The sequence below is a fragment of the Orcinus orca genome, chromosome 3 (genome assembly GCF_937001465.1).
Source record: "Orcinus orca chromosome 3, mOrcOrc1.1, whole genome shotgun sequence".
Taxonomy (NCBI): Eukaryota; Metazoa; Chordata; class Mammalia; order Artiodactyla; family Delphinidae; genus Orcinus; species Orcinus orca.
In genome coordinates this window covers 107,148,161-107,220,249 of record NC_064561.1, presented here as the reverse complement: position 1 = coordinate 107,220,249, position 72,089 = coordinate 107,148,161, and the positions used below count along the sequence as shown (strand labels likewise).

General features: G+C 39.0%; 1 protein-coding gene across 2 annotated transcripts; it reads left to right on the top strand.

Moving 5' to 3' along the window:
* Window positions 1-24,799: 24,799 nt before the first annotated feature.
* On the top strand, window positions 24,800-64,535 carry ERAP2 (endoplasmic reticulum aminopeptidase 2). 2 transcript variants are annotated; one of them, XM_004263512.4, is made up of 19 exons: window positions 24,800-24,922; window positions 26,888-27,580; window positions 31,309-31,447; window positions 34,963-35,097; window positions 36,883-37,003; window positions 39,131-39,285; window positions 42,354-42,467; window positions 43,818-43,949; window positions 44,179-44,310; window positions 46,648-46,716; window positions 47,701-47,876; window positions 49,991-50,070; window positions 51,065-51,248; window positions 55,416-55,572; window positions 56,244-56,428; window positions 58,934-59,095; window positions 59,635-59,775; window positions 61,533-61,614; window positions 62,709-64,535. In XM_004263512.4, the coding sequence occupies exons 2-19, from the start codon at window positions 27,030-27,032 to the stop codon at window positions 62,850-62,852; spliced, it is 2,859 nt and encodes a 952-aa protein (XP_004263560.1). In that variant the 5' UTR covers window positions 24,800-24,922; window positions 26,888-27,029; the 3' UTR covers window positions 62,853-64,535. The 2 variants fall into 2 exon arrangements, with proteins under 2 accessions (XP_004263560.1, XP_049563479.1); XM_049707522.1 differs by lacking the exon at window positions 24,800-24,922 and adding an exon at window positions 25,020-25,037.
* Window positions 64,536-72,089: the final 7,554 nt, after the last annotated feature.

The following is a 72,089-nucleotide window of genomic DNA, read 5'->3' as shown; positions in this document are numbered from 1 at the left end:
GAGGATTAATCCTGGTGATGTACAGTGGTCCCACAGAGAACCCCACTACAACCATTAGGTAAACACTGCTCTTCCAGGGAACGTGACCGAGGCTCATCACCTAGTGCTCAGAGAACCCACAGTGCTTTTAGACTGCTGGATGAAGAAACTGAGACGTAATAGAATCAAACCAACCCAGGGTAACTCCTTGGAGAGCTAGACTCAGAAGCAGCACACAACCAATCCATCACATTGTGCTTAGAAAGGTAATGCAGATCATATCTGAATTAGGCTACTTAATAATGGGAAAGCATGCTTCAAAGGCAGTACAGCAACCTGACAGACAGCCACGTATGAGAACGCCAGTTGGGTTTATGTATAACACCTATGGGATTAACACTTGCAAGTATTTAACTAAATGGGAAGATCTGACCAAAGATAACTGGTCCCTGAGATGGCCAAAATGAGGCACTTCGGATTTACCTAAACTGGTTTATTTGTACACTCAATTAGAAAAAGCCAGCTATAGAATCAAACAACCAGAATGGGAGGCATTTTTAATTGGTACCTGGAAGCCTCAACATGAGGAAATAATCAACGGCTTGACTGAATGAGACAAACTGAAAATTATTAGTAATGGCGGCAAAATTAGAAAAAAACCTCAGAAGCCATTCCTCCTCCCCCTCCCCCTCTCCTCCTCTGTATCCTCTCCTTTCCCTATCCCTGACCTTCCCGCTCTCCCTCCTCTAACACCAGAAGAAAAATCTCTTGAGTCCAAGGGAGAAAATGAAAGCAGCCCAAGGTAATAGCAGCTCCCTTTAAGGAGAAGCCCACAAGCAGAGGGGAACCCACTCTTACCTATACTCCTTGGACTAAGGCAGGACTAACTAAGGATTTTCCAGATCCTTTACAGGATCCTTTGGGGTTTACTAAAGAATTAGATCTTACAGTAAGAACTTATGAGCCTGGATATTCAGACTTGTACCAGCTCGTACAAGTCTGAATAACTCAAAGAGGTAAATTAAAGACGCCTATGGGGCTTCCCTGGTGGCTCAGTGGTTGAGAGTCTGCCTGAGGATGCAGGGGACACTGGTTCGTGACCCGGTCTGGGAAGATCCCACATGCCGCAGAGCGGCTGGGTCCGTGAGCCATGGCCGCTGAGCCTGCGCGTCCGGAGCCTGTGCTCTGCAATGTGAGAGGCCGCGACAGTGAGACGCCCGCATACCGCAAAAAAAAAAAAAAAAAAAAAAGACGCCTATGGAAGGTTTTCATAAACATGAGGCTGCAGACCACCAGAAATGTAGAGAAATTGCCCACAACTTATATCAGGCTAAACCAAAAGTCTTCCCAAAGAGAATGGATTGGCAAAAGTCCTTATTCATTGCCCTTTCCCTACGAGTAAACAATCAATTCAAATGGTAGAGGTTTCAAATTTTCCTATGTGAGTTTTTAAATTAGTTCAGCTAGGAACTATCACAGGAAAACATGTGTTTCTTTTGGTGAAATACGCTCCAATTCATATGATAGGGTGAGTCCTTTTAGAGGTATATAATGCCCATATTGCTTTTTCACCTAAGGGTGAAATGATTTTAGATTTAGAAGAGGTAGATACAGATCAGATTACTAAGAAATTGTTGGTTATAAAAACAAAAACTCAAACAGGTCAGGAGGAAATTAACAATTTACTATTATGAGTGCCTGAGAAATTATGGTCATCTTCTTCCCCAGATACTGGGGAAATTAAGACAGCCACTCCTAACTATCGATAACTCCAAGCTTCTATACAATATGTGACAATCTCCACTTAAACCAGAGGCATTAAATGGAATAAGACCTATTATTCAGGAATCCCTTGAGAAGGGACTTGTAATTTCTTGTACCAGTCCTTGCAATACACCCATTTTACCGGTAAGAAAGTAAAATGGAAAAGACTGGAGATTTGTTTAGGATGTGAGCACTGTGAATAACGTTGTGATCCCTTACAACTCTGTGGTTCTTAATCCTCACACCCTGCTCTCAGCCATTCCAGCAGCCACCTGTTGTTTTCCAGGTAATATGTTATTTAGTATTTCAGTGGAAGAAGAAAGCCAATAGCTCTTTGCCTTTATGTGGGAAGATGGTCAGTATACCTGGACGGTTATGCCACAAGGCTATACTGAAAGCCCTACTTATTTTTCTCAAATACTTCAAGCTGATTTGGCTGATGTACACTTTACTAATGGCTCTGCTTTAATTCAATATGTAGATGATTTGCTTTTGTGTTCTGGAACTGAACAGGCTCCCAAAGAGATACCACCCATCTGTTACACCAGTTAGCCTCTAAGGGAACTAAGGTTTCCAAAGACAAACTACAATTCTGTTAAGCAATTATGAAATATTTAGGTCATTTGGTATCTAAGGAAGAATAGTTAATTGATCCTGGTAGAATTAAGGGAATCCTAGCTTTCTCACTTCCCAAAACAAAGAAGCAACTAAGGGGATTTCTGGGTCTAACCAGATATTGTAGGAATTAGGTACCTAGTTTTCCCCTTATTGCCCAACCTCTCTGTGCATTACTTAAATCTGACCAAGCAGACCCACTGAATGGAAGACAGAAGGAGAAAAGGCTGTAGACACTTTAAAACTCTGCATTGACTCAGGCTCCGGCATTAAGCCATCCTAATAATAAATTACCATTTTTTTTCTCTCTGGGCTTGAAGGAAAAGGAAACACCCTGGGTGTACTAATTCAGAGGTATGGCGACCAGCATCGATCCACAGAATATTATAGTCAGCAGTTAGATTAGGTGGCAAAAGGTCTCCCACCCAGTATGAGAACTATTTCAGTGACAGCTCTCTTATGCAAAGCTACTGAAGAATTTGTAATGGGGTTTTTTCTAACTATTAATGTTCCTCACTCAGTTCAATCTCTTATGAATTCTCATCTTACTCAGCACTATTCTGTGAGTCAACTGGCTTCTTATGAGGTATTGTTACTCTCTTCACCCAATATTATTTTTGCTCCATGTAATCACTGTAACCCCAAAACTTTGCTTCCAGCACCTCAAGATGATGACAACCATGACCACATTATGCTAACTGCCTAACTTCTTACTCCTAGGACTAACTTACAGGAATTACCATTGATAATACTGATTTAATTTGGTTTAGGGATGGATTCTATTTAAAGGATGACAAGGGGCATTATCAAACTGGGTGTACAATAACCTTGACGGTATAAATAATTGAAACTGGTATAAATAATTGAAAGTTCTTATTTACCAGACATCACATTGACTCAACAAGCTGAACTGATTTTATTAATTAGGACTTGTCAATTATCCAAGGATCAAATAGATATTTATAGTGACAGTCACTACGCTTTGGAGTGGCTCATGATTTTGGAATGCTATGGAAACAAAAAGGATTTCTCACCTCTTCTGTCCAGACCATAAAAAATGGGCAGATAGTTTCAAAACTATTAGACTTCATTCAATTTCCCAAACAGCTGGCTATCATTAAAATACCTGGACATTTCAAGTCTGATTCAGTGGAAGCCAAAGGGAATCAGTCAGCTGATGCTGCAGCTAAACAAGATGTCTTAAGCCTTGCCCCTGCCCAATTTTGAGAATGCCCTCTACTCAAACATGATTCTGATGAAACGTAAGAAATTTCTTTTGCAGCCTCAAGAGGTGGCTTCAGAAACAGTAGGCAAACTGCTACGGAAAGAATAATTCCAGTTTGAGGAATTCCTTCTGAGTTGCATAGCAACTAAGGAGCCTATTTTCCTGGACAGACTATTAAATCCATTTGTAAGATTTGGCTGATAATGCAGGATTTTCACTGTGTTTATCACCCTTAATCCTCAGGGTTGGTAGAAAGGACCAATAGTAGTACTAAAGCACAATTGGCTAAATTTTCAAAGGCTTTTAATCTTCCATGGCCGAAAGCTCTTCCCTTGGTACTCCTCAACCTTAGGTCTACCCCTTTTGATAAACATGAATTGCCTCCTTTTAAAATAATTAATGGGTGACCTATGCACTTAGATAAAGTTACGTATGAACCAGCACTTCTTCGAGGGGATATTTTATATTACTGTCAGGGATTCATCAAAGTGCTTAAAGAAAATGAGATATTAGCAACTGATTCCTTCCACAGTGAGCTCCCGGGAGACAAAGACCTTAAGGACCACAGGTTACAACCTAGAAATTTTATCTATTGGAAAAAAACATCAAGTAAAGGACTCTTTACAGCCATGTTGGAAGGGAGCATAACAGGTATTACAAACAAATCCCTGTGCTGCAAAACTTAAAGGACTAAGCTCTTGGATTCACATTTCTCACCTAAAAAGGCCTCCTCTCCTGACACCTGGCTTGGACTGTTCCTGACACCTGGCTTGGACTAAGACAGCTACCACCAAGCCAGGATGAGAAGAACACAACAGTGGTAGACAGCTAACCTAAGAGTCCAGACCAGGCCTTTAAGACCTATCTTCCTCTCTCAAATTGTGCTATTTACCAAATACTTGTCTATCAAAATTGAAAGTTATTGATTGATTTCTAGCTGTGTTTTTGCCCGAGTGTTTCGGATGGAAAGAAAACTCTTTAGTAAAGTTATCACCAAGTATGGCTACCAGGGACAATCTAAATGATTGTTGGATTTGTTACCAAATTCCTCATTCAATTCAAGGCTGATTTAGACCCCTTGTAATGCCTATCACTGATTTCAGATGTTCCTAATATTACCGTTTACTTAGATTGGCTTCCCTCTGGCCTAACCTTTCAGGTCCAAATTCTCCAACCTATTAATATGTCCATCCTTTCTTTGACACTATCCTAAGTCCTTAGAGACTGGACACAACTTACCCTAGGACCACTCTGTCCCTTACTTGATTAACAAGCATCTTAAAGAGAAAAATACAAGTCACTTATGCCAGCAACTCTCCCACATCCAATATCCTACAAATAGATTTCGGAAAGCTTGCAAAAAAAGTGACCCATGATTTAATCTGTGTTAACAAAACTCCCAGTTGATGAAGCTATCAATGAGAGCACTCTGAGAGGAATCATTTGTGCTCCCCCAGGTTTTGTCTCCATATGTGATATTGGAATTGACCCACCTTCCCAAGGATGGGCATATAAATATCTTAGCAGCTAGCAGGTAGAAAGTTTATGCTTACTGGGATGTTATGTTACCCCACTGTGTATATACCAAGAGACAGATGGACCTCCATTCTCTTCTCAATAAAGTCAAGAGATCCATCCATACTAGCAGGATACCAAGATACCTGGTGGCAAAATCTTTGGGGAATATTTGTTCCTAGTGCAGGAGTATATGTAAACTGGGATAGGCACAGAAATCTACCAGCCACCATTGGTCAAATGGCTAAAGAGACTGCAAAAAGCATTGCAACACAACAGACATCCCTAAATCCCTTAGCCCAACTAGCATTAGGTAGCAAAATCGCCTTAGATTTTCTAATGGCAAAAAAAGGGGGTGTTTTTACTACTGCTCACACTGTTCGTTGCACTTATATCAACAACTCTGGAGAAGTTGAGATGCTCTTAGAAAAAATTTTCCAAAATGCAAAATGGTTACAAGATGTAAGAAAGACTGACCCTTTAAATGATCTGTTTATTTGGCTCCCTTCAGAACTAGGCAAACTTTTCTGCTCTGCTTTAGAAACGATTATTATTTTCATAATATGTATCCTTATTCTTTTCCTAGCTATCAAGTTACACATGGCATGTATCACCGCTTGCTTCAACTTTACTACCAAAAGCATTGGTGTACAACGATTGTACAGCAGACTGAGATGATTGATCAAGTGCACAATCTACAAAGTGTTTCCCCATCAACATATCCTTCTCTGCTTGTTGACTACATTCGATTAATTTTACTCAATTCTAAAGTTCTATGATGAGGGAAACAACATCACATAACTGAATGGCTCTTAATTTTAAAGCAGCTTTACGACGGGGAATTTATGCTCTAATCCAAACTGAATGTTGCATTTTCGTATCAGATGAGCCCTCTAATATGGCTCATCTAATGACACATGAAAAATCAAATCTCTGTATTGAAGGATCCCCTTCCTAATCTAAATGAAATCTCAGGTAACTAATTTAGTGCTGGCATTTATGGTTTAATCTCTGTCCATGATTTTACTATTGTTGTTGTTGGCTATATTGATTGTGTTTTACATTATTTATAGAGAAATAATCCCTGTGCTTTTCAATGTATGTTCAAAACTCCAACTAAAATAATAATGCTTAAACGATTTGAAACTATTGATCATATCTATAGTTCTATTTAAGATAATGGACACACACAATGCACATATAGGATAAAATCGGCATAAGTCTTACTGGACATCCTAGAATTGACAATCCAGTCCTTGCCAAGCATTCTACTAGTATAACCCCCAGAAAAAGAAAGAAAAAACTGGGCTGTTAAGTCCCAGCTTAGAGGAACATCATGGATTCAGGGCAGGTGAGAAACCACCCTGGCAGCAAGGGACCAAATGTTTGGTCACGTAACGCTTTCTATTGAAAGATTTATGCTCCAAAGGTGGGGGGAATAATGAGGAAAAATCATAAATTTCTCTATGGCAGGACGATCAAACTAAGTCAGAATTGAAACACACATGCCCCCATTTGTGATGGGCCCTTTTAACATGCTATGTGCATCCGCACTATATATTAACCAGACCTCCTTAAGGCAGGAAGATATAATCAACCTTGGAGAAAAATGGTCCCTTTTTCCTGATGCCAGAGTTGTTATTTTTAAGATTAATATTACTTTTTCATCCTGTACAGGGGTCGCATTGACCTAAAGGCTCACTCTGTATGTGCATACCTGACCAAAACATCTCTGATGAACTTTATGTATAATGTTAACCTGTCAATATAATTCATAATTCTTTGTCCCAAAAATGTGTAAAACTGCATCTCTACCTTCTGACCAGTCGAAGCGTTCTCAGAGCTTATGAGAGTTTGTCCCCAAGTTATAATCCTCAATTTGGCTTGAATAAATTTTTCTTCTTAACTTGATTGTTAATTGAATTTTCGTCGACACACTTGTCTAGTACAAACCACTTACACGAAGAAGGCAACTTAGCAATCTCATCTCTTAGAGATGGGATTTATTTTTCCTATCACTTTGCTCATTTTGTATCATTCCCCTTTTCAAATTCTCATCATCCTTTAAGGTCCAGTTTATACTCCCTCTTCTCCTCAAAGCCTTCTTTGACCCCAGGTATACTATAAATTCTATACATAAATCCCTAAGGGCAGAGGCACGGGGCTGGACAACACTGTATTTCTTACTGTATTCATCTCTACCTCCTTTCTCCAAATCCCAAAACTTAGTAAGCTTTCAAAAATGTTTCCTCAGCATATAAATGAAGAAATGAATGAAGGAAGGACTTCAAATATTTCAAGAGATTGAGAAGAAAATGTAACCCTGGCACACTTCTTGGTTCTGCTGGGAATGGTATTTACATAATCACAATATATAATTGTACTTACTGATTTTCAACCTTTAGAGCTGACCTATAAGGAAAACAGCTGAATATGTAAATATGATTATATGACAGGTTATAAATATTATCTTAACACTGTAAAAGTGAAGATCTGCTTGGTAGAAGATGGGAATGGAAGTGGGGATAAGAGAAGGTGGGAAGATAATACCCTCATATGGGAAACAGTGGAGCTTTGTGGGTCTGGATTCAGCCTGCCTGGTCCCTCTGCCACCTTACTACCCTTGTGGCAAGTCATCCTTTACTTTTCTCATAATTTAGGAATGATACCTGATAGAGTTGCTATAAGGAGTAAATAAGATAATCCATGTAAAATGCTTAGAACAGTGTCTGGCACATAGTAAATACCCAATAAATTTCAGTCATTATTATCTTACATATTCAAGCACAAAAAGATACTATCTAAAGTTGATGGAATCAGAAAACAAGGTTTACATGTATTGCATAAGGATATCAAGGTAAAAGAAGAACTAAAATAGAAGTGGTAAAAAAAACTTGGAGTAGGAGGGGAAATTGAGGAAAGTAGAAATGAACTAAATCTTCATATTTCAAACCAGGGAGTCAATAGACACCATTTTAAGATACAGTGGTCCAAAATGCTATTTAGAATTAGAGTAAAAACCATCAGAAAACAAAACAGAAAAGCTTACAACTGGTCGCTGCTTACAACTGGTCGCTGCTGGGAAGTGCGACTCGAAGGAGGAAGGAGTAGGGAAAGCTTCTGCTGCTTTTCATTGTGACTTTTCTGCTACTTGATTTCTTATCATGTGCACATATTGTTGGGATTTTTTAAAAGGTGAAAGCGTTCATACACATACACATGTTCACATTCACATGTACACAGACGCTTCAAACAGGGACAAGAACTGTTTCACTCTCCGGCTGTACCTAATATGGCACTTTGCCAAAATGTATACACAATAAATGTCTGTTAAATAAATAATGTTGCCACCCTCACCTGTATTTAAGTAAGGTTTGGTGGTTATTTGACACTGTTACCTTCCAAAGCAATATGATTGCCCTATTAATATGGTAACTAAGCTAAACATTATTTAACTTATGCCAAATATGTCAACCCGTGCGTCTTTTTGTTTTCCCTTAGATTAGCAAACAAGTGCTTCCTTCTTCTCTCAAAGTAACACTCAGTGTTCTCAGCACTTCAAGGAAAATGAATGTACATTGAAAATGACATGTTTCTCAGTACAAAAAAGGTGATAGTGGTAAAGTTTCCGGGTTACTTTGCTACTTTTTGTATGCATCAAGTTGGTACAAATTGCATGGAAATGTTCTATCAAATGATAAACAGAAGTCATACTTCAGGGTTTAAGGTTATTTTTCACAAAATATAATTGTAAAGCAAAATGTTAAGTCAATTAATTATAAAAGAGACTTATATAAACCCTTGGAGGGATACAATGCATTGAAAAGGAATTCTGCTTTTGAGTCAACTGTATTATATCTGATTGTTTAGATTTGAGTCTCTTAAAGATGCAAGTTCAGTAGTAACTTCCTTAGAACACTGGAAAGATTTAATAGATTGAGCAAGGGAACAATACTATTCTTTTCAAAGTGACTTACTTAGGTGTAGGTTAAAACTTTAAAAATTTTCTTATCAGAGGTCCAATTCATAGAACTATGTGTGTGTTCAGTGATAATCTTATCGATAGATATATGGAAATCTAACCAAGTGACTGGAAAGACATTTGGGAACTGATCAGAGAACTAAAAACATTAAGAACAAATCCACATGAGAGAAAACATATGTAAGTATTTCACACATGGAGAGCTTCAAGGACCAAGAGAGAGCTGGGTAAGCAGTATCTTGAGAAGCAAAATTATTTTTCCCCTTTCCTTCTAGTCACCTGCCTCTACCATTGATCCTAGAAAATATCCAGAGAAAAACAGGAGGTGAAGAAAATGAAGAGAAAGAACACAACATTATTGAAGGCAATGCGGGGAGAAGGGACAGGAAAGTGTTCCCTCTCAACTTCCATTGACTTGTGTCCATTTAATCAACCTGGTTGCACAATTTAAAAAAAATTTTTTTTTAATTAACACAAGAAGGAGAAAAAGGAGGAAAAAAGGTAAGTATTTTTTCTGTAGCAAATATTTTTAATACCAAAAAAACCTATGTGGAGCTAATAATAAAAAGTATATTTCCCTCTGGAAGAAAAAAATCCTGGATTAAAGCTAACGATTTATTTAAGTATTTCACCTTTTGTGCTCTCTCTTTCCAGAACTCTTTCTATAGTCTTTTAGTCAATAATTAACAGGTACAAATGGTGTGACGAGGGTGTGGTCCCTGAGATAATGCTGGGTTCTCTTGCCTTAAACTGATATGTGACCTCTTCAATCCTCCTTATATCTCCAAAAGGAGTGAAATTCTTATCCAAATAAAGGAAGAGGTCTCTGAATATTCTTGCAGACACAGGAAAATCACTCAAGATCTGCATCTTGTAAAAACTTTTCTATTTGAAAAATGTGACTAAAGCACCCAGCCAGGACAGGTTTGAAGGGAGGTACAATTCCTTCATTGCTAATGTCCCCGCTGATATAAAGAAAACTATACTCCCAAAGCATAGTTATTCAAGTATCCAAATTATATTTAGTAGTAGACTTGTATAAGTTCTGATCCCTAGTCCTCAACTTCACAAATCAGAAATCCAAGCCTGTAAATCTGATTATCTTAGGTCTGGGTTGTACATTAGGTGAACGTGTCTAATTGCTTTTTGGATTGTGTTATTTACCACAGTATGTATGTTTGCATGAGGCGTTAGCAAGCACTATGAAAAATGATTCTCTGCAGTTACACTTGTCACCACTAGATGAAGCTACCACTGCTTTTGCTCTCCTCTCAAGAGAATTTGTTGGTTAGCTACTAAATGACATTGATGTGGAATTTAAATTTAGGGTTACTCAAAAGCTGCTTTGCTCTGAGAGTAAGGTGACAGGTCTATTTTGCTAAGTTCAATAAAGTTCAGAGAGGTAAGTATTAAAGTGCACATAAATGGCCTTAACACTGTAACCCAAGACTTCTCTAGTTGATAATTTTTTATTTCAAAAGATAGACTCATCAATCTCTACACTGACTACTTTTATACCAATTATTGGCTTCAGGGAGGTATAAACAAGGTACAGGGGTGGAAAGAGAAAGCCTCTAATTCCTCTTAGATAAAACTGAGAATTAACTTACTTAACATAATTTCAAAAGCATAAACATGAGCCCTCCCACTTTTACATAGTTTACAAATTAACTAGAGGGTAACAGGTAGATCAAGAATTTCCATAGGAGGGACCTTCAAGATGGCAGAGGAGTAAGATGTGGGGATCACCTTCCTCCCCACAAATACATCTACACATGGAACAACTCCTACAGAACACCCACTGAATTATGGCAAAAGACGTCAGACTTCCCAAAAGGTGAGAAACTCCCCACGTACTTGGGTAGGGCAAAAGGAAAAAGAAAAAACAGAGACAAAAGAATAGGAATGGGACCTGCACCTCTGGGAGGGAGCTGTGAAGGAGGAAAAGTTTCCACACACTAGGAAGCCCCTTCACTGGCAGAGACGGGGGGTGGGTGTGGGGGAAGCTTTGGAGCCATGAAGGAGAATGATGCAGCAGGGGTGCAGAGGGCAAAGCGGAGAGAGTCCCGCACAGAGGATCAGTGCCGACCAGCACTTATCAGCCTGAGAGGCTTGTCTGCTCACCCGCCGGGATGGGCGGGGGCTGGGAGCTGAGACTCCGGCCTCGGAGGTCAGATCCCAGGGAAAGGACTAGGGTTGGCTGCGTGAACACAGCCTGAAGGGGGCTGGTGCACCACAGCTAGCCGGGAGGGAGTCCGGGAAAATGTCTGGACCTGCCTAAGAGGCAAGAGACCATTGTTTTGGGATGTCCAAGGAGAGGGGATTCAGAGCACTGCCTAAACGAGCCCCAGAGATGGGTGTGAGCCGCGGCTATCAGCGTGGACACCAGAAACGGGCATGAAACAGCAACACTGCTGCTGCAGCCACCAAGAACCCTGTATGCAAGCACTGGTCACTATCCACAGGCCCCTGGGAGCCTGTGCAGCATGCCACTGCCAGGGTACCATGATCCAGGGACAAGTTCCCTGGGGAGAACACACGGTGTGCCTCAGGCTGTTGCAACAACACGCCGGCCTCTTCCGCTGCAGGCTCGCCCCACATTCCAATTGTGACTAGCGTACCCCTCCCTCCCCGCGGCCTGAATGAGCAGGAGTCCCTTAATCAGCCATTGCTTTATCCCTGTCCTGTCTGGGCAGGAACAGATGCCTGAGGGCAACCTACACACAGAGGTGGGGCCAAAAACAAAGCTGAACCCCAGGAGCTATGAGAACAAAGAAGAGAAAGGGAAATCTCTCCCAGCAGCCTCAGGAGCAGCGGATTAAATCCCCACAATCAACTTGATGTACCCTGCATCTGTGGAATACCTGAACAGACATTGAAAGATCCCAAAATTGAGGAGGTGGACTTTGGGAGCAACTGTAGACTTGAGTTTGCTGACTGCAACTGATTTGTTTCTGATTTTTATGTTTATCTTAGTTTAGTTTTTAGTGCTTGTTATCATTGCTTAATTTGTTTATTGGTTTGGTTACTCTCTTCTTTTATTATTATTATTAATAATTTTTTAAATGTATTAATTAAAAAACTTTTTATTCTTTCTTTTTTTCTCCCTTTTCTTCTGAGCTGTGTGGCTCACAGGGTCTTGGTGCCCCAACCTGGTATCAGGCCTGAATTCAGGACATTGGTGCACCAGAGACCTCCCAGCCCCACGTAATATCAATCGGTGAGAGCTCTCCAAGAGATCTTTGTCTCAATGCTAAGACCCAGCTCCACCCAACAACCAGCAAGCTCCAGTGCTGGACACCTCATGCCAAACAACTAGCAAGAACACAACCCCACCCATTAGCAGAGAGGCTGCCTAAAATCATAATAAGGTTGCAGACACCCCAAAACACAGCACCAAATGCAGCCCTGCCCACCAGAAAAACAAGATCCAGCCCCACGAACCTGAACACAGGCACCAGTCCCCTCCACCAGGAAGCCTACTGAACAAGCCACTGAACAAACCTCACCCACTGGGGGCAGAACCAAAAACAATGTGAACTATGAACCTGAAGCCTGAGAAAAGGAGACCCCAAACACAGTAAGTTAAACAAAATGAGAAGACAGGAATATATGCTGCAGATGAAGGAGCAAGGTAAAAATCCACCAGACCTAACAAATGAAGAGGAAAGAGGCAGTCTACCTGAAAAAGAATTCAGAGTAATGATAGTAAAGACGATCCAAAATCTTGGAAACAGAATGGATAAAATAAAAGAAACCATTTAAAAGGACCTAGAAGAACTAAAGAGCAAAGAAACGATGATGAACAACACATTAAATGAAATTAAAAGTTCTCTAGAAGGAATCAATAGCAAAATAACTGAGGCAGAAGAACGGATAAATGACCTGGAAGATAAAATAGGGGAAATAACTACTGCAGAGCAGAATAAAGAAAAAAGAATGAAAAGAATTGAGGACAGTCTCAGAGACTTCTGGGACAACATTAAATGCACCAACGTTCGAATTACAGGCATCTCAGAAGAGGTAGAGAAAAAGAAAGGGTCTGAGAAAATATTTGAAGAGATTATAGTTGAAAACTTCCCTAATATGGGAAAGGAAATAGTCAATCAAGTCCAGGAAGGGCAGAGAGTCCCATACAGGATAAATCCAAGGAGAAACATGCCAAGATACATATTAATCAAACTATCAAAAATTAAATACAAAGAAAATATATTAAAAGCAGCAAGGGAAAAATAACAAATAACATACGAGGGAATCCCCATAAGGTTAACAGCTGATCTTTCAGCAGAAATTCTGCAAGCCAGAAGGGAGTGGCAAGACATATTTAAAGTGATGAAAAGGAAAAACCTACAACCAAGATTACTCTACCAACAAGGATATCATTCAGATTCAACGGAGAAATTAAAACATTTACAGACAAGCAAAAGTTAAGAGAATTCAGCACCACCAAACCAGCTTTACAACAAATACTAAGGGAACTTCTCTAGGCAGGAAACACAAGAGAAGGAAAACACCTACAAAAACAAACCCAAAAAAATTAAGAAAATGGTAACACGAACATACATATCAATAATCCCCTTAAATGTAAATGGATTAAATGCTCCCACCAAAAGACATAGACTGGCTGAATGGATACAAAATAAGACCTGTATATATGCTGTCTACAAGAGACCCACTTCAGACCTAGGGACACATACAGACTGAAAGTGAGGGGATGGAAAAAGATATTCCATGCAAATGGAAATCAAAAGAAAGCTGGAGTAGCCATGCTTATATGAGACAAAATAGACTTTAAAATAAAGACTATTACAAGAGACAAAGAAGGACACTACATAGTGATCAAGGGATCAATCCAAGAAGAAGATATAACAATTGTAAATATTTATGCACCCAACATAGGAGCACCTCAATACATAAGGCAAATGCTAACAGCCATAAAAGGGGAAATCAACAGTAACACATTCATCGTAGGGGACTTTAACACCCCACTTTCACCAATGGACAGATCATCAAAAATGAAAATAAATAAACAAGCTTTAAATGACTCATTAAACAAGATGGACTTAATTGATATTTATAGGACATTCCATCCAAAAACAACAGAATACACTTTCTTCTCAAGTGCTCATGGAACATTCTCCAGGATAGACCATATATTGGGTCACAGTCAAGCCTTGGTAAACTTAAGAAAATTGAAATCATATCAAGTATCTTTTCTCACCACAACGCTATGAAACTAGATATCTATTACAGGAAAAAAGCTGTAAAAATTACAAACACATGGAGGCTAAAAAATACATTACTAAATAACCAAGAGATCAGTGAAGATTCAAAGAGGAAATCAAAAAATACCTAGAAAAGGGCTTCCCTGGTGGCGCAGTGGTTGAGAGTCCACCTGCCGATGCAGGGGACATGGGTTTGTGCCCCAGTCCGGGAAGATCCCACATGCCGCGGAGCGGCTGGGCCCGTGAGCCATGGCCGCTGAGCCTGCGTGTCCGGAGCCTGTGCTCCGCAACGGGAGAGGCCACAACAGTGAGAGGTCCGCGAACCGCAAAAAAAAAAAAAAAAAACCTAGAAAAAATGACAATGAAAACATGACGACCCAAAACTTATGGGATACAGTAAAAGCAGTTCTAAGAGGGAAGATTACAGCAATACAATCTTACCTCAAGAAACAAGAAACAACTCAAATAAACAACCTAACCTTACAGTTAAAGCAATTAGAGGAAGAAGAACAAAAAACCCCCAAGGTTACCAGAAGGAAAGAAATCATAAACATCAGTTCAAAAATACATGAAAAAGAAACAGAGGAAACAACTGCAAAGATCAATGAAACTTAAAGGTGGTTCTTTGAGAAGATAAACAAAATTGATAAGCCATTGGCCAGACTCATCAAGAAAAAAAGGGAGAAGACTCAAATCAACAGAATTAGAAACGGAAAAGGAAAAGTAACAACTGACACTGCAGAAATACAAAGGATGATGAGAGATTACTACAAGTGACTATATGCCAATAAAATGGACAACCTGGAAGAAATGGACAAATTCTTAGGAAAGCACAACCTTCTGAGACTGAATCAGGAGGAAAGAGAAAATGCAAACAGACCAATCACAAGCACTGACATTGAAACTGTGATTTAAAATCTCCCAACAAACAAAAGCCCAGGACCAGATGGCTTCACAGGCAAATTCTATCAAACATTTAGAGAAGAGCTAACATCTGTCCTTCTCAAACTCTTCCAAAATACCGCAGAGGGAGGAACAGTCCCAAACTCATTCTATGAGGCCACCATCACCCTGATACCAAAACCAGACAAAAATGTCACAAAGAAAGAAAACTACAGGCCAATATCACTGATAAACATAGATGCAAAAATCCTCAACAAAATACCAGCAAACAGAAACCAACAGCACTTTAAAAGGATCATACACCATGATCAAGTAGGGTTTATCCCAGGAATGCAAGGATTCTTCAATATACGCAAATCAATCAATGTGATACACCATATTAACAAACTGAACAATAAAAACCATATGATCATCTCAGTAGATGCAGAAAAAGCTTCTGACAAAATTCAACACATATTTATGATAAAAACCCTCCAGAAAGTGGGCATAGAGGGAACCTACTTCAACATAATAAAGGCCATATATGACAACCCCACAGCCAACATCATTCTCAATGCTGAAAAACTGAAACCATTTCCTCTAAGATCAGGAACAAGTCAAGGTTGCCCACTCTTACCACTCCTATTCAACACAGTTTTGGAAGTTTTAGCCACAGGAATCAGAAAGGAAAAATAAAAGAATCCAAATAGGAAAAGAAGTAAAGCTGTCACTGTTTGCACATGACATGATACTATCCAGAATCCTAAAGATGCCACCAGAAAACTACTAGAGCTAATGAATGAATCTGGTAAAGTAGCAGGATACAAAATTAATGCACAGAAATCTCTTGCATTCCTATACACTAATGATGAAAAATCTGAAACAGAAATTGAGGAAACACTCCCATTTACCATTGCAACAAAAAGAATAAAATACCTAGAAATAAACCTACCTAAGGAGAGAGCAAACCTGTATGGAGAAAACGATAAGACACTGATGAAAGAAATTAAAGATGTTACAAACAGATGGAGAGATATACCATGTTCTTGGATTGGAAGAATGAACATTGCAAAAATGACTATACTACCCAAAGCAAACTATAGATTCAAAGCAATCCCTATCAAACTACCAATGGCATTTTTCACAGAACTAGAACAAACAATTTCACAATTTGTATAGAAACACAAAAGATCCAGAAAAGCCAAAGCAATCTTGAGAAAGAAAAATGGAGCTGGAGGAATCAGGCTCCCTGACTTCAGACTATATTACAAATCTACAGAAATCAAGACAGTATGGTACTGGCACAAAAACAGAAAGATAGATCAATGTAACAGGATAGAAAGCCCAGAGATAAACCCAAGCACATATGGTTACCTTATCTTTGATAAAGGAGTCAAGAATATACAATGGAGAAAAGACAGCCTCTTCAGTAAGTGGTTCTGGATAAACTGGATAGCTACATGTAAAAGAATGAAATTAGAACACTCCCTAACACCATACACAAAAATAAACTCAAAATGGATAGAAGACCTAAATGTAACGCCAGACACTATAAAACTCTTATAGGAAAACATAGGCAGAACACTTTATGACATAAATCACAGCAAGGTCCTTTTTGACCCACCTCCTAGAGAAATGGAAATAAAAACAAAAATAAACAAATGGGACCTAATTAAACTTAAAAGCTTTTGTACAGCAATGGAAACCATAAACAAGATGAAAAGATAACCCTCAGAATGGGAGAAAATATTTGCAAACGAATCAACGGACAAAGGATTAATCTCCAAAATATATAAACAGCTCCTGCAGCTCAATATTAAAGAAATAAACAACCCAATCCAAAAATGGGCAGAAGACCTAAATAGACATTTCTCCAAAGAAGATATACAGATTTCCAACAAACACATGAAAGGATGCTCAACATCACTAATCATTAGAGAAATGCAAATCAAAAATACAATGAGGTATCACCTCACACCATTCAGAATGGCCATCATCCAAAAATCTACAAACAATAAATGCTGGAGAGGGTGTGGAGAAAAGGGAACCCTCTTGCACTGTTGGTGGCAATGTAAATTGATACAGCCACTATGGAGAACAGTATGGAGGTTCCTTAAAAAACTAAAAATAGAACTACCATATGACCCAGCAATCCCACTACTGGGCATATACCCTGAGAAAACCAAAATTCAAAAAGAGTTATGTACCACAATATTCATTGCAACTCTATTTACAATAGCCAGGACATGGAAGCAACCTAAGTGTCCATCGGCAGATGAATGGATAAAGAAGATGTGGCACATATATACAATGGAATGTTACTCAGCCATAAAAGGAAATGAAACTGAGTTATTTGTAGTGAGGTGGATGGACCTAGACTCTGTCATACAGAGTGAAGTAAGTCAGAAAGAGAAAAACAAATACCGTGTGCTAACACATATATATGGAATCTTAAAAAAAAAAAAGGTTCTGAAGAACCTAGGGGCAGGACAGGAATAAATGCATAGTCGTAGAGAATGGACCTGAGGATATGGGGAGGGGGAAGGGAAAGCTTGCACGAAGTGAGAGTTGCATTGACATATATACACTACCAAGTGTAAAATAGCTAGCTAATAGGAAGCAGCTGCATCGCACAGGGAGTTGCTTTGTGACCACCTAGAGGGGTAGGATAGGGAGGGTGGGAGGAAGACACAAGTGGGAGGGGATATGGGGATACATGTATAGTTATAGCTGATTCACTTTGTTATACAGCAGAAACTAACACAACATTGTAAAGCAATTATACTCCAATAAAGATGTTTAAAAAAAAAGAATGTCCATAAAAGAAGGTTGCAGGAGCAGCAATCCAGCTGGAAGAAGGACCAGGCGCAGGGTGTTTGTAATTAAAATTGCATATAAAGAACATGATTAGATGATTCTCTGGATAGTTCAGGGAGAGAGCTGAAGGAGGCAGTGAGTGTTGAGATAGGAAAGACTAGACGTGAGTGGGAGGAAAACTACTTAATCTTCTGACCATTAATTTTGTGGAGCTACTGCATAGTGATCAGACATCTAGCGAGACTAAAACAGTTTTGGTAAATGAGGATGGTGACCCGGCAAAAGTTCTAGTAAGACCCTTTCTGAGGCTTAGGGAAGTCTATGGGGAGGGGCCAGGGCACGGGGAGGGTGTTTCCACTTGCAGTAATGGCTCGCTATGTAACTGGACCAACCTCCCCCTACTCAAGACAACAATAAACACTGACAAAATATGAAAACATCTTCTTTAAAGCATCAAAGACAAAGAACTACCAAGCCAAGACTCAAGGGAGAATGGAAATCCAAGAGGTATTTAAGGATGCTTTTTTGCACCCGGGGTGTATGCAGGTTTGGAAAAAGAAACCGAGGAGCTGAGCTAAGCTTTTGATAGCCTCACAGAACCAAGGGAGATAAAACCTGAGTCCAAGACCTGCTGAGCATAAAGGGAAAGAGAAAAGCAGTCCCTGACATCCGAGAGATGAACTGGCACTCACAGCAGCCTTGGTGTTCTCCCGTCAAACATAAACAATTTCGGGGCTTCCCTGGTGGCGCAGTGGTTGGGAGTCCGCCTGCCGATGTAGGGAACACGGGTTCGTGCCCCGGTCTGGGAAGATCCCACATGCCGCGGAGCGGCTGGGCCCGTGAGCCATGCGCGCTGAGCCTGCGCGTCCGGAGCCTGTGCTCCGCAACGGGAGAGGCCACAACAGTGAGTACTGCAAAAAAAAAAAAAAAGTGTGAAACATAAACAATTTCATGGAACATCACCATCAGCCAAGACCACTCTTGAGACTAGGATGGATGAAGACAAAAACAAGCTGACTCAACAATCATGTTTGAACACAGGCAAAACATGAACACTGTCATAGCCACAAAAATGACAAAACACCTTCATAGCCTGACTGATATGAGTGACAGCTGTTTCTTTACCAGTTACAGCCTTAGGCTTGGTCTGCTCTTCTCTCCTTATTAAGATGCTTAATCATAGAATTACCCCCCCTTCCTGAGAACATCTAAACCAAAACAAAGCCCTGCTTCGACAGCCCTCCCACATCCCGTAAGTCGTTCCTAACACTTTCTGAGGGGCCCCATGGTTCCCCACCATGTACATTATCCTTTGCTGCAATGAGTTAAAAAAAAAACCCAACTTATTAAAAAACCACTAATAATTTTTTTACATAGCTGGGCAGGGGATTTTTTTTATTACTCTAATATTCTTGAGGTTTGTGCTGGGACACAGTTACCTGGAAACAATTTGATCCTTTTGGATCTTGCCTTAAGATTTGTTCAATGGGACTGAAGCAGTACTTTATCTAGGGCTAATTGCTCTCCACTACTGCGGCAAGACACCTCTGGGTACTCGACCTGTGGGCATCTTGAGGTTCTCCAAGCTGACCGGCGGACGCAGGTCCTTCTACTTCCACGAGCTCTGTGTGCGCGCTGTTCGCCAAGACCTCTAATCTTTTCCAGTGGTTCGGTCTCTGGCTCCGGTATTTTCTGCACATGCATGTGCTGCTCAGTGATCAGCTGAATACTCAAAGGGAGCCTCCAGGAGAGCTCCAAAGTGTCCTTTCTCTCTTCCCGCTTTCTCTCTCTTCTCTCCGCCCACCCCTTCTCGTTGTCTTCTCTCTTGTGAACGCTACTTTCTTGCCCACCCACACTCAGCTGCACCTACCTCAACTCAAAAGGTCCGCTAGGCTCCGCCTCGGCTCGCCCCCCTACACAGCTGCGAGGAATCTCTCTGAAGGCGCTCAGCTGGCCCCTGTCACAGCCCTAACCTCCTTTGTTTCCATCTCTTCGGGGATCACTACTTTCACTTGCCGGATAGTCTTCGACTTGCAAACTGTCTTTTATACATTTTGGGGGTGAGGGGGCATTGTTTCAAGTGACAGGATAAATTCCAGTCCCTATTCTATCTTGGCCAGAGTGGAAGTTCTTATATACCTTTAAGTCTTTAAATTCTAGGAAGCCAAGAAATACTGATTTACTAATCAGTTGGTTTTAGCAGTTGGAAGCATAAATTTTTCCTTTCAAAATAAAGTATTTGACAAGCTCAGAATCACTCTTGTTTATTTTGCAACCATGTTGTTTGACAATGTCACCAGTTATTTAGGCAATCTTTAATTGGAAAATGACAGAAGCACCAGAAATTTTCATTTGGCTATTAAATAAAAATTTTAAATGTGGGTACACTTATCCCTCAGCATGCCTGGGGCATTAGTTCCAGGAGACCCCCAAACACCAAAATCCTCGGGTGCTCAAGTCCCTTCTATGAAATGGCATGGTACAATGACCACAGTCGGCCCTCAGTACCTGCAGGCTTTGCATCCGCGCGTTCACCCACCTGCAGATCATTAGTTATCCAAAGTCAGGTTTGTTTAATTTGTGTTCTACTTCAACAGTGTAAGATTTTTTTATTGTTGCAGTCTTCTGTTTTTATTTTTAGTAAATATCGTGGAAGGCTTACTAAAGCTCTCGATTTTTGAAAGACCATCTTTCTGTCAGTTCTTGACTTAAAATTCTGACATTATGCTTTTTTAATTTTCTGCTGAAACTGAATGAATTTTTAAAAAGCTATAGCATGCATTCACTAGGTGAATTCCAGCCCCCATTCCCCTCCTATTTTGCATAGACCCTGGGTCTTTGTACTATCAGAAACCTTTCTTTTAATTAAAAAATTTTTAAACCATATTATAGATTTTGCCTCCATTTTATTTGAAATTGTACAGAGACATAGCAATAATTCTGTGAAGTACTTTCAACAGAGTTTTAGAGATCCTTTTGAAAAGAAGTGAGAGGAAGTGGTTTTTAAGACTGTAAGTTGGCTGGTGTTCAGAGTGATAGCATCGAGCTGGGACAAAGGCCAAGCTGTGCCTGTGTTCAGGACAGGAAATTCAACTGCAGAAAGAGAGGAGGAGATTCAGGAACATTTCATTTGTAAGGAGGCCATTTATCATTTCATTTATCCTGAACTCTCCCCACCTGTAGCACAGTCCGCAGCACTAGGAAATAATTTTTGAGGCACCTGAGTGCCTGAGATAGTGTCCAACTAGCTTCATTTGCTAATTTTTCAGCTCGCAGTGCTTTAGAAGTCTAGAAACAGGTCTAGGGTGGAAGCTGAGGATGGCTGAAGGTAACAACAAAAAGTAAATAAAAATTTGAGGATAATGGAGGAACTGCAATAAACTTTGCGTAGTACCCATAAGAATTCAAGAAAAAAAACAAAAAAAGAATTCAAGAAGATATAGCAACATGGGGGTATTTACTAGATTTCATTCCCCTCAAGGGCAGCACTTCATTACAACCCAGCATATTCACTGATTATTGTTGTTAAGGTAATTGTTGCATGTTGAAACTTTTAAAGTTTATTTTATAAAACATTTATAAACTGTTTTCACATGTTATCTCAAATTGATACTGAGATGGACAATAATCCTATGTAATAATTAGGAAAGTGTTACTGTCTCTAATTAGGAAATGAAATGATTTATTTTCAGAAGATGGCTTTGAGTCCAATTCTCTTGATTCTAGGTCCAGTTTGTAATTAAAAACTTGGGTCACTACAATTTAAATCTGTTGAGTGCACCCCTAACGGGATGGAAATAGTTGTAATATACATAAGAAAGATTTCCATTAAAATTAGTTTAAAAATCTTTGAACATTCTGAAAATTAAGTGTTTCAGGTCTTTGGAAAATTCACTCTCATTCATTCTCATCTGTTTGTTGAGGGCCTACGAGGTGTGCAACGCTCTGAGAGGTGCTGGAGAGAGGTCCAGGCATAGTGTTTGGTCCCTAGCCTTTGGGCGTTGATAATTTAAGGAAAGATGTGAAGAACAAGTATGTTAGTGTAAGGTAAGGGCCAATTGAACTGACTAAACAAGTGCCTGCAGTTAGGACTGGAAAGGAAGCATGTGTCACTTCCAAGGGGGCTTCCTAGAGGAGGCATTTGCCTTGCAATAAGAAGTTTACACAGGGGACACTGAGAGAGATGTATGGAACACAGAGTGGCAGCCTCAGTAAAGGTAAGGGAACCCTGGGCTCATCCAGAAATGGAAAGCTCCCTGCTTTGTCTGAAGCTTGGAGCAAGCGAAGGGCAATCTGAAAATTAAAGAAAAAACGACAAATATTGAAAATGCATTCACTTGTTCAGCAGATATTTATTGAGGGTCTCATATACCAGCCTCTGCTCTAGGCTCTGGGTGTTAGGAGGCAAGCAAAGCAGGCTTCCCTGGTGGTGCAGTGGCTGAGAATCTGCCTGCCAATGCAGGGGACACGGGTTCTAAGCCCTGGTCCGGGGAGATCGCACATGCCTCGGAGCAACTAAGCCATGCGCCACAGCTACTGAGCCTGTGCTCTGGAGCCCATGAGCTACAACTACTGAGCCCACATGCCACAACTACTGCAGCCTGTGTGCCTAGGGCCTGTGCTCCACAACAAGAGGAGCCACTGCAATGAGAAGCTCACACACCGCAACGAAGAGTAGCCCCCGCTCACCACAACTAGAGAAAGCCCACACACAGCAACAAAGACCCAACGCAGCCAAAAATAAATAAATAAATTTATAAAAAAAGGAAAAAAAAGAGGCAAGCTAAGCAGACAAACTCCCTGCCTGCAAGGAACTTATGTTCTAATGGGGAGACATAAAACAAACAAATAAATCGATATATAGTTTACTCTCAGGAATTGATAAAAGCTAAGAAAAAAAAAAGCAGGCTAAGGGGATAGACACTGGGTGGCGGCAGGGGTGGGTTGAGGGGGGAGTGCTACTCCTTTTAGATAAAGTCAATAAGGAGAGTCTCCGAGCAAGAGACAGATCAGAAGACCAGGTGAAGTGACACGTGAATTCCCTAAGCAACAAGCTTCCCAAAGCTTATTCTCTTAGCAGGAAATAAAAAGGTTAGAAACCCCTTTTGGCGAGAGATAGTTTTAAACAGTAAACTATGAAGTCACCTAAACCCTACTCAACTTCCTCTTCTGGGACTCAGTAGCTCAGTCTGATGGCCCTCTTTCTTCATTCTCTGTCATCACTTCTGTTCTCATGGGTGGGGGAGAGTTCTGAGCACACACAGACACACACGACTGGGCTGGGGCTTGTGACAATGTCACAGAACTACCCCCAGCTTCCTATATCTCCTTCACCCCTCCCCTCCTCTGCTGCAGAATTCGATTTCCAAGAATTGGCCCATGGTGCCTCCTCTTTTTTGTCCCCTTTTCCCCAGTCACCTGTTTCCATCCATCCCACCCATTGTACCCCTTTAACTATAGGAAATGCCACTCCGAGGGACTCTATACAGGTCTGTGCCTCTGGCCCTAGGTATAGGCTACCTCCTTGGTTTTGCTCCTTCTACTTTATTAAGTTTTTCATCCAGGTTGAAATGATAAAATATAACAAGGGAAAAGAAATTGAGGATCAAGAGCTAACTAGGATCTAATCACGGCAGCTACTGAATGTGGAACCAAACCCAGGTTGCAAACAGAGATGCACAGCACGACAAGGCACGAAAACCAGCGTGTGAAGGAGGCCTAAAGACGATAGGAACAAAGCTCATTATACTTCACTCAAGAACAACACTTGTGTGCCAGCGTGGCCCTTTAATGCACTAGGATCTAAACGAAAACATCAGATGGGCCTTGAAAGAGGTCATGTGGACTTTAGGCTGTCAGCGGGCCTCGCACGGTCTCTACACGGGGAACTGCCTCTCTGTCTAAACAGGGGGAAACCACGGAAATGTATATGGAGCAGGGGGTGGCATGATCAAGCAGTGGCTGAAATAATCTGCTGGAGGGCATCGTACAAGAGGACTGCAAGGACACATCTTGAGAAGCAGCAAAACTTGTTTGAAGGCTGATGTGAGGAGTGATGAGGACCTAGACTGTTTTAATGACTATGGGAAAAAAAAATTTTTAAGCTGGATAAAAAGAGATTAAAAAGGACGAGTCATAGACAATGGAGGAAGGCTCGAAGCAGATGAAGTTAAAGCAAAAGGCTCTGATCTGGGGACGAAGACATTGCTTGAGTTGTTAGCAGGACATCCACATGAAGACAGTCCATCAGCCTGTTGGAACTGCAGCAGAAGAAACCTGGAAGGAGAGATCAGGAGAGGGAAATGTGGGATGGGTGAGGGGAAATAAGAAATCTCTGCACTTGAACATATTCTCCAAAGGAAACAGTAAAGTGGGAAAAGAGCAGAGAATAGAGGTTTTATCTTTGTGGAAGGCCCATATCCAGGATGGTGAGGAAAAGAAGGCCTAAGAAAGATGGAGAGACATAAAGGTGGGCGAGAGCTCCTTTATGCCCAGGAGGCAGGAGGTTATAGACATAAGAAAGGGGTATATATCATCTCTGTTAAAGGTCATAGAAGCTGGCTGGGAGTTACCTTTTCCACGTGGTTGGACAGAGGTCATATTTCACAGTAATATGGACACAGCACAGTGCGGAATTCAAGATCGTGTCTTAAAATAACTCAGCATTAAAAAACAAAACAAAACAAAAAAACTAGTTTCTGAAGGCTTCACCTGGGGCCATGGGGGTGGGGAGGATAAAACAGCAGGAGCAGCAGTCACTGGGATTGCTGGAGTCCCACGTGGCCTTGCCGTGGTGTGACTTTTACTCTGAAGCTGCTTGTTAATTTCAGTTATGCAAAGTTCTGAATCTTACCCTAATAGAAAGTGAAAGCAAAACGAAATTCCCCTCCATTCAAATCTGCAACAGCGTGGATTAAGGTAACACATCAACTTTTCTCTTGACTTTGTCTTAAAATCATTATTTTTTCAGTGAGAATAATGACCTGAACTGAAGGTATAAAACTTCTGTCTTGAGGAGCTCTTGCAGCCTAAGGTGGGGATCTGGGGAAGGTGGGTGAATCTGGCACTACTGTATTGGAAAGTTCGTGCAGTGCAGTTAAGGATAGGATTTTATTTAAGAATCTGTTTAACTGACTCACTCTCTTTTGGAGATTCTCTTAGCTTTTCCCAAATGTTTGTTGCAGTTCTTGTATCTTCCATCTCCGGATGTGTTGTTCAAAACACTAAAGCACAGTATAATGGAAAACCCATTAGACAAAGGGTCAAAGAATTGTATTTTAGTCCCGATTCTCCTTCAAACTTCCTATGTGATTTTGGGAGAGTCACTCACCCTCGGTTTCTTTATCTGGACAGGAAGGACTTGTACTAGCTGGCCTTTAAAGTTCTTATCAGTTCTAAAGTTAAAGACTACATGAGTAAATATCAAGGCCTTTTTCTCCTCTCTTAGCAAAAAAATATAACTTCCTTTGGGTATGTCTGCTACACGTGGGGGCAAAGCACCATAATTTAGGCCAGAGAATGTGAGTTATAGTAACCACAATAAAAATTTAATGTTTAACATTCATTACATGCTCCCTACATGCTAGTTGCTGTGCTGTGCCATAGTCTTCACATGAATTATTACACTTAATCCTCTCAGTGTTAGTGTCAACCATTACCCTATCTTATAGGCGAGGAAACTGATGCTCAAAAAAATCAGAAAGTTTGCCCAAGATCATTCAGGTTAAGTACCATGGAGCTAGAGTTGGGACACAGGCACTCTGATTCCCAAGCCCAGGACCTAACAAATAAATAATTTCATTTTTCAAACCATCAGAAATTCAAGCTAATAGACCAATTATGGTTTGATATATCAGAGGCCCTTGGAACATTGGGATTTGGTAGCAATAATTTAATGCTTGTCTAAAAAGAGGGGAGGAGTGTTGTTATTTAACCATTATTTTCTTCTTTTTCTTTGTTTCTTTAACAATATTTGTTGATCTGCATTAATATTGCAAATTGGAAAATTGAAGTAACTGTTTAGACAATTAATTCAAAAGAATGTGTTAATGATAAAAAAGAAAAGGAAAGGAAACCATTCATGGGTTTAAGTTGAAGCAGGGAGAAGGTAAATAGAGGCAGGTGACAGGGTGGGTGTCAGAACTGAGTACCTAAATTAACCACATATATTGTTTGTCCTTATTTTATGTTTTGTAGTGTTACCCTTCTAACAAGAAGAGATTGTCTTAGTTTTATTTACAGAGGCAGTGTGAGTTCAGTTCGATTTGTGTTTTCAAAGGTAGCCTGAGATGAGGAAGACCAAAGCAACTTTTAAAAATACTCTGTTTGAATATTATAAATGAAATTTTATTTCCATGGCTTTTGATATATTGGAAATAAACTGAGGGTAAACACTTAGCTTGACCAGCATCCTTTATACCAGCAGCCATAGAATTGGGCCATTCAGCTGTTATTTATTGAAAGAGGTGAAGTTCAAAGCCATTGATAATAGTAATATCTGGTATCCAAAGAACATTGAGCATTCTTCATGACTTATTAAGACAAAATAGAGACACCTGTGCAGTTTATGTTCAGGTATCCAGACACACTCTTAAAATGATCTAACCAAATGTTAAAAATGCTCAACATGCAATGAATTTACACACCTACCTTCTGCCCGTTGCACAGAATGCAGAGGGGATTCCATAGATGTAATTTTAAGGCAGAGTCCCTTCAATTGAGCTCTAAAAAAATTTTAGTTATAATACCCAGATGATAATTTCTACTTTATTTTGTGGATATTTGGTACAATTCACATATGCCCATCTATTTTTCAGGTTATATTTATAAATTGAAATCTTTTTCTTCATGCTATAAATGTTTTTTTTTTTTCTTTCTCTCTAGGTTAAGTCCATTTATTGAAACATATTGTTCAGATCCTGAGTGACATAACTGGAGCCAACACGGTGCTACGGAGAACTATGAGATTTAGCCTGGATATTAACTTGTCTTCTAGAGAATAGATTTAGTATTCCATTCTGCTGTAATGGCTAATTCACGCAGAAAACTAATATTTAATATTTCCATAGGATTTTACTGCTCAGCAGTCATCCAAATATGTATTTGTTCTCAGTTCACAAGTTCATCTATTGATCAGTTCAATAAGGACCATGGGGCTTTCCCAGTAGCCATCAATGGGGAAATATTTCCTTGGCATGAGCTAAGGCTCCCCACCATGGTCATTCCCCTCCACTATGACCTTTTTGTCCACCCAAATCTCACCTCCCTGGACTTTGTTGCATCTGAGAAGATTGAAGTCTTGGTTCGAGATCCCACCCGATTCATCATCTTGCACAGCAAAGATCTTGAAATCATGAATGTTACTCTTCAGTCAGAGGAAGATTTGAGATACAGGAGACCAGGGAGAAAGCTAACTGTTTTGAGTTATCCTGCTCATGAACAAATTGCACTGCTGATTCCAGAGAAACTTATGGCTGGCCTGAGATATTCTGTGGCTATTGACTTCCAGGCCAAGCTAGCTGATGGTTTTGAAGGCTTTTATAGAAGCACGTACAGAACTCTTGGTGGTGAAACAAGGTAAGATGTAGCTCCAGTTGTTTATAGTCTTTTGTGATACTTTCCTTATGTGTTATGTCTCTTTGCCAGGAGCATGCTTCAGTAGTCATTTATGAAAAGCCCGAAAAACTATGGGGAAACTCAGAAGGAGAAGCTCTGCCATTCCTAAAGGAAATCACAATAAATATGGGAACACAGGATGCAGAGGCATAAGTGGCTAGAGAGAGAATAACCAGGAGGAAAGGCCAATATATGACTATGACAAGACTGACATGTTTATCTCCTAGGGGAAAGGATGGTCAGTGCAGAGAGAGCTGAAATGCGGAAGGCTTCTCAAAGGAGGTTAGACTTGATCTGAGACCAAAAGGAAATGTACATAAGATTTGGGTTGGGAGAGAGGAAATGAAAGCATGTACATTGCCCAGGAAACAGCATGACTCAAATCCAGAAGACAGAAACAAGTCAGTTTGGAGAACTGAGAAATATGGTCTATTTGATCAGCTCATGTTTATTGAGCCCATGCTATGTGCCAGGTACCGTTCTAGGCACTGAATGTATAGTAGTGAGATATAGACTAGGGATTGGGAATAATTTAGCTGAGTGGTCAGGGAAGTTCTTGGTGAGGCGGAAGTGCATTTAAACTGAGACCTGAACTTTCATGAGGACGTCTAAGGGCACGGTGTTCCCAGCAAAGGCATCAGCAAGTGCAAAGTCTGTAAGGCGGGAGTGATTGAGAGACAAAGGACAATGAGAGAGGGAGAGAAGTAGAGTAGAGAGGGGTCAGATCATGTAGAGAGAGACTTAGAGCCTCTTGTTTTAGGCTTTTACTCAGCGGCCATGGGACTTCATTGGAAAGTTCTGATGTGATGTATGCCTTTTAAAGATCAAGTATATGTTGATGGTACATTATAGAGAGGAAAAAGTAGAAGCAGGTTAGTCTTTTAGGAGGTCATTGCAATTGTTCAGGCCAGAAAGGATGTTGGCTTGGGCCAGGCTAGTGGTGCAGCTTATGGAGTGAAGTGATTGAACTTGGCATTTGTTTTCAAGTGTAAAACAGACAGAATTTGCTGACATTGACTCTGTAAGGCAAGAGAAAGAGAGGAACCAAGGATGCTTCATAGAGGGGATGATGTGGTTGTCCAGGGCCAGGGTCCGTCTCAGAGGGGAGAGGAGTCTGGTTTCAGTGTTCTCCTGCATTTTATCAGTTGCATTCAATTGCCGGTTTGAGAAACCCCCAATACAATGGCTTTGCCACACACTTGTTTTTCTCATGCAGCAAGAAATCCAGAAGCAGGGCATCCCAGGTATGCTACAGTGTGTACCAATATTATCCAGGACCCAGGCTCCTCGTATCTTTCTACTCAGCCATCCTTGGCATATGACTTTCCTCCTAATACAAAATGATTTCTGCACTTCTAGGCATCAGGTCCACATTCCAGGCAGGAAAAGGGGGAGATGGGGGAGAGGAAAATGCAAAAAGAAACATTCCAGCTGAGTCTGACTTCTTTTACCACGATTTCTCACCCAATGACTTCAACTAGGCCAGAACGAGTCATGTGCCCACCAAGTTGCAAGAGAATCTAGAGAAGTGATTTTTTCATCAGACACATTGCCTTCCTGAACAAAATCAGGATTCTACTGGAACTGAAGAAGGAGAGTGGATATTGGTAGGCGACTTTCGCCCCGCAGTGTCTGCTGCCTACCTCCCCATCCCCACTTCAGGTGCTCACTGCCCTCTGCAGCTCACATGCCCACCCCACAGCCCCCAGCAGTCTACTGAGGACAGCCCTTCCCCAGGCCCACCTCCCCTTCCCTTGGAGACGCTTCCCCTCGTTGCAGCCTCAATTCTCAGAGGCCTATTCTCAGGTCCAGCACAGTACTGCATAGGAAACATCAACTTCTCACTGAGGTACCATGTGACCAGTGATGGTTTATTTCACTTTTTTCAAGTGACAAAACCTCCACCTAAAAGAAATACATTTTAAGGATATAATTTGGGGAGATGAGGGAGACCAGAGGGGGGATTTTTTTTAGAGTAGAAGCTTGGAAAGTAACATGCCTCCCATAATTAACTGCAGACTATTTCTGACTCTTCTTACGATTAATTAGTCAGCTCTCTTCATACTCAGTCACCTAGTAGGTCTTCGCATGTAGGATGATTTGCAGGACAGTGTCAGCAGCATTTTATTACCTCTCTATTTTTCATACACACACACACACACACGCACACACACACACATGCATACATACACAACTTAAAATACAAAAATAATTCAGTCAACAATAATTCTTTGAGAAGCAGGAAGTCACTACTTTGCATGCAGCACTAAAATTGTGTAAATAGCAAAAAAGATCTTAAAGTTTGGGCTTTTCCATTCTAAGACTTAACTATAATCAAAATTTCACATTAGTAAAAATTATTCCAGGTACTTGAGATTCCTTTACTTCTGTAGGACCTGTTACTGAATCCAAGTAATACCGAGGCCCCAAACAAATCATTTAGCTCCCAGTCTCACTTTTCCAGCCTGTATTATAGAAATACAGTAGACGGAGGCAACATTATTGTGACAGGCCCTCTTTTCCCTCCTCCTGGCCCTTCTCAGCCTTTATCTGTCCCTTGAGCTTTTCTATTCTGCTCTCCTTCTTCAATCAAAATATGCTCTCCAGAGTTGCTGCTTAATTAAAGCTTTAAAGCCCAAATAATAAATCTGTAATTATATCATTTCAAGCATTATCAAGGTGATGGGGTATAGAGATTTGTCAGAGTATCTATCTACCTGTTAATAGTTTGAAGGCTGGACCTGCTTTGCCGGCAAGCAGAGAAAGCTAGACGTGTCGGGGGGGGAAGCTTGGGTCCCCCAGGAAAACCCTTAGCCAATGACGATACAGAATATGAAAGCCCAGCTCCTTGCCTACAGTAGGGGAAAACTTGAAGGTGTGGTTTCCACTCCAGAGCTCCGCAGGGATGAAACTGAAGCTGGCACCGGGCCTGACTTCTTCCTCTTCCCTGTCCCGCTTCCCTCCCTCCTTTACCTGTTTCTCTCTTTTTTTTTTTTTTTTTCCGCGGAACGCGGGCCTCTCACTGCTGTAGCCTCTCCCGTTGCGGAGCACAGGCTCCGGACGCGCAGGCTCAGCGGCCATGGCTCACGGGCCCAGCCGCTCCGCGGCATGTGGGATCTTCCCAGACCAGGGCACGAACCTGCATCCCCTGCATCGGCAGGCGGACTCTCAACCACTGCGCCACCAGGGAAGCCCTACCTGTTTCTCTTGGCAGCCTGTTCTTATAAATCCGGATCTGCTTCCTGGGAACACAACCTAAGGCATCACTCATCTCACAGGTATTCAAATGTCTGATTGAGGCCCGCTCAGGTTTAGTGATGACACTAAACTACTAATTTCCTAGTCAATTTGGAAGTCAAATTGGGCATGACTAGCTCAGCAAATTTACTAGCTAAGGGTCCTGGTAAGGTCACTCAAATTCTCTGCGCCTCAATATCCTTCTCTGCTATGAGTATGAAGGTGATCATGTAAATAGAGTGCCCAGCGCCATGCATTATTCATGACTGGCAGTTACTAAACAAAATTTTACCCTCATTTTCTTCAAAAATAGATTCTGGATTCTCTAAGGTTATAGTTTGAGAAATCAAACGTATCACCTCCAGGTTTGATAAGCTGTGTTCTGAAGGTACAAATTCATTTTTTTTTGACTTCACTTGTGTATTCTTTTTGTAATGTACTTCTTTTCACAGAACAATTGCAGTAACGGATTTTGAGCCAACCCAGGCACGAATGGCTTTCCCTTGTTTTGATGAACCATTGTTCAAAGCCAACTTTTCAATCAAGATAAGAAGAGAGAGCAGACACATTGCCCTATCCAACATGCCAAAGGTATTTGCCAATTTTAGAAACTTTGGGGAATTGTTCTCAAAATGAACTTTGGTCTTTGTTTTGTTGTGTTTTAATATTTTGTTTGTTTTCAGGACTTAAGCCATTAATTTGTTTTTGATCCTTCTACATATTACATTACCCCAATCCATCTAGATTTTAACATCATTCTGTTTGGGCATTGTTTCACAAGAAGCTTTATTTTTTACATAAAGTGATTTCTATTTTATTTGTGTTTATATGGAAGCAGAGTTCTTTTAAATCAGTGTTACTTGGCTAGCGATGAAATTCAGAATTGCCCAGAACAGCACTTCTCAAACTTTAATTTTCAGATGAGTTGTCTGAGGATCTTGTTAAATTTCAGATTCTGATTCAGTCGTTCTTGAGGTAAAGCTCAAAATTCTGACTTTCTAACAAGCTCCCAGGTGATACCACTGCTGCTAGTCCAGAGACCACATTTGGAGTGGTAAGGATCTAGAGAAGCTTGCCTGGGCCCCATCCTGGAGATTCTGATTTAGTAGTCTGTGATATAACGTAGAATTTTTTTTTTTAAGTTCCATGCGTAGTGCTTAAAATTATTTATTTAAATTATATCTCATAGTTATAAACTTTTTTAATTGAGAGAGACCTCTGAACACTTTGAGTCATATTTATACTCAAAATGCAGAGACTCTGAATGACACAGTAGACACTGAGCCTCATTTGATATTTCCTCACTAATGATACGCTTGCCTTTTGAGCTGTTGAACGAAACGTAAACTATTTCCCCATTGCTACTTAGAAAGTAGGATAAAAATAGAAGCTCTCCGGACAGTGCTTCAGCAGGATGAGCTCAGAAAGCATCCAGGTCATCTTACCCAGCCAGTGACTCCACCCTAGTTTCCTCTCTGCCCTCCACAGTGACTGTCCTCTGTGGATGAACGGGGGAAATGAGTCCATAAGCTAAATTTCCCCCAGATTTCTGTTTAATGCTAGAAAAGTGTTTGCTTTGAAATACTTGCAGAGCAGATCAAGGGGAAAAGCGACACACTCCACATGACATATATCCCACAGTTTTTCCACGATCATACAGACAGCAGTTTAATTTGCCTCCTCATGTTCAGGTAAAAAGGATTTGCTACTTAGCTCCAAGTCTTCTTTCTATGAACCAGATGTTCATTTAAGGGTAGTTCAGTCTCTTTCCTGGTAGCTTTTTATTAACAGAATTTTTCACATGAGTAATCATGGAGGATAAAGTAAAAATACAGTTAGTAATGCCTTTTAATTAAAATGTGATGCAAACATCAATTATCAGTTATATTAGAGTCTCAGTTTTCTATCTTTAGAAACCTTCAGTAACTTCTCATATTTAGGAAAAATAAGTGAAAACTTTGAAAATATTTCATATAATCCTTGAACTTTGCATTGCCTCAGTTGACTGGGCCAGTTCTCTGGATCATGCCTTTTTCAGTAAATATTGGCTTTAGTTTCTGCTTCTCGTTGGCACGCCCAACCCAGACTTTCATGGTGATCCAAAAAAAGGAGAACAGAAGTAATGCTACAACCATACTCTTTGGATAATAGCTGCAGCGCTTAAGATGGGTTATGGACTGGTGAGAAGAAGCGACACATACTAAGTTCTCAATTTGTTTAGTTAAGAATGTAGGAATACAAGTTAAGAACACTAGGAAGTGAGGTGGTCAGCCAAGCACTAGTAGAGGCAGCATATATTCTGGGCATGTCTTTGTCCCCTTCATTCCTTAAGGGAACACACACCTGCTGGTGACACTTGCTATGCAAGTAGAATCCTGCCAAAATTGAGAAGACAGCTAAATCCTTCTCTAGCAACAAGTGTTTTATACTTAGAGCTTACATCACCATCCTGGAAGGACTTACACTAACAGCCCAAATACTTCCATTTAAGGCAATGTTGATCAACATGGGTCACTCCAGGTTCCTGAACAAAACTCAGCCTCCGTGGACTACGTCTTCATCTGGGGGGGAGGGGAGAAATCAGAGGGAATGCCCACCTGTCTCCTGTCTCTGCCACCAGCTGTCCAGTGTCACACACTCGTTTCCCCACAGTCCCACAACCTTTCCCCTTCCTCCCCTCACCCATCTACACACTTGACAAAAGGGTCTTGCTGCTGAGTTTGGTCAGAGGACCACAGTCATCACGTCCCCTCCCTAGCTCCTACCGTAACCCTCTCATCTGCTAGGAGTATGTACCCATAGAACTCTGGTTGAATCAAACCCCTAAAAAAGATAATTGTTGGACAAAATTAACTTGCTGAACAGAGGTAAAACTTACAGCCCTATGCATGCTGCCACCTTCCTAGAGTATTTGGTCAGTGTTTCCTGCTTTATTGAAACTTAGGAATTGAGTTTTTGATAGAATTCTGTAGAATTTAATAGCACACACATTTGTCATTGACGTAGGCAAGGCAGTTTATGATAATACTTCAAGCTATTTTTTCTCGCCAAAGCAAACTGCAATCTTATACAAACACATAAAACATGCTCAATAGTCCGTGGTTAGCACTGCCACAAACCAGATGCCTTAAAAGGAGGTTGGAGAGGGTGAGGGACAAGCCAGTCTAAGAATTGTTTTCAGTTTGAAGAAAGTGGTATTTTCAGATGACTGGATCTGTGTCCGTTCAGAATTTAGGGGCATCATACCGTGGTGAAGGCCGTCTCTGGGACAAGCTATCCAGGGCAAATAAAGATAGAATTCAGTAATTACTCAGTGAATTTGATGGATGCGGCTGACCAGTCTGTAGCCTTAAAACTCTTTCCTTCCTTAGTAGATAGGCAGAAGCTCAAATAGCTAATGATCTCCTTGGCCTGACTGCTTTCATTGCTGAATCAATGAAGCAAAGATAAAATAAGACTATGACTCAAGCTGTCACCCAGCGAGTGGAAGAATGAGCAATGGCTTTAGAGTCACACGGTCACATCCACATCTTGATCCTGCCGTGGAACTAGCCGTGTGATCTTGGGCAATTCAGTTAACATTTCTGAGACTGTTTCCTCACCTGTGAAATAACACCTACCTCACACACAAATAATAGGAGAATTAAAAGATAATGCAAAACATCTAGCACAGAAAAAAAACAAAAACCCATCGAGCACAGTTTTGCTTCCCATTTCCTTCTGCAACAGAGATTTATTTATTATATAACAAAGGGAAAGGGACTCTTCTCTGGCATTTTTGCTTAGAAGTACAAATCTTGAATTGATGCCAGTGTTGGAGATTATTGCATCTCAAGAAAGCAGAAGCATCTAAGATATTTTTATGCTTTCAAGCAACAAAATAGATATCATTTTGAGATCCCAAAGTAGTACATTGTGTCGTCTAGAGATAAAAGAAATAGAGAGAGGTGAAGCCACAGAATGTTGTGAAGGGTCCACTGATCTCCTATAAGGGGATCACATGTCCTTCGGAACATCAAGCTTTCCTCTAACTTACGTAGCCTGTGTCATAGGCATTCTTGTAAAATACTCCAGTTTTCAAATACTGATTCTTTCCCTTCCTGTAGGTTAAAACAATTGAACTTGAAGGAGGCCTCTTGGAAGATCATTTTGAAACTACTGTAAAAATGAGTACATACCTTGTAGCCTACATAGTTTGTGATTTCAACTCTGTGAGTGGCACAGCCCCGTCAGGGGTCAAGGTGAGTTTGGGTTCTCATTTCATACACAGTGCAGAATAGTGTCCTGAAGGCAATGAGCTTTTCTTTATTTTAAGGTTATTTTCCTTATTATCAAAGTATCATGCTTATTTACAAAAATAGAGATAGATAAAAAATAAGTTACCCACAATCCCATCACCAAGATATAATTACTGGTAATATTTGTGTCAGCCTTCCAAGTATTTTCTATAAGTCTGTCAGTATATGAGTGTATACAGTAACAGTATATACTGTATATGACTATATATATGTTTTACAAAATAATCTATGATTGTTTTAGCTCACCATAATATGCCATAAAAATTAAATGCCATTAAATATTTCTATAATATTAATAATTAATAGTATTGTACTCTACTGCATAGAGGTACCATAAGGATTTTTTAATCAGCTTCTTATTCTAGGACACTTATATTGTTTCCAATTGCTTTCTGTAAGTTTATTTCCTCAGTGAAAGGAGGTCTTCATAATTTTTAGAGCATTAATTGTTTACAAAAATTTACAGTACCCAATAATTATAAAGTTTCGCGACTATCAGTGAAGACATGAAAAATAAAAAAGAGCTCCTTACCCTGAGGAACCAGGTTATAGACATAAAAACATATTCAAAGAACCATAAAATAATGCTTATGAAAAATAGCAATAAAATGGCTATTACAATTTCCATACATATTATACCTTTGGATATGTAGATACATGTTATCAGCAATGTGTCTACATACATCTCTGCACATATATATATGTGCAGAGATATAGATGTGTGAGAGGTCAGATGGAACTTTACTTCAGAGGACAGGGTCCTGTCAGCTTCCTTGGATTCACATCCCAGCTCTACAGTTTTCTGCATGGGGGGCTTGAAGTAAGTTACTTAATCTCCATGTGTTTCCATTGCTTCATCTGTAAAATGAAGACAATAGCACCTATTTCAGGAGGTGATTGAGAGGATTAAGTTAGATTTTACATGCGTGCATTTAACACAGTGCCTGGTACGCCACTGTGGTCACTAATATATCCTTCTTATAAAATTTCTGAGGAACTTCAGTTAACTCAGAGCATGAAAGCAGATTATAAACTGAGAGCAACACTGTACTTGAAACCCAAGAAGATTGGAATCTAACTTTATTTCTTCCACTTAATAGCTAATAGTTTGCAGGGATTCGATGAACATATTTGGGCATTTTTGAGTTTAAAGAAAACACAACATGGTGGGATGAATTGGGAGATTGGGATTGACATATATACACTAATATGCATAAAATAGATAACTAATAAGAGCCTGCTGTATAAAAATAAATTAATTTAATTTTTTTAAAAACCCAATAATCAAAAAAAAAAAGAAAAGAAAACATGACAGAGGGTGGTTCGAATAAGTTCATGAAGGCTTTCCACCTCATAGAATTATGTTTTATTTGAATTGTGTTGGTGGTCATAATTTTGGAAGGTTTATTCTCAAGTGCTAGAGTACATGATAGTGATGAACTGAAGTGGGCTCTCATGAGGCGATAGGTTTACATGGCTTAAAACGTACAGATTAGCACCTAGGGAATGTACTGTAACAAAATACAGGGTTGTTTATAATTTTCAAGAGTGATTCTTGCTTTAATACTTTACAGAACATCTTATCCCCTGTTGACAACATGTTTAACGGTGTCTCAATAATTTCTTGAAAAATGCAGTCTGCCTTTCTTTGGGTGAGGGCTGTTGGGAATGGAGTTGTGCAAAGGAGCTGTCCTTCAAAGACCACTTCTTCCCACCAACATTTCCCAGGTGTCCATCCATGCAGCCCCAGACAAATGGAGTCAAACACATTATGCTTTGGAAGCATCATTGAAGCTGCTGGACTTTTACGAAAATTACTTTGATATCCACTATCCACTCGCAAAACTGGGTAGGTTCAAATTCCACATCATCGTCTTTATTTTTAGAACATACTTTGATTTCGTCCCTCTTAGTATGTGATTTAAATGAGCACTGAAGACGTTCAGTTAGCCCAGAAAGCAATAATTTGTACCTCAGAGATGGTCCTAGAGTGTAGAAAATAAAGTATTATGAGAAGCCCAAGTACTGTGGTTCATTTCTCTATTCTTTTATAAGGTTTAATATTAAAATATCTGCATTTTATATTAGATTTAAATGGATGAATTTTCTGGAGCATATATTTTCTTCTGTACCATATTTGTACAAGACTAGCAATCTTTTATAAAAGTTGCCGAAGGTTTATGTAAATAGCTGAAAATTGTCCCTCCATCTGTTATCTACCGTGTGTCTGAGGCTGGAAGATAAGACTGTGGCACAGACTTAAAAAAAAAAAAGATTTCGAGGAAATAGATAATTTGAATGTAGTAGTCGTAGATCTTTATATGAGAAAATACACACAGGCTATCTTGGTTGGTTTTAATTTTCTATCTTAAAAATTAAAAATTGTTAAAAAAAAATTAAAAATTGTGATTTTTATGTTGCGGAATATATAAAAACCATGACTTAAAATTTATAACTTATATAGATTAATTTTTAGAGTTTCTGACAATGACAAAACATTGTTTTTCTTTGGGACTTTAGAACACACACACACCTTATCATGTCCTTCCTCCCCTTTCCTGCCCAACCTCCATACAGTTTTAGACAGTTAAAAGGGACCATCAGAAGACATCGCCAGGGGGTTGTCCCTACAGTTCCTGAGTCTCACTGTATTATTATAGCGCAGGTTCTATACACCTTTTAGTACGGATATACTAAATCAGTTTACCCACAGTCCACTGCTGTTCTCTGTCAAAAATCAAGGAAAGATCAAATAACAGCTATCAGCAATCTTAAGTTGCTCTTGAAAAATGCAACCTTGAAGATCATATGAAGTGAATGTATTTAAAATAAAACTAACTGAAAGGAAACATGCAGCTTAGGAAAAAATTGAGCAGATATAAGCATTTCTAATGGCTTTGGGAAATAATATAACTAATATAAAATCATCAATGTAATTTAGAAAAGGAGTCATTCCCACATTTGAAGTGCTAATGAATACTAATCTTTACTAGTGCTAGTTTGCTTTTTGATTGCATTATAAATATTTGATTTTATCCGCTAGAATTAACCAATACTAATTCCAGACATTGTAATTGCAAGGCAAGTGACTTGATTTATTTCAAACTTTTAAAAAATTACCTTTCTTTTCAGCCAAAAAGCAGTAATTTTTCCAATATGGCCTGGCAGAATAAACAGAAAGAAGTCCAAGATTAAATATTAGCCAGAAGTTTTCTAATCTACATGAAGTCATTGGCAGAGGGTATATATATATATATATATATACACTCACACACAGATATGATATAAATTACGTTATATCTGAGTTGCTTAAACATGATTAAATTTCACTTTTTTTCCCTAAGACTTTGTCAAGAAGTAGAGGAAATATCAATGTTGAAAAGGAAATTGAGCTCAGAAAGAAGTGATGCCAACAGCCTTTTTCCTCTACTGCCTTAGAAGGACACTTAGAGGCTGTATGCACTAGAAATATTGATTGAAATATTGACTATAGAGATGATCCTAAAAGGTGTTCCCCTGAAATTAAAATCCCCTTTTTTTCTTTTTTGTAGAAATGAGTTCATTATGTTTTGTTGAATTCCAGACATATTAGAAATTATTTGATACCTCATATTTTCAAAGTTTTTCTGTAGTACTAATATAAAATAAAATAGGAGAGTTTTAAAATGAATTTTTTTCTCAGCAGTAATGCACTCAAGGTATTTTCATAGTTTAGTTTTAGGAAAAAGTGGTTAAATGTCAATAGGTTACTTCACCTACAACCAAAACTTTACTGATAGACTTTATTCTGCTTGATAATAGATACTGATTATTTTCAGCAACTACAAGACACCATATCAATGTTAAGACACTCTTGATGTTTTCAGAAAATCTGCTTATATATACTGAATGGATCATAACATATTTGAGGAGGAAGCAAATCCCACTTCTGGTGTGGAAGCCATAATGATCAAGTGTGGTTGTTCTTATTTCTTAGATCTAGTTGCCATTCCTGACTTTGAAAGTGGAGCCATGGAAAATTGGGGCCTTGTCACATATAGAGAGACGTCACTGCTCTTTGATCCCAAGACCTCTTCTACTTCTGACAAACTGTGGGTCACCAGAGTCATAGCTCACGAACTAGCGCACCAGGTACCTGGCACTCATGACATTCTCTTAGCATCGGTTCAACAGAGCATTATGCAGAACACCACCAATATTCCTGAAAAAACATAAAATCATGTCATTTTACTTCCAGAGGGGACCTTAGGGATTATCAAGCCAAACATAATATGTCAAGTAGAAGAATATTCAATCTCTAGACAATGGGTCTCATACAGGAATTTTATCACAAGAGAAGTGACCACTATATCCTCTAAAACCCTTCAAGGCAAAGCCTCCGAGTGTCTTTTAGTAAAGAAAAGTGAAGACCATGCAGATACATAAAGCACAGAATTAGAAACCCTACAAATAGAGATTTCTATTAAAAATATTTCCCCTTATACCCTCTCATACGGTGGCATTCCAATCTAGGGCAAAATCAATCTCCTTTCAACTGGAATCTGATTATTCAGCCATAATGAAGTATTTTCAAGTCTATGCACTCATGGGCTGCTGACCCTGGACACATTACCTAACTCTCTAAACTTCAGTGTCCTCGTCTATAAAATTAAGTTCATAATAGCTCCTGCTTCTTGAAACTGTTGTGAGGATTACAGGTAAGTGTCTATGTCTGTCATGTAGTAGGTACTCAGTAAGTGTTAGCTATTAATGATGGTGACAATGACCACCACTGCTACCATTTCTTACAGAATAAGATTTCCAAGGCCCATCTATCAACACTGTATTACATACAAATATGAAACAGTAAAACTAGCTCTACAGATATCAGAGACTTTTTCCACTCTATTTCATTTCTGAAAATTCCCCATTATGCGGTGAATTATTAAAGGCACTGGAAACTCTCTTTTACCATGTAGGCAAATATCATTCCATTGTAGAAACTGGTAAAATCTCTTATTTTTCAATGTTTAACTTTATCCTTTATCATGACCATAATAATAATAAGGGGGGGTTGTTTGTTTTTTTTAAAGCAGCAAACTAAGAACCCAGTTACATAGGAGCCATGCTCAGCACTGTATTTTGAGAACATATGAACAGCTTCCTCTGGTTTAGCATCTCCCCTCTGGCCCATCTTAGGGGTTTTGATCATTAGTCTCTGGAAGCTCTAAAGCACTTAACTGAGTCTGGGTATTCCTCATTTTCTACCCAATGTTCATAGGGAAATAGAGAGCTCTACTTTTGAAGCTCCATCCTCCCTTAAGGCCTTCCTGTAATAAGTTCTCTTTTACGGGGACGCAGTGTTCAGGGCTGAAGCAGCAAGCCCCAATGGCCTTGACTATTTTGTTTCCCCATTAATCTTCATGTCTCCCCATGTCACTCCTCTGTGTAAAACCCTGGCAAAGACTCTCAATGCCTGGGTGAGTAAAGGATCCACAGTGTGGCAAACAAGGCCCCGAGGACCCGGCTCGCCTCCACCTCCCCAGCCTCATCTCTGAACGACACCTTTAGCTTTAGCCATCCCAGACTACCTGCCATTACCTGAACAGGCGAGGTTGTATCATTCCTCTGTGCTTTTGCTCCTGCTACCCGATCTGCTTAGAGCACACCCCACTTCCAATATTCCTGAGGACCACTTGCAAGACTAAGGAAATGAATCATTTCCCAGTTATTCTACACACTCTCCCAGCAAAACTGATTTTTTTCCTTCTGGAATCTCCTCTGTCCCTTGTACAGACATAGATCATAGTGCCAATAATGCTTTATTGCATGTGTATGTCTACCAGTTGACCTCCACCATTTGTATTGAGGCAGTGGCTATCTTACATACATCTTTGTATTTCTAACATATGGTATAGAGCCAGAAACGTAGTAGATTCTCAATAGATATTTATTGAATGAATGAATAAACTACTTTTACTGACTAGTGAAATGACCATAACCAGCTTGTACTTCTTGTGTTCATCACTTCTCAAACTGAGGAAACACCCGCTGTCCCTTCTCACAGAACCCCCTCAGAAGATTGGAGCCCACTTGCAATACGATAGGAGGGCTGTAAGAAAAGGTATAGAGCTTGAACTGTTTCTAGAAGCTACAGATCTAGTGGTTTGTGTTCTGTAACTGTAACAAGGCTCTTCTGAATCTTAGAATCTTATTGTTTAAGCTTCCAGTCCTGGAGACTGCAATCCTAAAATAGATAAACCGGACACACACTAATATGACAAAGGCCAAATAGATAAAATATAATAATACATAAAAATAATAATATTTAAAACGTGTTACAGATTAAATATAGGTCAAGGGTAAATTTCTATTTAAATTATATTTTTGCATCCTTTTAATTTTATTTATATATATTTAAAATCTCAGACTTTTATTCACCTTAGTGGCCAAGTTAATCCCTAGAAGTAAATTGGGGCAGAGGACAACAAGTAAATTTGGTCATCACTAATATTGTGTAACAATCTGAAAGTCCTAAATGAATTTTTATTCTTTTAAGTACCTGCTACTTAATATAAAAAGGTGACTTCACCCCAAATATTTTGGCTTATATTTCTCCTTAGACCATCACCGTAAGTCAATGACAAGGTGAGATTATACTTATTGTGCAAAATGTACCCTACGAAATGTTTCATTTTCTTCCTTAATATTAAATCTAATATCTAGGAAATATAGTGAGGATATAATGGAAGTTGGGAAGTTGGAGACAATATGAACACAAAGAAAGAGAAGTGGGCTTCCCTGGTGGTGGAGTGGTTGAGAGTCCGCCTGCCGATGCAGGGGACGTGGGTTCGTGCCCCGGTCCGGGAAGATCCCACATGCCGCGGAGCGGCTGGGCCTGTGAGCCATGGCCGCTGAGCCTGCGCGTCTGGAGCCTGGACTCCGCAACGGGAGAGGCCACAACAGTGAGAGGCCCGCGTACTGCCAAAAAAAAAAGAACAAAAACAAAGAGAGAGAATTGAAGGAAGCAAAAATGTGGAGAGAGGCGAAGGCAGGGAAATCAGTAGAAGGAGGCTGTGCGGAGAGAAAAGGGTAGCAAAGATAGAGAAGAGGCCTCAGCTACTAAAAGAAAGAAGTTACCACCCATTATATTTTTTGCTATAGTTAATAATTTTTTATATTTGTTTACCTTCTAATAACATGGAGTTTTTTCCTCCTAGTGGTTTGGCAACCTGGTTACAATGGAATGGTGGAATGATATTTGGCTCAATGAGGGTTTTGCAACATACATGGAACTTATCTCTGTTAACGTCACATATCCAGAGCTACAATTTGTAAGTCACAATTTTGTATGTCATACTGTATGCCCTAACGAATCATTAATTTACTACTAAAATTTTTAGAGAATGCCAAAGAGAACATAGCATTGAGTCTTTGAATCTATGGTGTTTTGTTTTGTATAAACAGGTTGTATTAGTTTTCTAGGGCTTCCATGACAAAATTCCACAGACTGGGTGGCTTAAACAACAGAAATTTATTTTCTCACTGTTCTGGAGGCTAGAACTCTGAGATCAAGGTGTCGGCAGGTTTGATTTCTTCTGAAGCCTCTCTCCTTGGCTTACAGATGACCGTCTTCTCACTGTGTCCTCACATGGTCTTTTCTCTGTGCTCACACATCTCTGGTGTCTGAGTTTTTAAATTTCCTCTTCTTACACCAGTCAGAGTGGATTAGGGCCCACCCTAATGGCCTCATTTTAATTCAGTCCCCTCTTTTTTAAGGCACTATCTACAAATACAGTCTGGGGGCTAGGGCTTCAGCATATGAATGGGGTGGGAGGCACATAACACAGATGATAGAACTGGATGAGACACTGGAGGTTTTAGAGAACAGACAACATAAATCCCTCACCCTAAAGTTTGTGGATAGAGCGTGAAAATAGCACAAATATACAGCTGTGTATGTGGGGTGAGAGGAAAGTATCACTGTCCGGATACAATGATATAGGACAAGACAATGCCCATGGCTATAGATCCCGTACAGAGTTCTTGGCATGTAACCCGAATTGAGCATGACTGGGGACACACTCCTCCAGAATTTCCAAAGGGTTAGTTAATTTCCCCAAAATGTGTGAAAAGATTTCTTCAAACATGTCTTTTTTAATAGGCACAAGAGGGTCTGAACAGCACATATCAAGGTAGTTAGTAATGGATAATTAGCTCTTTGAGGTAGACATTTGGTCCAGTACAATCACAGACAGACATGGATTCAAAGTCAGTGTCTTCTTATTTGCTATGTACTGAATCTGTGGTTTAATCCCAAAGCTTCATACATTCTCACTTGTAAAATGTATGTAATGCATCTCCCTTGCAGGGTGTTGAAAGGATCGCAGATGATGGATGTAAGATCCTGGCACACAGCACGTGTTCACTCAATGGGAACCTTAGTTTTATTTTTGTATCGAAGGGATTGGCTCATGGTAAACATTCAGGCAGTATCTGAGGGAATGTCGAATTTATACCTTTACAAAATAGAGAATTGGTGAAAGGGGAATATATAAGGGGAAAGAAACATCTTGTAAGAGATATTGAATACCTACTTCTGAGAATATCTTATAAAACCTATCATGTTTCCTGTTGCTGAGAATGTCAAATGGAAATTGAAAAAAAATTTCTCTCCTGTTTAGGATGACGATTTTCTGGACATGTGTTTTGAAGTAATTAAAAGAGATTCATTAAATTCATCCCATCCTCTCTCCAATCAAGCAGAAACCTCTATTCACATAAAGGAAATGTTTGATGCTGTTTCCTATAAAAAGGTAGTAAATGCTGTGGACTAGTGGAAGCTCTGCTTTTGGGAGAAATAGAATGAGGCCAGTACATCAACAGTTTAAGTTGCTGGTGCCAGGTTATTGCTACCTGTTTCAGTTTTTATTTGCTGTTCATTTATCAGACGTTACACATGTTCCGTAAAATGTAAGTTTCCTTTAAAAACATATACTACCTTTTCCTTTATCTTCTTCTTCTTTGCTTTTGTTTGTATTTTAGGGAGCTTGTATTTTGAATATGCTCAAGGATTTTCTGAGTGAGGAGAAATTCAAGAAAGGAATTATTCACTACTTAAAGAAGTTCAGCTATAGAAATGCTAAGAATGATGATTTGTGGAGCAGTTTGTCAGATGTAAGTCCTCTGTTAAGTTATAGTAGACTGCTGTTCAGCCTAAAAAGTGACAAGCTAATTATGAAGGTTTATAAATAGTTACATTGTCAGGCAACAAATGTTTATTTCACTTGCCACACTGCCAAGGGTAAGCAGGCAGCACCTCTTTTTTTCCTCTGACACCTTACTAAACCAAGATGCCACACTAGTTAAGCCCCAAGGGTTCAATATTTGACCTCCTTCTCTTTGGTTTCCCTTTTATGGTTGACCCTACACTTTTGTCTTTTTTTCCAAATCTTTCATGACTTTGTAACTCCTTCATGTAACACCTGATCTTCTCTTCCCAAATTTAAGGTTGAACTCTCCTTGCTCAAATGTATTTCCCAGCCTGTATTCTCTGTTGAGTGAGACACACCTCCTCCCTCATAGGAAGAAATCCTGTTCAATCCCTGTCATGCCTGTGTTTCTAGTGCTCTTGCTACCCGAAGTGCTCTCTCTTCTTTCCAACAATTCAGGTGCTGTCCGTCTTTTGAGATCTAGCTGAGATTTCACCTCATCCTTACATACAGCTCCAGCCCTCATTGATTTGCCTTTCTGCTGAATGCCTAGAAGTGCACTTATGAATCTGTTCCAGCCAGTGACATTCTCTTTTATTGGTTTCCATTGGTTCAATAATAACAATGATAATAATAAACAAAATTTGCTTAAGAGAAAGAATCATGTCAGGCCCTTAGCATTCTATTGACCCTATAATCAGATAATGATTAATTAAGAACATATGGTCTCTTTGTCATTGGGATTCACGTAGTATAGTAGGTAAGACAGAGAAAACATGCAGTCAACTCAGATGATTCTAATAATTATTAAAATATTCTTAGATTTTCAAATGCAAGGACAATACTTTGTTATAGAAGTAATGAACTGGCAGAGCTTGTGCCTGCAGGTAGAAGAACCCTAAGTCATTGTACTCAGAAGAGGTCCTCTCTCCTTTATAAGCACGTATGTCCCAGGGACAGTAATAATATTGTTCAGTATTTGTATAGCACTTCACAGTTTAAAAAGAAACTTCATGTGCATTATCTCATTTGATTTTTCTGTGCCCTAATTAAGTCTGGACCCTCAAGGTTTAACTTATGTGTGAGTTTGTGGTTAAAGAGACAAATGCAATAATTAAAAATTTTTTTCAAAGTAGCTCAAACATTTTACCCCCATTTCTTGAAAACCCTAAAGGGGATCAAATTACACGATCCTTTGTAATACTTATAAAGATGCTCCTTATCCATTTTCATCACCTCTTGCAGCTGATCCAGATGTTCTTTCTCCACAATTCTCCCTCAGGTTGTCAACAACAAGCCTTACATTGCTTTTCTCTCCCCTCTCCTTCTCCCTCTCCTTTGCTATGATCTGTACTTGTGTATGTGTCTCTGTGTGTAGACATCAACCAAGCCTTTTTTCAGCAAGGAAGAATCTGTCTTTGGTGTGGGTAGTGGGTGTAAAGGGGATTAAAGGAGATATTTGGGCAATAATTACAGGATTCTTTTAGGTTAACTGTGAGCACCCTTATGTTAATTTTTGTCACTTCATGCTTATAACCATCTCAAGAAGGTAAGGTAGGCATTCTTACCCCATTTTTACAGGTGGGAAAACTAATGCTAAGGGAGAGATTTGCTCAAGACCATATACCAAGTGAATGATGGAGTCATTACTTAAAATCTGTCTTCTGACTCTAAGTCCAGTATTCATTCTTTCAATTACATCACAGCTTCTTCCTGGTTATCAGGGAAGTCTCCCATCCAAACTTCCCCTAAAGGTCCTAAATTCTAGGTGACCCCCTTCTGATGCCAAATGAAACTGTGGGGGACTTATCTGGTGGCTCAGTGGTTAAGAATCCGCCTGCCAGTGCAGGGGACACGGGTTACAGCCCTGGTCTGGGAAGATCCCACGTGCCACGGAGCAACCAAGCCCATGCGCCACAACTACTGAGCCTGCGCTCTAGAGCCCACGAGCCACAACTACTGAAGCCCAGAGTAGCCCCCGCTCGCTGCAACTAGAGAAAGCCTGTGCACGGCAAAAAAGACCCAACACAGCCGAAAAAAAAAAAGAGACTGTGGTAGGAAAATGATAAATTCCTGAGAATACCTAACTCAGCATCGTGTCACATAACATCAATTATACATATAAAACAAAAAGAGTAAATTTTATGTATTCTTTAATGAATTGCTATGCTTATTACCATGTTTAGATGAACTAAATTTTCACATATCTATGCTAATAAATGTCTGCCTTCATGTCTAATATGCATATTCAGCCAACTATCAGTGCCCAAAATGGCGGTGCTCTTTTCCTCTTGTGTTACAGGATTGTTTAGAAAGTGATTCTACATCTGGTGGATTTTGTTATTCCGATTCCAAGACAGCAAGCAACACAGTAAGTAGAAAGAGACTTGTAGAGTAGAAGAGATTTGGCTCATCACCTGGCCCAAAGTGAGTGTGTAAAGTCGCCCAACTGTCCCTTTAAATAACTGGAGAGAAATAGAGACTCCACAGTTTTCCTTGAAACAAAGCTGCCTGAAGAAAGAATGCTCAGGCCATGTAGGGGGGTGACGCTGTTACTACTATATTTTTGTTGTTATAATTCAGCTTTCCCACAACCCCGCTGCTAGCTAAAAATATCTCAGCTCAAAATTCTTCTGAGTGGTTACTGCTGCACTGGCATCCTCTAGGCTCTGAAAAATGCCAAACCAAATCTGTTAAGTTTGGAAATAGAGTGAATGGCTTTCTTGAGGCCCTGTCTTTTTGTTTACTTCTGGGAAGTCATCATGGAAAAAAGAAAAGGCAAACTTTTTAAAAAGCATTATGGTAATCCCATCAATTATAGTTTTTAAAGGGAGACTCGGCATCACTCAGTGATCAGCAATACATACTAGAAGCTAAAAAGCTAGAGGTTTTGTCCTCCATTCCATATACCTCTATTGATATAATATTGTTCTATTGGAATTTTTAAAAAGCTTCCCTAAAGAGAGACATTTCTTCTTAAGCCACTTCTCTGGATTCTGTCGTTAATAAAACGGAGAGTAGTTTTTTGGTTTTTGGTTTTATGGTGGGTTTTTTTTTTTTTTTCTGTTTTGAAAGGGAGACTTCAGTCTCAAACCCTTCCTCTTGACCTTTCCTGCCCTGTGTTAACCCTCAAGCTCCCACACACGTCCCTGCTTCAGGTAATTTGCAGAGCAGCCCTGGGCAGGGTGGGGAGGGGCAGCATTCTAGTTTCCACATCGCTCCCCTAGGAGATCATAGCCAGAGTCCCCGCTTCCTGTCCCGCCCATGTTTCCAGCGTCCAAGGAGGTTGAAGTTTCTCATCTCTCTCTGGCTTCTCTCCTCTGTCTTGAGTTACCAAAGTCACTTGTCATTTCAGCTCACCTTTCTGCGGGAAAATGTGGAGGTGAAGCAGATGATGGCTACATGGACTCTGCAGAAAGGAATCCCCCTCGTGGTGGTTAACCGAGAAGGGCGTTCACTCAGACTGCAGCAGGAGCGCTTCCTGAACGGGGTGTTCAAAGAGGATCCTGAATGGGGGGCCCTGCAGGAAAGGTGACTGCTTTCCTTCTGTCGGTCTAGTTTACCTCATCTCAGTTTGTTCGTGATCGCATTAGCTTTCTTTCAGCTTCTCTGGCAACTTTATGGGGTGCTATTTCTACACAGGACTTGAAGGCCTAAACTAGCCTTGATATCAGCCCAGACTGCGTTGTTGAGGGGCACATTCTTAGTAATCCTGGGGCCACCTTTAGAACCTCAGTTCTGATGCAGAAGGTTGTCGGTAATATTTCTAATATAATATACCTAATAAATTGTGTGACTGGCCCATACCTAGGAAATGTTATGACAGCTGTACACCTTATCAGAAAAGACATTCCCTATTTGATAAATTAGATGCTAAGACCTTCCACTCTCTTTCGTTTTTCAGTAAGAGACTATAAATGTAATCCCTTAAAACATGATGTTCTTGGTAATAATAAAAGCAAATCCAATTACCCACACTGTCATCTGTCCTGAGAAAACTTGTTAAAGGCTTTACTAAAATCAAGATATACAACACTGTCCACCTTCCTCTGATCTATTAGCCCTATCAATAAGGTGAATGAGGTTAAATTGAAATGAAATTAATCCAAGTGAATCCGTGCTGGCTCTTTTGATTATTATTTTTTTCCCAAGGATCTAGCTGTCTAATAACAGTTCTAGAATTTTTCCGAGAATCAGAAGCAAATTCACAGCCTTTAACACATAGGATATACTGTTTTCCCTTTTTGTTTCATCAGATGTCTATTTCGATCCAACAGCAACTCTTATGCCATTTATCTTCCATTTCTGTGTATGTCCTTCTGAAGTCTGAACTTCAGAGAGCTTAAACAACTTGAAGCTTGGCAACACAGGCTGGAAAATTTAATGTTTGATTTACTATTGCGAAAGCAGGACTCGTAATTGTGTAACTTATCAAAATGTCACCAGAGAGAGTTCAATAGTGTGGTTGGCCCAGAATAACAAATATCTACAGCAATGATCTGTATTTTTCCTCTACCTGAAGCAGTATTTAGATTACTATTATAAAATTATTATCCTCTGATCAATGCTTATCCAAACTCATGAAATGCTACTCTTCCTCTCTTTACTCCCAGATATGTTTATCTGGAAAAATCTCTTTCTAGAGTCAAGATCCACCCAGGAATCTCGATCCATTAAGTCTTGGTGATATCTGTGTGTCTATTTTTACCAATCTGTATAAATATTTCAGTTGCTTTGTTAATTATCTGTACTCTCTGGATTAGCAGGTAGATTATCCCTTCTGACCCTTTATTAGATCGAGTCTGTGTCTGCTGTTTCTTTCACTATTTTATATTTTTCTGAAGACTACTGGGCACATCCTCAGTTACTATTCTTTCTGGTTTTGTTTTCTTTTTTTATATATATTTTTAAATTATTTATTTTATTCTTTCTGTTTTATACCTATTGGTATTTTCAAGCATGTGATTTTACAGGATTACTATAGCTAATATTGCTGTGATAGATGAAATGAGTTCTAGAAGCTGCTAGAAAGTTATTCAGAAAAAAATAGCCAATTTCAGTTATTTACCATAGTAGGGCCATTGAAAAGTAACTGAGGCCTTTTCCTCCAATCCATTCTGCTTCTCTGCTCTCTGGACTTGGCTGACGTGCAGATCCTGACACACTGCTGCAGGCACTTAGCAGTTGGGGGGTTGAATGTGGGTAGCTTTGCTGAACAAAAGGATAAGTGGAAAATCATACTGGAGTAAGATTGTTACCTTGGAGGGCTTTTCCTACAGCTTTGGTTCAGTTATTTGAATTAATATCAGGCTGTCATAATTTTTGGAAATATGAAAGGAAGATTTATTTATTTTTCTCTTACTTAGAAGAAAACAATCAGCAGAACTTGTTGTGGTATGATATTTGGACAGCAAATGGCACAGGTAATTGTGACAGAGTTCAACTAGGTATACATTGCTGCTCCTTCATAATCATTATGGAAGAACTTTTGCACACCCAAGGATCTGCTAGTCTTAGCCTATAAAATTTATGTTGGTGTGAAGGATGAGTGATTAGGTGTCTTTTACAGCCTATCCGAGTCTGATGATGTGAAAATTGAAATGGCCATTAATTTAGTCTGTAACACTCTTTACTTTCTAACATAGGTACCTTTGGCATATCCCAGTGACCTATTCCACAAGTTCCTCTAATGCAATTCACAGACACATTCTGAAATCAAAGACAGGTAATGAACTAACGAGCCAGTAGCTGTTTTAATTCTGAAATTAAACATGTTCTGAGATATTTGGAGGAAAGATACTGTAAATCAATCTGATAATGAATGATATATGTTTGAGGAAGTTCTCATTTATCCATATATGTGTTACTAAAAGAACCCTTTAGCTAGAAAGTCTGAATTTTTTATTCAGTGGAAAGTTCTCTTGTGCTTCTAGCACTTAGAGATAGGTTTATATTTATATTAAGAAATGATGGCATCCTATCATATGTCTTTTAATACATACTAGTTCAGTGGATAAAGGCATACACTCTGGAATTGATTGGCTCTGAATTCAAATCCTCATTCTGTCACATATTAGATGTGTGCCCTTAAGAAAATTTTTTAACTTCTTCTGAGTTTCAGTTTTCTCATCTTATTTTGAATGGGAATTAAGCCTCACAGAGCTTTGGAGAGAATATGATAATGTTATTTTACCACCTAGTATAATGTCTGTCATATTAAAAATAATACAATTTTAATTTCCCCTTTAAACACATCACTGAAATTTGAGAATGTTCCCATCATAATGTCGTGTTCAGCCTACAGTCCTTATTTTGTCCAAAATAAGGACTGGACAAATGGATCACCTATTTACATATACATATTTCAATGAGTCGTAACTAAACCTTGAGATGAGGCCACCGATAACTCAAGCCAAATTCCAGTCATGTTCATCATCTGGCTCACTGGGCCCTTGCATGCCTCTTAAACCTGCATAGACTGCATTTGAGAACAAACTCATCAGTCCTTTTCCTAGGAATTAGTTTATTTATTAATTTAATAAGGTCATCATCCCCAAAATAAGCCATCCAGCAGACTATGGAAATAGGATCATTGTGAGTCTTCCAAAACTTTGTCTTCTCCTTGATTTGTTAGTAATAGCATGGAGACTAACACTTCTGGAGATGTTCCTGGCGTGCACGTCGATAAGGAAATACCTATACCAATTTTCTCCTCCTAGATACTCTGGATTTACCTGAGAAGACCAGTTGGGTAAAATTCAATGTGGACTCAAATGGCTACTACATTGTCCACTATGAGGGGCGTGGATGGGACCAACTCATTACACAGCTGAATCAGAACCACACATTTCTCAGACCTAAGGACAGAATAAGTCTGATTCATGATGCATTTCAGCTAGTAAGGTAATGCAAAAATTCATCTGATTTCATAGGAAGTAACTGCTTTATCACCAGATACATTAGATTTCAAATCAAACGTTCAGTGTTAATCATTCACATGATATGGATATGAATGGAGGTCAGATACAGGCCATTAGGCCACAGCCTACCCACTGATAAAGTATTTTGACCCACCCAGCGTTTAAAAATTTAATCCAACATTTTAAAATATGGAGAAGTTTATGTAGAAATCCTGACTTCTGGAATCTCTTAAATAATGAGAAAATTTGCCAACTGTGGGCCTTCATTTCCACATGGCAACCACAGAGGAGGGTAGAGTGGGCAGATCTTCCTTTGGGCCCGGCCTACATTCTCCTATGTACCAAAGTCCTAAATGGTACACATGAGGGGCCTGCTTCACTCACTTATGGTGGACCCTCCAGGCATTTAAGCTTTTGACCTCAGATTTTAAATTTGTTTATGCTGGTAGCTTGCTGTTTCACCAAATACCAATGTAATCTGTTGGACAAAAGGTATAAATATGGTTATAACCTTTATAATTTTTAAATCTAGTGCACAATCCATTCATTACTTTGCTCACATTGGGGAAGTCAATATGAAATTGGTAGAAAAATGAAGGAGGAATTGGCTGCTTATGTTTATTCCTCTTTTTACTTTCCTGGAAAGACAAAGTGTTTTCTTTCCTTTTTCCCATTTATCATCAACAGAATAATATGTAGAATAAATCACAAGGTCACCAATGGAAAAAAAAATTGGGGATCAGGTGGCGTATTTTGCATTATGTAAGCTTTTCCTATTCTGAGAATTACTGTAATGTACTCACTTTATTCAGTGTGACGTATTATTTCCTTTCCGATCCTTATTTAGGTCAAATTAAGTAAACGTAACCAGCAAGACATCTCTCAGACACAGCTTCTCTGTACAATAGAATTCCCTAGTTAGAAAAGTGAGAGGATTGAGAGATTAATCCTCAGTCCCGTAGGTCTCAGGAGCATCATGGTAGCATAGCTATCCTACATCTGAGTGGATGCATGATAGACTAGCTGAGAAGTGGATTATCATCAGTTGAGGGAGGTTTGTCAGCTTAAAGGAGAAACTCTGAGCAGACTGCAAAGAAGGTAGATTACAAATTTAAGACCAGGCAGAAAGAAGAATATTGACAACTCAGCAAATGAAAGCCAATCTTTCAAGTAGTTGCAAAGTCTTTTTTGCTGTTTCTAGCCTATAAATTTATGTGTAGTGTAAATTTAGCAGAAGGAACCCTATAGTTACTGATGCATCAGTGGAAAAGCAATCATTTCTTTACTAGGTAGACTGGTTAATGAACTTCCGAGTACAAATTTTGGTTTAAAACATATCAACTAAGTACTACCTCTTCACTTATTGTTTGACCTTTGACAAGGTATTTAACCTTTTTAAGCCTAAATTTTCTAGTCTTTAAAACTTTTCTAGTCTTTAAAACTCCAATAATAATAATGTCTATCATGCAGGGTTGTTTTGAGGATTGCTTAAGATAATGTAGATAAAGCACTGAGTACAGTAATAAATGCTCAATAAATGGTAGCTGTTAGCATTATTAGTATTATCTAATATAAATTGTTTAAAAGATCATGCGTTGAATGGGAAGGTGAAGTGAAAATATAGAAAAATGCATTTCAAATAATGTGAAATTGGAAAAAAAGCAGAATGTAAGCTTAGGTATTATTATGTTTGCAGTTACATGAAAAAAAAAAAAAAAAAACAGCTAAAGGTGAGAGAAACAAAAACAGAAAGAAATATTCCAAAGTGCTATTAGTAAATATGTAAGGTAATGAAATTATGAGTTTTTTCCCCTTAATTTCCAATTGTTTTGTAGTTTGTTTATATTACTTTTATAATAAAAGTAATTATATAAGAAAACAATTTTAACATCTCATAATAGGTCTAAATATTTTTACTTGCTACTCTGCTTTGGTGATATATATCTCTTCCTTCCCTGCTTTGTGAAATATCTATTTAAGAGTTAAAGGATGTAATCTGTGATCACATTTAGTTCAGAGACAGAATTTGACCCAGGAATGCATATTCATTTCAATTGGGTTTTCATACTTATTGTTAAATATAATTTAAGACTTGGATCTCCTCTTAGTTGGGTGGAATTAAAATGACAACCATAATTTCCTTACAGGTAAACTATTTATTTCTTTAAGTCCAACACCATAAAAAGAAGCCCCAAATTGTTTCCTCAGGAATACAGTTTATTTCACAAAGGTACCATTTAGCCGAAACTTTATATAAATAAATAGATAGACTTTTTCCTGTTGGGCTGAAGTATATGCTTATATGTGGGTTTAGTTTTTAAGCAAAACAGACATTCAGATAACATTCTGTGCATTGATTTAAGCAGAGGGCAGGTAATGAGGGACTGGATTTTTATTAAATAATAACTTTATGAAAAGAAAAGGAGTCCCTCTTAAATGAATATTAAGATTGAAGTGTTTTAAAGTAGGTAAATATAAGAGTAAATAATGGCATTTGTCTAAGTAAAAAATAAATTAGACTGGGCTAAAAAGAAAAACAAGATTAATATAAAGTGAGTTTTATGTGTTAAACATTCTTTTTAAAATTTTAACCCTAGAATATAATACCTAGTTTCTTCCTGTTACTGATCCTCTTCGTATACTTTATAGCATCTGAAAGGAAATAATATGTCACACTGAATAAAGTGAGTACATTACAGAAATTCTTAGAATAGGAAAAGCTTACAATGCATAATACTCTACCTGATCCTTAATATTTTTTCTGTTGGAGACCTTGTGACCTGATTTATTCTACGTATTATTCTGTTGATGATAAATGGGAAAAAGGAAAGAAAACACTTTGTCTTTCCAGGAAAGTCTAAAGAAGAATAAACATAAGCAGCCAATTCTTCCTTAACCTCTCTACCAGTTTCATATTGATTTCCCCAATGTGAGCAAAGTAATGAATGGATTGTGCACTAGATTTAAAATTTTAAAGGTTGTGACTATATTTATCCTTATCTACTGCACCATGTATTATGACACTTACACATGTGGGCAGGAATAGTGACATTTTGTGGATTTGTTTTTTAAAAAATATAGCAGACCATAAAATCATAGAGCATATGGTTCAGCCCTCTGTCTTCAGATGAAATGTTTGGAAATTTTACTATTAAGTCTGTTTTAAAGCAGTATGTCATTGTGGCTGAGAAGAGTATAGTCACAACAAAAGTTGCTTACATTTAATGTCACTTCTTTCTAGTTTTAGTTCCCTCATTTTAGATGAGAATTTAAAATTTAAAAAACCGATAGGAGGTAGGGCATTATATTAATGAAAAATTCAAAACAGATATCTTTGTTCTGGAATCTGTTTCCATATAAAACTATTATGCTTAATCTGGGAGTTGGATGCTGGCAAGAATGGTTTATAGATGCTTCAGGGACACAGGTCTTCTCAGAAACACATGTGAAAACAAAAAGTGACAAAGTATACAAAAGTGACAGTATAATGGTTTATTTCCTCTACAGAAGAGATCCTAATGTTTTGATATTCAGAATAATAGTTTTGTTGTTTGTTCTTCTCATTAAAGGAAAATGTAGAGAAGGCATATCACTTTAGAATCTAAATAGATTCTTTAAAATTGAAAGTCCTTGTTTGGACCCACTCAGAATAAGTGCTGCTTCTCTGTTAGGCTCTAGGGGGGACATCAAAGAAACAAAAGACATGGCACCTGTCCTCAAAGTTCCAAATGTGCTTGGAGGAACAATTCAGACCCACAAATTAGGCAATTAGAGAATGACAAATATATGAAAATTTGATATTATTTGGTACTAAACATTAATATTAGCTAATATTTACTTCATTTTTATTTACAAAGCACTTATTTATGTTAGACATCAGTCTAAGCACTTTACCTATATTAACTCGTTTAATCCTTACAACAGAGGACTAAAGTAGATACTCTTATTATCCCCATTGTATTGGGGAGGCAGCTGAAGCCCAGAGAGGTTAATTTGCCCAAGTCAGTGGCAGAACTAGGATTTAAACCAAATGGTCTGAATATAATGATCTGCTTCTGTTATTGCTCTCTATATCATATTTGTTTTAATATTTTAAATATTAAGAACTGTAAGATATGCACAAACCACTGACATTTGTTTTATACCTCAGTGCAGGAAGGTTGACTCTAGACAAAGCCCTTGACCTGACTCGCTATCTCCAACATGAAACAAGCATCCCTGCACTTCTCAAAGGCCTGGAATACCTAGAATTGTTTTACCACATCACGGAAAGAAGGAATGTTTCAGATGTCACTGAAAATCTCAAGGTTTGTGTTTCTTTCAGAAAATTCATTAAGTAAAATACACAGTGCCTGGAGGATCAGTGAGACTTGTTCTGTTTTGTGTGAACTCTTGGGGTTAAATCTTGAAGAATCTGAGGAAACTGGCTGATAGCACAGTCAACACTTAAGCACCTAATAGTTAGATGTCCCTCGTTCCTGGTCATCACCATCCTAAGAGCTAGGTGCCAGGATCATAAGCAAAACATCCCTCCTAAGGTGATTTTATCTTATATCACTTGGTATTCCCCCCTCAGATAGGAAATTAAACTGTACTTCTTTTTTTTTTTAACATATTTATTGGAGTATAATTGCTTTACAATGGTGCGTTAGTTTCTGCTTTATAACAAAGTGAATCAGCTATACATATACATATATCCCCGTATCTCTTCCCTCTTGCGTCTCCCTCCCTCCCACCCTCCCTATCCCACCCCTCTAGGTGGTCACAAAGCACCAAGCTTAAATTGTACTTCTAATGGAGAAACTAACTCTGGTAGGTGGAGGCCAGAAAAAGAGAAGCAAAATATAGAGATAAGTAGTTCTATGCTTTGGGAAAGGTTCATGCAGACAGTTTAGAGTTGAACCCTTTGGATGGGTGAGTGAGAGCTGGGTTAAGAACTAAACTTAGCCTTTCTGTAACCATCCTATGCTTTCTGCAGCATTACCTTCTCCAGTATTTTAAGCCAGTGATTGACATGCAAAGCTGGTGTGACGAGGGCACGGTCTGGGACAGAAGGCTTCGTTCGGCTCTCTTGAAGCTGGCCTGTTACCTGAACCACGCTCCTTGCATCCAGAAGGCAACTGAACTCTTCTCTCAGTGGATGGAATCCAGTGGAAAATTAAAGTAGATCTGGACCTCTGTCCTATTCTTTGCTCCTTTCACTTTGATGTAAAAGTCTTTGATCATGCAAGACATTAGATCTAAAATCTTTTAGTGAGGATAGAAGAAAAAAACATGCTGGGAATTACAGACCCTTGTTTCATGCTCCCACATAGCAAGTGCTGGATAGATTTTGTGGGAAGTGAGGTTTAAGTCCCTGTAGGGGAGAGCTAATACACATTAGCATGGTACCAGAAAGATGGCCAGAGGGTGGAGGCCAGCAGGCCGCCTGCCCAATCTCCAAGAGTAATGCCTTTTAAAGGTAAAAAGCAATGTGAAATGTTCATGCAATCCAAACACCAGTGATCAGTTGATGAAACAAAAAAAAAAAAAGGGGGGGCGTGCCTTTTTTAAACGTGTTTACTTCTTCATTAACCAATACCACACCTGAGCCTTAGCCCCAAGTTTCAACTTTGATAGGAAACTGATGATTTGGGCCATCTAAAGGATGTGTATGGTGGCAAAATTGATTCCAGTAGTGGTTGTAATCAAGTAGATGCCCTGTGATCAAACGGATTATGTTGCAGTTTAGTTTACCAGCTGCAACCCATAGGCACTGAAAGACGCCCCGATCTTTTCAATGTAAGCCTTGATTTCTGTACAACACATGATTTTATATTGTTGCTATTAAAACTCTGACTCTCCAGGTGGATGTTTTGAGAAATCAAATCTGTATATGAATTAAGGAAAATTCCTTTTTAAAATAGGAAAAATAATTCACAACTTTAGTACCATGTAAAGCAATGGTGTCAATTTTCCCTCTGCCAAATTGTTATGAAATGCTATTATAATTTATCTCCACATAACTAAATCTCAGTGAGCTTTTTGAAATCTTTTCTTGAATTCTTCTTTAAAAAAAATAATTCGTTTTCTTCTTTTTGGACTTTTTCACTCTTTGGGATTTAGGCTTAAAATCAGTTTCAGAACAAAAATTTCTTTTAGCTATATTTTTTCTCTTCTTTTTGTTCATGTTTAAATGAACTGTATGAGTGAGGCTAAAATATAGACATCTGTTACCCTATAACACAACAGAATATTATTCTGTCGTTATGCTAGTTATAAGAGGGATGATCTTACCTGCAGTAACTCAAGTCCAGTAGATATAATGGTTCAACTTGTTGAATAGGATGCTATGCCTATGAAAAAATTCTGGATAAATCTCATTTAAGCTTATAATCAAGAACACATAATCATATATTGTAGGTTTCTTTTTTCTAAACTTCAAAAGCACTAGTATTAATCCTAAAGGGGAATTTCCTTTTATTGATTAATTGATTACTTCATTCATGAATTCAAAATATAATGCCTTGCCTGTTGCCTATGTGCCAGGCACTGCATTTGGTGCTAAGAATAAACTAGTGAGCAAAACAACTATGTGTTCTACCTTCAAGGAACTTATTTTTTATTTGTTACCAATTTTTATAAATTTGTACAGTAAAACACACTAAAACAAAATAACGTGGAATGTAATTTAATTACTTTTTGTTTTATGATTCAAAGTCTCTTGGGATATTTAAATACATATAGTACAGTGGAAATAGCACAGGATTAGAACCATAGGTCTAAACCCCATCTCCAGAAAGGCTAGTATGTCACCTTGGTGCAAGTTACTTAACCTTTCCAAGCTTTATTTCCACTTTTTAAAAATTAGCATAATTTTTCTATCTCACTGGATAGCTTTGACAGTTAAATAAGTTGTATAGAGACTAGTACAATCTTATGGTCCCTGCATGATAAATACAAATTTCCTGTCCCATCCCTACTTCTCTGTGTTTTGGTTATTCCAAGCCATCGATATGAATATCATTTATTATTGATCTAATGATATTTGGGATTAAAAATCATAACCAAATTAAAATCAAAACTAGTTAGTATCCTATAGGACAATAAAACCCCAAAACCATGGTGTCTTCTTTAGGTGGACAGAAACTAATAATATTGCATCTTATCAGTTTTACAGAATTATAAAATGACTGAACTCTAAACAGCTGTGCTAAAATATAATTCTCTACACCTAGAGAGTCAGATAACCCTCAGACAGGCTAGAAAATACTCCTAATGTGACATTAAAGCAACAAGTAATAATGTTTTTAAAAAAATCATATAGCACCAATATATGCTATTTAATGATAGAATTCTATATAAACAAGTGCATTTATATTTCAGAAATCACCTTTTTTATTTATTCATTCCATCAACTTTCTGTTTCCATCTCCAGGTAGTTTACATTTTTATGATTATTATCCTTGTTAACATTTTATCATCAGGAGGAAAAAAACCACAAATAATTTGCAAAGTAGAATTACATAAAATATTTTTATAAAAATTTGCCAGAAAAAAAGGTTTAATATGCTAGGTACTGGAAATAACTCAGGGGTGATTCTGTTATAGCAATTTAAAATCATAATAAGAAAAAAAGAATTTTTTCTTTCATAGAAGTTTTTTTCACATTTGTGCTTAATATTACAGTATCCCAACAGATGTTTTAAAGATTGTGTACTCCGTGGGTGCTCAAACAACAGCAGGATGGAATTACCTTTTAGAGCAATACGAACTGTCATTGTCAGGTGCTGAAAAAAACAAAATTCTGTATGCATTGTCAACCAGCAAGCATCAGGAAAAGTTAATGAAGTAAGTGAATTTAACTAAATTGCTAAAAGTAACCTTACACATATTCAGGGAAGATACTAAAATTTCAGCCACCAATTTCAAAGGCATATAATAATAACTGAATCAGAATTTGAACCGCTTTGACTTTACTTCCAAAAATATATATCGACAAAATGCAAAACAGATATTCCTTAGTTATTAACATGTGATTGATACTAAACAAATAGCTATGTTTTACTTTCAGAACCTTGGCGGAAAATTATTGTACAAAATACAAGATGCTAATCATCTTGTATTTTAAGATGCTAATATAAGATGTATATAAGATGCTAATCAAAGTTCTTTGAGATAATAAGCGAATAAAATTACTTCTAGAAAAAAGTAGAAATTTGATTGGAATAGTAAAAATGTTAGCCAGTAGAGACTTTATTACTGTTTTTGGTACATCACACTTTGGTCAGGCCTCTTTCTCTCTGATTCTTCTAATATACTGATAGCCTGAGTTAATTTCCATTATAAAACACAAACCATGAAAAATGAAGTGATTTTTATTTCTTCAGGTTAATTGAACTAGGAATGGAAGGAAAGGTTATCAAGACACAGGACTTGGCACCTCTTCTTCATGCAATTGCCAGAAATCCAAAGGGGCAGCAATTAGCCTGGAATTTTGTCAGAGAAAACTGGATCCATCTCCTTAAAAAGTTGGTATTTGTTTACATCCAGTGTGTGTTCTTCCACCCAGGTATCTCAGTTGCCTAAAACCATGTATAACCAAATGATCCCAATGACACCATTTTTACTCAAATAGTTTGATGAAGTCTGTCAATTTTAAAACTCAGTAGCCCAAAGTGCCCTGTCCAGGTATAAGTGAGAGGAATGAAATAAAGGGAATGGGAAACAGATTTCTCTTACTCAGCCCAGGCAATGAAGGATTGCTGGGAACAAGAGCGAGCTCAGTTAAATCCAGTCATCAGCCCCATCCCCCCATTCCCTTCTGGCTCTCTCCCCAACCCTGAAGAATACATTGAAGCCATATATAGTACATCAAACACTGGGGGGAAAAGACTTCAGGAATTCTGAAGAGAACTAATCCCTATTTCCAGTTCCCCTGGGGAGGTGGCACAGTGGAGAGCTTGGAGTAGCTAAAAGAAATTCAATCAGAAATGTTTTGGGAGCCCCCCCTCCAAAACTGGATAGGTTATGAGTCTTTTCTGGGGTTTCACCTTTGGGGAAAACTAGAGCTCACTCAGTATGCTCCTGAACCTAAAATCGTCCCAGAAAAACCAACAATGATTAGATTCCATTGGAATGTACAGGATGGCATTGCTTTCTCTCACAACAAACCTCCTGCTAAGTGCTCAGCCATTCCTCATCCAAGTCCAAAATGTCACTTATTAACTATATGGAAAATACCCTGAATGAAAGAGCTGTGCAATTTGCTCTGTTTATCTTTGTATCAGTTAGCATCTCTGATGTCAGTCATCCTCAGTTCCTCTTCCCTCTCATTTCTTAGCCATAAAGGACTCAGAGTCCTCACAGATAGCTTTTTGTCAGTAAAAAGCACATTTCTACCCCACTCCCGGACCTTCAAGGGGTTGACATCCACATGAGACTGAATAGTTAAAAAGCTGCGTTTTTAAAAATGTCTTTCCTTAAAGACCTTACTGGAATCATTGGTTTGGTTGTCTGCATGACTCTCTGTCCCCTCCTGAGATGGTCAGACTTTTCTGCAATGCTGTAGATCTTTTTCGTAACTGGAAATTATCCTCCTGCCCAACCATGGTGCACAGTCCAGACTTGGGACCATTTCTGAGATGTATCTATGCTCTGCTTTACAGCATGAATCCCTTTGACCTGTGGGACAAATTCTCTATATAAGACACTGGGGTGAAGGATGCCATCTGTGGCTTCGAATGAGAGTTCAACGAACAATGCCCCAATAAACATAATGTATTAACACAGTGGTGTCCAAAATGAGATGGGGAAGTATGTAAGACAATGCCTTACAGTGCAAGTAGAAAATAATACTACGTGTATTATTTGTTATCTTATGCTCTTAAATTTTCTTTTTTACCTTTAACATAGTACATGCATATAATTCACAAATAAAAATATGTATACTGGGAAATTCTTGGTCAAAAAATATTTATTGATGGGTGTATAATCAAAAATGTAGAGAATGCTGCTTTAAATATAAACTTAAACATAAACATTGGTCATATTTCCTAAAAAAAGCTTTATTTACATTTTAATCTTATGGTCAAATTTGATAAATTTCATAGCTTTCAGATTTTACTGGATGAATATGAGTTATTCTTGTGGTAATTAATAGTATCCATTGCAAGGCACAAATTTATCAGATAGTTATTAATGTTATATATTTTAAATATATAGCATGTTATAAACATAAGGTCATTATTTCTATTACTTAAATCTATGAGGTTCCTTTTATTTTCAGATTTGAGTTGGGCTCATTTCCCATAAGACTGATCATCTCTGGCACAACATCTCACTTTTCTTCCAAGGATGAGTTGCAAGAGGTTTGTGACTCTCTTTCGCTAACAATTTAAAAATAAATGTTCAAGCTGTAGAATTGAAAGTAAACTTAGATGCAATCTGCTTTGAAGTTGTTATTTTATTAAAAGAAAATAAGCTGGGGCTTCCCTGGTGGCGCAGTGGTTGAGAGTCTGCCTGCCGATGCAGGGGACACGGGTTCGTGCCCCGGTCTGGGAAGATCCCACGTGCAGCGGAGCGGCTGGGCCCCGTGAGCCACGGCCGCTGGGCCTGCGCGTCTGGAGCCTGTGCTCCGCAGTGGGAGAGCCGCAGCAGTGAGAGGCTCGCGTACCGCAAAAAAAAAAAAAAAGAAAAGAAAATAAGCTGTTTGTCCAATGTCACATAACAAGTAAATGGAAGGGGTAGGACTAATGTTCATAGCATTCAAAATGGAAATTATACTTGAGGGATGAGTCCTTTTGTATTATTTCATTCATATTGTATCATCACTTGAGTGATTATATTGAAGCTTGGAAGAGTGCATAAAGGTCTTTTTAACAAAGTTACTCTTATTGGTAATTCTACTTTTTTTAAAAAAAAGCAGTCTAGTGTTTTACATCTTCTTTCCACAATAAATCTTAAATTTATTTACTTTACAAGTAAATTCAGAATTCTAGTACTTAAATCTCAGATCACTGCTTACTCTATGACTTGGCTCAATCTCTTTTTTCGGAGCACAGGCTCCGGACGCACAGGCTCAGCGGCCATGGCTCATGGGCCCAGCCGCTCCACAGCATGTGGGATCTTCCCAGACCGGGGCACGAACCCTTGTCCCCTGCATAGGCAGGCGGACTCAACCACTGCGCCACCAGGGAAGCCCTTGGCTCAATCTCTTAACTTCTTTACCCACAGTGTGCTCACTTGTAAGATTTGTCATTCCTGTCTTATTTTATCTATTGTTTGAAGGTAAAGTGAAATAATAATTATGCCCCAAAAAGAGAAGAAGAAGATAACCTTTCAGAGGTTGGCAAAGAAATGCTTGCGCCTGTGTTTGTGTAATTTGTAAGCTGTTTTGAAACCCTTTGGAAGAGAAAGTGTTTTATGAACCACGTCAGTTATCCTTTTCTTGCTTATTTTTCAGGTGAAACTGTTCTTTGAATCTCTTAAGGCTCAAGGATCACATCTGGAAATTTTTCAAATTGTTCTGGAAACAATATCCAAAAATATTAAGTGGCTGGAGAAGAATCTTCCCATCCTGAGGAATTGGCTACTGATTAGTATTTAAATGGTCAATAGAAACAGCACATCAGATGCAGGCTGTGTCTACATGAAGTGGGCAAAGCTCAAGTCAAAGTCTCAGATAGTTTAACCAGTAAGAAGCCTCAAGAAATCAGCCAGCACAGCTACCTGTGCTCAGCTGTCATCTCGAGCTGACAGACGTATGATGCTGGGGTGAGGGAAGGCCAGTTCAGTAGCCTATTTTAAAGTAAACTTTGTGAGTAATGGAGATATGTAGAGATGTATTGATAAATATAGCTGTAATAGTTTAGCTGCAACACAGACTGTCTACAATGCCCGACATTATGCAACTACAACTTTGCTTCTTTGTTGTTTTTTTTTAACCTTCCATAGAATCCTGGAATTAGCCCAACCAGGTTACCTCCAAGGAAACACAGCCAATCGGCAAAAAACTCTTTCTTTTGCATCCTTCCATCTTCTTACTCTCCAGCTCCCTCAACTCAGCATGAATAGTTTAATTTTTTACCATTCATGTAAAATCTGAATTAAATTATGAAGCATACAGATGAAGAAAACAGAGACTTTATCACCAAATCTCAGATTATTAGAAATTAGATGTCAGGGTTTATCAAGGAAGCCAGGAAGGCCTCTTGGCTGGAGCCTCACATTCATGAAGAGCCTCAAAAGTAGACTTTTGAGATCATCTCTAAGTGAAGTTAAATCTGTAGTCACAGAGGCACAGGGGAGAAAGATGACACCACTTTAATCCAGGCAGTGTTGCATTTTTAATAAATCTTCTGAAAGTTGCAGAGTTAGATCATACTATGGTGTATATTTTGGATTAAATTATGGTTTAATGTAACTATTTAAATGTATAATTATATTTTCTAACCCAGTTTTGGCATTTCTTCATATTTTAAGGGAAGCTCTTGATCTCTAAAATGCTTTTCTAGATGCTTCCCTTAATTGTTTGACTAAGGTATTAGGAATAAATAAAGAAAACACCACTCTAAATACAGGCAGTAAATTTAATAAAGTAATGATCCACATATAAACTATAAATAAGTTCTAGAAAGATTTGAATCAATACACAGATGATTGGCTTATCTGGGTTATGGAAGGAGGCTGGGATTATCTGGGTGGGAGTGGGGTGGCAGGGTGTTTTCCAATCCATTTTAAAGTGATATCATGAAGGTCTATAGCCCTTCCTCTGTTGCCATAGAGTCAGGATACAGTTTGGATGGACCATGGGCATGACCCAATACATGTTTTGTTAAGTTTGTTTTAAAATCATTTCTTGGAGTCTTTGAAGCACCTTTGACTCTAGATTTGACCTGTTCATGGCCCTACCAAGGTTTGTATAACACCTAAGTGATATCACTCTAGAATTATATGTACTGTAGCATAAGGAAACTGAAAGAGTAAAGAATACTATTTTTCCACCAAGATAGTATGTAAATTAAGCAGTAAATATGTATGAGTTTCAGTAGAATTGTGCCATCAACATTTCCATGAATAAGAAAAGTACTTTCTCTTGTGTAGTAATTCATCTACCATAAATTTCCAAGTTTTTAATTCTCTTCCTTTTAAGTCTTTATTTAAATACATTTTTAATCTCTCAGATTCTTAAGAATTGAGTACAGAAAGTGGAAATTTTATTATTTGATGAGAATGAACATGAGAAGTACTGTGCCAATAATGTTTTAACGAATAAAGAGTTTTTTTTAAAGAAATGTACTTATTAGTGTGGTATTTCAAAACCATTATGGTGGATGCCAGACCCCCAAAACAAACTAGGGTTTGGCTCAAGTTGGTTTTACTTTCTTTTACCTTGAATGAATAAACAAGTTGTAAAAACGTTATATACAATATCATGAATAATGATGGAATGTGAGTTGATACAACTTCTCCATGCTTCCCTGATTCCCCACAGAGGCACAGGGAAAATTTTGTGGTTTCCAGAGCCCACTCAGAATAAGAAACCTTCCAGATCAGGGGAGCCCAGAGCAATGACTTGCTCCCTCTTAGGGTTTGTGTCAGGGAGACTAGGCCCTTCAGCCCTCAAGAGTCCAGCTTACTACCGTGACAGGAATTTCTTGTGCTACTTCATGTTCATACTTCTGCATTTCATTCTTTGCTATGCCATTGGGTCTATTTGAGGTTCCAGAGAAGCAAGCCTGGCCAGGACCTACTAGGAGAGATCCTAATTTTCTGAGGGAAGTTCCTAGGGTTTTTCTTGGTTTTGTTTGGAATTTTTTTTTGGGGGGGAGGAGGGGTTTATTCCATTCCAAAATGCAAGGAAGGCCTCTAAATAGTCACGGGATCTAGTTTTCTACTAAAACATTAATGTCTACCAAACACAAGGTTGTTTATAATGGCCACATTTTTACTCTGCAACAAATACCTCTTTACCTAAATTCATTATGACCTTATCTCCATTCAACTATGTCACTATTTTTCATTCAACACATAATTACATTTACAGACTCTAAATCAACAATTTATTATATTGTCTGTGTCCTAAAACCTTAATCTCATCAAAGTCATGTGTCCAAATCATAAGGAAGAAAGGGTGAAAAGGATTATGAAAGAAGTGGATTTGCTGGGTTGAAGCATATGTGTATTTTACATAATCTAATATTTTAATAGTTAGTGTCAGATTATTTTTCTGAAAAGCAGTGTTAATTCACTTTCTTCTTACCCCTATATTCTTGCTTGTCAGTATCAAATATTAATCTCTTGTATCTAGTAATCCTTTTTCATAGTAAGGTACAATTTCTCCAGATACTTACAAAACTATGTCACTGCTTTCTTTTGATTCAGTATTTGCTTGATACATCTTTTTGTACCCTGTTACTTTGAATTTTTCTGTATCCTTTAGTTTCATATGAGTCGTTTATAAACAGACTATACCTGAATTTTGTTTTCTATTATGTTCCCCACCTCAGGCAGGCCCAGGCTTTGTCCTCTGTCCCCTCTGCTCTCAAAGGCTTAAAAACTGAAGCTTCAGATGCCGTCAAGGAGAACATTGACTTCAGCCTTCTGCTGACCCCTCAGGTTTCCTGCTTTCACTTAGTTTTTTATCCATGACTATTCCTTACTAACTTTTCAGGTCACGAATGCATTAAAATAATTTAAAAATATATTTCATTCTACATTTTTAGTTATTTTTAGCAAGAAGTTTAGGGTACCTACTCTAGCATATTCCCAGAAACCATAATAATTTATTTTCCAATATGCAAATGCAGGACACTTTTACATAGAGGCTCCTTAGGATGGAAACTGGTTGGTGGTATTGACTGTGTAGTATTGATTTCTCAGAAATAAAGTTGTGGGTGCCTAATATTGTATCATACTTAAGAAGTTAGCAGTATAAACAGACGATTTGTTCAGGATTTAAATCAGGAAAATTTTTCCAGTATTCATAAAGAGAAATGGTTAGAAAGTCTGAGAAATGCAGACTTAACAAGATAGAAAAACCTTTCTATACCTCAATCACTTCTTCAAACTTAACTTCAACCATAACTTCAAGATCTTTTGCTAATTTGTTCTCCTTTCCCCCGAAGTCCTCATCTTCTACCATACTCCCAGATAAGGTTGAGTAACCAGTTTTCTATTCTCAGTCTATGACTCATTAATTCTCATCTTTAGGTATTTACACACATGATTTCCCACACTTCAAAGTTCATGCCTTCCGCTGTTGAATTATACCATATTTCTTTCTTTCAATACAATATTTCAGGTTCCTGCCTCTGTAAGGAGTTCCCATGTTAATACCACCCAGCATGTTCCTCTAGTCATCCAAACAATACCTCTGTTATAATTACAAACCTCATTTTAAAGTAGGCAGAGCAAATTGTCTGTGAAAAGACTTAAAAGATACAAAGGACATTATTTTTCAGTTTTAGAACTGTACTCGCCTTTAAAAACTGTTTTCTAATAAACTAGTAAGTTTGGAAATCCTAACTCACTTCTAATATTTTGAGTTGGAGTTGGAATAAGGATAAATAGAACATTCTAAAAACTTAAATATGGAAAGAGGTGGGGAAGGGGATGGGGGAACTTTTTCTAAAAGAGAAACAGTTGTCTCCATGGTATAAGGCTGCTGATAGGTAATTTTATTTTCTTGCTTTTATTTTTTTTAATTTTATTTATTTGTTTATTTATTTATATTTTGGCCACATTGGGTCTTCGTTACTGAGCGTGGGCTTTCTGTAGTGGCCCCAAGCAGGGGCTACTCTTCTTTGCGGTGCGTGGGTTTCTCATTGCAGTGGTTTCTCTTGCTGCGGAGCTCGGGCTCTAGGTGCGCGGGCTTCAGTAGTTGTGGCACGTGGGCTCAGTAGTTGTAGCTCGCGAGCTCTAGAATGCAGGCTCAGTAGTTGTGGGCATGGGCTTAGTTGCTCCGCAGCACATGGAATCTTCCTGGACCAGGGCTCAAACCCATGTCCCCTGCATTGGTAGGTGGATTCTTAACCACTGCACCACCAGGGAAGCCCTTATTTTCTTTCTATTCATACCTCCAGATATAGAGTCAAAGAGTAATAGCAGAAATCTTAGAAGGACGAACAGAGTATTTTAGCTGGTGAGGGGGTGAACAGGTAGAGATATGTCAGCTGATAAGGATTAAAGAAAAGATCTGGTCTGAAATAAGTATGCACAACCTATGTGATCCAGACAGAATCCATAGGAGTCAGACCCTATGTCCTGAGTGAGTTAATTTAACTCACACTCGGGGGGCTGAATTAGGTCACTTAAGAAACAATGAATAGGACTTCCTTGGTGGCACAGTGGCTAAGAATCCTCCTGCCACTTCAGGGGACACGGGTTCGAGCCCTGGTCCAGAAAGATCCCACATGCCACGGAGCAACTAAGCCCGTGCACCACAGCTACTGAGCCGGTGCTCTAGAGCCCACGAGCCACACCTACTGAAGCCCACATGCCTAGAGCCCATGCTCTGCAACAAGAGAAGCCACCGCAATGAGAAGCCCGTGCAACACGCCCAAGAGTAGACCACGCTCCCCGCAACTAGAGAAAGCCTGCGTGCAGCAACGAAGACCCAATGCAGTCAAAAATAAATAAACAAAATGAAAAATAAAAAAGAAACAATAAGTTGTTGGTTAATGAGAGAGGCTGGGTATCATTTACAGTTTTGTATTTTTTAATTCTAAGTTGTGCCGTATTTATAGATAATAGTTTTGACACTACTGATCAAAGCACTGTTTTAAAAATAATGTTCTGGGCTTCCCTGGTGGTGCAGTGGTTAAGAATCCGCCTGCCAATGCAGGGGACACGGGTTCGAGCCCTGGTCCAGGAAGATCCCACATGCAACGGAGCAACTAAGCCTGTGCACCACAACTACTGAGCCTGCGCTCTAGAGCTCACGAGCCACAACTACTGAAACCCGTGCGCCTAGAGCTGGGGCTCTGCAACAAGAGGAGCCACCACAATGAGAAGCCCTCACACTGCAATGAAGACCTAACACAGCCAAAAATAAATAAATAAAATAAATAAATTTATAAAAATAATGTTCTGGGCTTCCCTGGTGGCGCAGTGGTTGGGAGTCTGCCTGCCGATGCAGGGGACAAGGGTTCGTGCCCCGGTCTGGGAAGATCCCACATGCCGCAGAGCGGCTGGGCCTGTGAGCCATGGCTGCTGAGCCTGCGCATCCGGAGCCTGTGCTCCGCAACGGGAGAGGCCACAACAGTGAGAGGCCCGCGTACCGCAAAAAAAAAAAATAATAATAATGTTCTATATTGTAGAAATGCCATTACCAGGTAGGAAAATCTTATTATTCTCCTACTTTCAGTTAACTATTTCTTTGGGAAGCCTAGGTGTTTAGAGTTGAAGTCCAAGGGAGTATACCAACTGTGGGCTACCAGGTCTCACTGAGAATCCGGAAAGAAATAACACCTGCAGTGTTGGCCTTGCAAAGCCAAATCTAAAAAGTGCTGCCTAAAAAAGGAAATTCATGGATTTTTTTCCCAAAATACATCTCCCTTTATCCAGCAGCCTTTTCTTCTGTAATTCCACCATTACAGATTCATTCCTTTGGGTTAATAAAAGTTAAAATATTAAGCTTTAACTCATGCTTTAGTGCGACTTTTTTTTTTTTTTTTTTGCAGTACGCGGACCTCTCACTGTCGTGGCCTCTCCCGTTGCGGAGCATAGGCTCCGGACGCGCAGGTTCAGCGGCCATGGCCCACGGGCCCAGCCGCTCTGCGGCATGTGGGATCTTCCCAGACAGGGGCACGAACCCGTGTCCCCTGCATCGGCAGGCGGACTCCCAACCACTGCGCCACCAGGGAAGACCAACTTTGTTTTTTTTAATTAATATTTCTTTATAGCTAGCTGACAAAAGGGCCTTAAGGAGAGAAGACCCTGAAGCTGGAAGAGAGGACTGGGGGAGTGGATTCTGGAATGAAGGCAATACCCCAGAAAGGACTGGTTGGGTAGGAAGCTCTGTAGGGCAGTATCTCTTATTTATGGGTATTATATACAGATGGCATTTGATAAATATGTATTGACTGTGTGAAGCAGCACCTTGAAGTGAGGAAGGAAAATAGAAAATGGGACATCGGAGAACTCAGAGACAAGCCTACTTGGCAATTTTGCATCAGATGGTCCTGCTAGACCATGATTGTATAGTTCGGCGTCATGTATTATGCATTATGTATATATCCTGTGTGCTGGTCTTAACTGGCCCTGTGTATTGTAAAGCCTTAAAAGCAAAACTTTAGCTCCTGTTTTGTTTTCAGTTCTCTTTGGTCTCTGGGCACCATGGGCACTCCACAACCGTTGCTGACTGACTGACAGCCTGTGCTGGCAGCTATCAGCCAGAGGGAGGAAGAAAGCATCTGAGCCAGCCTAGGGTCAGTCAAGAATTACAGTCAAGTGTAATTTTCTGCATAAACATTACAGGACCTTCTCATGCTCAAAAACAAACAAAAATCTGAAGGACACATTTTATAGGAATGAACCTTAACCACGCTCTATTTCAGCATAGCTGTAAGAAATAAAGGAAAATGAAAACTGAATCAGTATCTTCAGGAGTGTAAACATCTCCCTAGAAAGAATAAGTCAATCAAAAATTCCAGCTAGAGATCATTTCTAAAAATAGTTTTTATATCCTCTGACTTTTATTAAAGAGGGTCTGTTGTTGTTTTTCACAGCTGGAGCAGGGCCCACCATCTCTGCCATTTGCTGGCCTAGCAAGGCTCCTTCTGATGCAGGACAGATATAAACTCGATACCAAAAACTTGGTTTCCTCAGGACCCCATTATTTTAAATTATCAGGTTAAAATAAGTCAGCATTATACAAATTTGTTTGCTCTCTCATTATACTTTGTGTGACTAATCTTTTTTTGCATGCAATCTACATGGAATTAAAGGGTTACAATTCACATTTAATAGTAATACCAAATACCTCTTTAGTGCTTATTTTGTGCCAGTCTCTGCTGAAAGCATTTTTGGTGTGTTAGTTCATCTTATCCTCACAATAATCTTAAGAGGGAGGTAGCTGTCCTTAGTTTGCAAAGGAGAAAAGGAAACCCAGGGAGGTTAAGCAACTTGTCCCAGTCAGAGACAATGGTTTTTAGTATATTTACAAAGCTGTGCACCTATCAACATGGTCAATTTTAGAACATTTTCACCTCCCCACAAGGAATCTGTACCCATTAGCAATCACTTCCCATTCCTCCCTCCCTTCATTCTTAGGCAACCACTAATCTACTTTCTGTTTCTATAGATTTGCCTAGTCTGGACATTTCGAAAACATCAAATAATACAATATATGATCTTCTGTAACTGACTTCTTTGTTGAACATTTGGATTGTTTATACTTTTTGGCTATTTTGAATAACTCTTCTATGACCATTCATGTACCAGTTTTTGTGTGAACATAAATTTTCAATTCTTTTGGGTACACACCTAGAAGTGAAATTGCTGGATCATATGGCAACTCTATGTTTAATCTTTGGAGGAAATGCCAGACTATTTTTCAACACAGCTGCCTCATCTCCACCAGCAGTGTGTGAAGGTTCCAATTTCTCTACATCTTTGTCAACATTTATTATTATCTGGCTCTTTGATTCTAGCCATACTCTGCCTATGCCTAGCCAGACCATGAAGTGGTATCTTAACTGTGGTTTTGATTTGCATTTGTTTCATGGCTAGTAATATTGAATATCTTTTCATGTGTTTATTGGCCATTTGTATATCTTCTTTGGAGAAATGTTTATTCAGATCTTTTGCCCATTTTTAATTGGATTATTTATCTTTTTTTTTTTTTTTGCGGTATGCGGGCCTCTCACTGTTGTGGCCTCTCCAGTTGTGGAGCACAGGCTCCGGACGTGCAGGCTCAGCGGCCATGGCTCACGGGCCCAGCCACTCCACGGCATATGGGATCTTCCCGGACCGGGGCACGAACCCGTGTCCCCTGCATTGACAGGCGGACTCTCAACCACTGCGCCACCAGGGAAGCCCTGGATTATTTGTCTTTTATTACTGAGTCGTAAGAGTTGTTTATATATTCTAGATACAAGTCCCTTGTGAGGTATATGATTTGCAAATATTTTCTCCCATTCTTTGGGTTGTCTTTTCACTTCTTGATGCTGTCCTTGGAAACCAAATTTTTCTTCAACTTTGTCTTCTTTATTTACATTATATACATGCTGTTATGATGAGCTGAATTGTGTCCCCTCAAAATTCATATGTTGAAATCATAACCCCCAGTACCTCAGAATGTGATGTTATTTGGAAATATGGTTGGAAATGTAATTAGTTAAGATGAGGTCATATTGGAGCAGGATGGACCCCTGCTTCAATCTGACTAGTATCGTTATTAAAAGGGGAAATATGGACACAGACATGCACACAGGGAGAATGCCTTGTGAAGACTGGAGTTATGCTGTCACAAGTCGAGGAACTACCAGAAACTAGAAGAGAGGCCTGCCTGGAACATATCTTTCCCTGGTGCCTTCAGAGGAAACATGGCCCCACTGACACCTTGATCTTGGGCTTCCAACTTCCAGAACTATGAGACAACAGCTTTCTATTTTTTAAGTCACTCAGATTATGGTATTTTTTTATAGCAACCCTAGCAAACTAATACAAATGCCTAAGATATTTTTCCATTTTGGTAGTTACTTTCAGTTCAAAATTAAAGATTGAATAATATATCATTTCTAGGTTTGTAATCCTAGTTATATTGATCAATCATATGAAAAATTACATTGAATTGGGCTCTGTCTTTACATTTCCTGTACAAGAGTCTTAGGGTTTTGAA

Bases quoted from the DNA above. Each gene is read 5' to 3' on its own strand.
- ERAP2 (XM_004263512.4), top strand. From the start codon at position 27,030: ATGGCTAATTCACGCAGAAAACTAATATTTAATATTTCCATAGGATTT. The intron at 27,581-31,308 runs GTAAGATGTAGC...TTCTTTTCACAG, and splicing joins ACTCTTGGTGGTGAAACAAG to AACAATTGCAGTAACGGATT. The intron at 39,286-42,353 runs GTACCTGGCACT...TTTTCCTCCTAG, and splicing joins CTCACGAACTAGCGCACCAG to TGGTTTGGCAACCTGGTTAC.